Source organism: Bubalus kerabau, chromosome 2 (genome assembly GCF_029407905.1).
Source record: "Bubalus kerabau isolate K-KA32 ecotype Philippines breed swamp buffalo chromosome 2, PCC_UOA_SB_1v2, whole genome shotgun sequence".
Taxonomy (NCBI): Eukaryota; Metazoa; Chordata; class Mammalia; order Artiodactyla; family Bovidae; genus Bubalus; species Bubalus kerabau.
In genome coordinates this window covers 40,968,305-41,040,393 of record NC_073625.1, presented here as the reverse complement: position 1 = coordinate 41,040,393, position 72,089 = coordinate 40,968,305, and the positions used below count along the sequence as shown (strand labels likewise).

At 40.4% G+C, this 72,089-nt stretch overlaps 2 long non-coding RNA genes across 3 annotated transcripts; both read right to left on the bottom strand.

The window, feature by feature from the left end:
* Positions 1-17,300: 17,300 nt before the first annotated feature.
* Positions 17,301-28,136, bottom strand: LOC129643255 (uncharacterized). 2 transcript variants are annotated; one of them, XR_008710194.1, is made up of 4 exons: positions 25,417-28,136; positions 19,854-20,058; positions 18,086-18,208; positions 17,301-17,639 (listed from the first exon to the last, which is right to left on the bottom strand). It is a non-coding gene; the product is annotated as an uncharacterized LOC129643255 (long non-coding RNA). The 2 variants fall into 2 exon arrangements; XR_008710193.1 differs by lacking the exons at positions 17,301-17,639; positions 18,086-18,208 and adding an exon at positions 18,468-18,589 and having other exon boundaries at positions 25,417-28,113.
* Positions 28,137-46,772: 18,636 nt separating this feature from the next.
* On the bottom strand, positions 46,773-48,833 carry LOC129644684 (uncharacterized). The gene is made up of 3 exons (XR_008710930.1): positions 48,770-48,833; positions 48,115-48,219; positions 46,773-47,146 (listed from the first exon to the last, which is right to left on the bottom strand). It is a non-coding gene; the product is annotated as an uncharacterized LOC129644684 (long non-coding RNA).
* Between the last annotated feature and the right edge of the window lie 23,256 nt (positions 48,834-72,089).

Below are 72,089 nucleotides of genomic sequence, written 5' to 3'. Positions count from 1 at the left end.
GGCGGCAATCACCATCTGCAGTGATTTTGGAGCCCAGAAAAATAAAATCAACCACTGTTTCCCCATCTATTTGCCATGAAGTGATGGGACCAGATGCCATAATCTTAGTTTTCTGAATGTTGAGCCTTAAGCCAACTTTTTTACTCTCCACTTTCACTTTCATCAAGAGGGTCTTAAGTTCTTCTTCACTTTCTGCCATAAGGGTGGTGTCATCTGCATATCTGAGGTTATTGATATTTCTTCTGGCAATCTTGATTCCAGCTTGTGCTTCTTCCAGCCCAGCATTTCTCATGATGTACTCTGCATATAAGTTGAATAAGCAGGGATATACTTCTTTTCCTATTTGGAACCAGTCTGCTGTTCCATGTCCAGTTCTAACTGTTGCTTCCTGACCTGCATACAGATTTCTCAAGAGGCAGGTCAGGTGGTCTGGTATTCCCATCTCTTTCAGAATTTTCTAGTTTATTGTGATCCTCAGAGTCAAAGGCTTTGGCATAGTCAATAAAACAGAAATAGATGTTTTTCTGAAACTCCCTTGCTTTTTCAATGATCCAACTGATGTTGGCAATTTGATCTCTGTTTCTTCTGCCTCATCTAAAACCAGCTTAAACATCTGGAAGTTCATGGTTCATGTGTTGCTGAAGCCTGGCTTGGAGAAGTTTGTGATTACTTTACTATCCTGTGAGATGAGTGCAGTTGTGCGGTAGTTTGAGCATTCTTTGGCATTGCCTTTCTTTGGGATTGGAATGAAAACTGACCTTTTCCAGTCCTGTGGCCACTGCTGAGTTTTCCACATTTGCTGGCATATTGAGTGGAGCACTTTCACAGCATCATCTTTCAGGATTTGAAATAGCTCAACTGTAATTCCATCATCTCCACTAGCTTTGTTCGTAGCGATGCTTCCTAAGATCCACTTGACTTCACATTCCAGGATGTCTGGCTCTAGGTGAGCGATCACACCATTGTGATTATCTGGGTCATGAAGCTCTTTTTTGTACAGTTCTTCTGTGTATTCTTGCCACCTCTTCTTAATATCTTCTGCTTCTGTTAGGTCCCTACCATTTCTGTCCTTTCTTGAGCCCATCTTTGCATGAAATGTTCCCTTGGTATCTCTCCTTTTCTTGAAGAGATCTCTAGTCTTTGCCATTCTATTGTTTTCCTCTATTTCTTTGCACTGATCTCTAACGAAGGCTTTCTTATCTCTCCTTGCTATTCTTTGGAACTCTGCATTCAAATGGGTATATCTTTCCTTTTCTCCTTTGCTTTCGCTTCCCTTCTTTTCACAGCTATTTGTAAGGCCTCCTCAGACAGCCATTTTGCTTTTTTTGCATTTCATTTTCTTGGGGATGGTCTTGATTCCTGTCTCCTGTACAGTGTCACGAACCTCTGTGCATGGTTCATCAGGCACTCTGTCAATCAGATCTAGTCCCTTATATCTACTTCTCACTTCCATTGTATAGTCATAAGGGATTTGATTTAGGTCATACCTGAATGGTCTAGTGGTTTTCCCCACTTTCTTCAATTTAAGTCTGAATTTGGCAATAAGAAGTTCATGATCTGAGCCACAGTCAGCTCCCAGTCTTGCTTTTGCTGACCGTATAGACCTCCATCTTTTGCTGCAAAGAATATAATCAATCTGATTTCGGTGTCGACCATCTGGTGATTTCCATGTGTAGAGTCTTCTCTTATGTTGTTGGAAGAGGGTGTTTGTTATGACCAGTGCATTCTCTTGGCAGAACTTTATTAGAACTTTGGCCTGCTTCATTCTGTACTCCAAGGCCAAATTTGCCTGTTATTCCAGGTGTTTCTTGACTTCCTAGTTTTGCATTCCAGTCCCCTATAATGAAAAGGATATCTTTTGGGGATGTTAGTTCTAGAAGGTCTTATAGGTCTTCATAGAACTGTTCAACTTCAGCTTCTTCAGCATTACTGGTCAGGGCATAAACTTGGATTACCATGATATTGAATGGTTTGCCTTGGAACTGAACAGAGATCATTCTGTCATTTTTGAGATTGCATCCAAGTACTGCATTTTGACTCTTTTGTTGACTATAATGGCTACTCCATTCTTCTAGGGGATTCCTGCCCACAGTGTAGATATAATGGTCATCTGAGTTAAATTCACCCATTCCAGTCCAGTCCAGTTTGCTGATTCCTGGAATGTCAATGTTCACTCTTGTCATCTCCTATTTGACCACTTCCAATTTGCCTTGATTCATGGACCTAGCACTCCAGGTTCCTATGCAATATTGCTCTTTATAGCATTGAACACTAGACATCAAATAGTATAATCCCCTTCATTCTACAGGCGAGAAAATTATGAGAGATACTCCCAAATTTACTCAATAAACCTCTGTTGAGGTCTTACAACATAGTCAGCATTTTACCCCACTCTGTGCACACAGCAGCTCACAGCGTGCAGCCCTGCCCCTGGGTTCTGTGTTTGCACGTCGCCTCACTGCCCTCACAGGTGCCCTGGCCACAGGCACGACAGCTTCCACATAAGGAAGCAGGGTTTGGAGGGTGGACACAACCTGCCCAAAGCCACAGTCTGGGTCAGTCTGTTGGCGATTTTTCTTAAAGGCAGCTCTGAACGTTCACAGATTTCAAAGGGTACTGCAAAAATGCCTCCCTGAAAGCAAGACTGATAAATACTATTATCAAGTATCTTCCTTCAAAATATTAAAACTCTTAATAATTTAAGGGAATCTTCCAGATGCACAAGTAAACTCTAGATTTTAAATATTACACTGAAAAGGACATCAGCCTGAGTGCATGTACTATGCTCTCAGGTGACTGAATGATCATTCAAAGGGTATGCAAGTTTGTGTTATGTGTGTGTGTTCATTTTTATAAAGAGACAGTCCATTCTTCCCAAAATATCCAACCCTGATATAAATAATTCCTTAGTTTAGAAATAAAGCTGTAATGAAGTATATTACATCATCCTAAAAAATGCTCAACTTGTGCTGAAAAAATGAAACAACCAGAAATTTCACAAATAACATAGGCTCTGTTGGTAAGGGAGCAGCGTCAGAAAACATCAAGGAGAATTACTGCTTCTCTCTTGGACTGTTAGAGTGTGTTGATTTAATCCCTCTTGCCTGCCAGGACAAGAATTTTCTTTATCACAGTTTTAGAGCTTGGTACAGTCTAGCTTTAGGTGTCAGAGTGACTGAGTTTCCATCACTTTTATTAGGAAATGGTTTTCCCACCTGGAATATCACATGGTCAAAGCACAGACCACGTAGTCTGAGGTCTGCTTTCCTGGGTTTTCCAGGGGTGTGGAGACACCCTGGGTTATCTGTCGCTCGTTCCACCCTGGCCGCCTGTCCTTAATCTGTGTTGGATGTCTGCACCACTGGGACAGAGGGGTGTGTGTGTGTGTGTGTGTGTGTGTGTGTGAGTGTGTGTGTGTATGTATGTTGGGGGTACCCCATTGCTGATACACAGAAATAGCACCACTGTCTCAGCCTGCCTGGGCTGTGATAACAAAAGTACCATAAACTGGCTGACTTGGAAACAACAGAAGGTACTCCTCACAGCCTTGGAGGCTGGAAGTCCAAGATCAAAGTGATTTGGGGTCTGCAGAGGCCCCCCTCTGCTGGCTGTGTCCTTCTCTGGTGGAGGGGGAAAGGCCCCACCCTCATGACACAATCACGTCCCAGAGACCACACCTCCTAATCCCCTCACATTAGGGGAATGCTCTTCCACATCAGAATTTGAGAGGGGGTACTCAAACATCCGGTCTATAGAAACCACTGTAAAAACATCAGGCCCAGGGAAGAACAAGAGGCCCATCACAGAGAAAGCAAAGCAGCGAAACCATCGACAGCAGGATCTTTGGTCCCAAAGCCCACTTAAAAAAAAAAATCATATTCTTTTGCTCTTTCCGTGTAATCCTTTCTCCACTCCCTGCAATGTGTACCAGGCTTTGATGTCTGTCCCGAGCTCAGTGTTTCTCAGTCATCAGTCTTTGCTGTCTCCACTCCCTCCATGAGACAAAGCCCATCGCTGAATGCAGGATGCTGTGTTTGGAGGCAGCCCCCGGGCAGAAACTGAGTTCCAGCTGTGGAGACATGAGGCTGACCTTTCCTGAGCCCTGTGCCCCCGTGAAGAAGCCCTGGCCCTTTTGCCTTTCTGGACATGACTCACTGCAGAGAACTGCCTTCCCCAGGAGATGCAGATAGACATGGCCTATGACAAGGTCTGGTGGCTCAGATGGTAAAGAATCTGCCTGCAATGAAGGAGACCCAGGTTTGATCCTTGGAGAAGGAAAATCCCCTGGAGAAGGAAATGGCAACCCACTCCAGTATTCTGGCCTGGAGAATCCCATGGATGGAGGAGCCTGGTGGGCTACAGTCTATGGGGTCACTGATCAGGATCTAACTGATCCTCGAGACCCTGGCAGATCATGTGGTCTGAGAGTTCTCCCTGCTGCAAACACTTCTGCAATAAGGCGTTTCTACACTAAGCCTGGATTTGCTTGTGTGTGGCAGGACTCACCTGGGGTTGAGTCTTTGCTCACAAGCACTGTGATATCAGATTCCATCTGAGGAAGATACTGAATAGTTCCTCTTTGGAGAACTGCTACTCTTTCCCCAGATTTACTTTATTTTTGGAAATGTGAGCTTCCATCACCTGTTCTCTGCAGGGTGCTCCTCTAACTCCTGTTTAGATTCCCTCTTCCCTGTTAATAGAGAGGTAAGCTGTGCCCTTCTACGCTTGCAGGAATGTGTGCTTGCCTCTTGGCTTGTCCACCTTTTGCCCAGATATCAAGTATTGTGCCAGATGGTCTCCAATAGGCTGCTCCTTCACAGACAACTCATGATGAGAGACAGTCAACAAATGATACAACTTCTAGACAGCTCCCTAAGCAAAATACTGCTCGACTTAACTGCCATCTCTGAATGTTTTTATGATTGTTTCAGGGAATTTTCAAGTCATGAAACTACATTTAGACAAAATAATTTAAACAAGGCGTACACTTTTATGGGCTCCCCTAGGGGCTCAGTGGTAAAGAATCTGCCTACAACGTAGGAACCACAGGAGAGGTGAATCCGATCCCTGCGTCGAGAAGACCTCATGGAGAAGGGCAGGGCAACCCATTCAGGTATTCATGCCCGGAGAGTCCTATGGACAGAGGAGCCTGCAGCGCTACACTCCATGGGATCGCAAAGAGTAGGACTCGACTGAGCGACTAAGTAGCAGGGGTGTAGAATCTGGATTGTTTGTTCTTCACATGAAGGGTGTGCACCAAAGGGTCTGCAACCTCTAGGAATTAGCAATTCCTGGGACGGGCAATCTCCCCAAGATCAGTAAGGCCCCCAGAAAGCAAAAGATCAGAAAGTAGAGAACATACAAAAGGCGTAGTTGACACACCTCCTTTCCTCTGTCTCCAACACTTGCAACCACTAAGCTATCATGCTTTTCTAAAATGTTGTCTTTGAAAAATGTTACATAAATGGAACCACACAGTGTGTCATCTTTGGGACTGGCTTTTCTCACTCAGCGTTTCTCTGTAGATTCATCCAAGTCGTTATGTGCATCACCAGTGCATTTATCTTTATTGCTAACTAGCTGCTTCTCAGTTTGCTGAACCATTCACCTGTTACAGGACATCTGGGCTGATTCCAGGTTTTGCTCATGACAAAGAAAGTTGCTATGGATATTCATGCACAGGTCTTTGTGTGAACATAGCTCTCATCGGTCTGGATCATATATCCCAGGTGAATTCTCTTGAGATATATCTATAGGTTTGATAAAATTCTCATCAAAATCTCAGCAAAGGTTGGTCTTGAGGATCAGATGGAGCAATAACTGTTTGAATGATCAAATATGTTTTATAAAAGCCATGAGAAGAATGTTCTTTTGCACACACCTGTATTTCTGCTCTATCTTCTCCCTTCCTGATGTTTCAAGGTGCCTACTCTTGTCAGTTTATTTCCATCTGAAGGACTTCCTTTAGCCAAACTCTGTAAGGGTGTCTGCCAATGACAATATCTTTTAGTTTTCCCTTACATGAGTATAATTTCAGTCCCCTTTCCTTTCTGTGGGATAGTTTCGCCAGATATTGAACTTGCAGTAGACAATTTTTTCTTTCAGCACTTGAAAAACATTGTGCTACTTGCTTCTGGGTTCCATGGTTCCAAATAAGAAACCTTTGGCCATTTCTCGCATTGTCTTCAGGAATTTTTCTAAATATTTGCTTTCAAAAGTTTTATTATGATGTATCTTTCTGCATTTTTGTAGGGGTGTGAATGCTGTCTGAAGTTTATTCAGCTTCTCGACTCTACTGTAGGTTCATATCTTTTGCCAAATTTGGGAAGTTGCATCCATTATTTCTTCCAATAATTTATAGCCCTACTTGCTTTATCTCCTTCTGAGACTTCAAGAAGACTAATATTGAATGTTTTGTCCCCCAAATCCCCAAAGGTCTGCTTACTTTTTTCCTGGTCTAATTCTTTGTTGTTCAGATTGGGTGATTTTTACTGATTTCACATTTATGGATTTCATTCTCTGTCCTTTCTTCTCTACTACTGGATCCATCTTCTAGGTGTATTTTGCTTTTTTAATACTATTGTGTTTTTTTGTGTGTTTATATTTTTATTTGATTTAAAAAGATAAATTCTATGTTTTTGCTGATATTTTCTGTCTTTTTCTTTCCATTCATTTCAAGAGTTGAAAATTGAAGGCAAATAGTAAGAGCAGGAATTAATCCAGAGCTTGCAGAGTCTCTGAAAGGAGCAGCAGCAAAAGAAAAGTAGTAATAAAGACACAAGAAAGTGAGGGAGCTGCCAGAGAAAGAAGAATCCAGTAAAGCTGAGGAGACGGATGCAGAGAAAGCAGTGACCACAGACCAACAGCCTCAAGGGAAATACCAAGGTCTCCTTCTCACGTGTTTCCATAAGTTTCTTATATAACAAATACATTTCCTAGAAACCAACATGGTTGAGCATCAGCCCCTCCTGGGATATGGTGCTGGAGCTGTCCACTACAGACAGCTCAGAAGTGACAGACAGGCAGATCATCACGAAAATGCGGTCCTGTCCCAGCAGTGATGTGCTCAGCAACCCCTGGACCCTGAGTTTCCCCTCTTGATAATTGAATAATACCTTGTCCACAGGTTTGCAATGAAAATCAAAAGATGAGTGTAACAAGTTGTTTTTTTAAAATAAGCATCAAGTTATTTTTAATACTACTCAATGCATGTGAGACTTGGGAGTGGGTTTCTGCTTCTTTGACTTGAGTCACTTGATCTCCCAGCCTGCAGAGGGTTGGGCGCCCACTTCAAGCATCATCTCTATACATTCATGTGGGTACGGCCTCCCCTATCTGTCTCCTGATTCTTCCTGACAGAGTGAGCATTTATTTGCCCCAATTCACCTTTCCCAAATAGAAACTGGAGTTCTTTATTTGACCCACAACAGACTTAACTACAGTTGTTCAAGTCAAGCTGGTCCTTAGGTTTAGTAATTGCTTTTCTGATGCTAATTAGGGCTTTATTTTAGGCAGTAGCAATGCCAATCATTTCTCGAGTGCTTACTGAGTGCCAAGAGTTATCTACACTCATTGTTTCTTTTAATTCTCATAATAATCCTATGAAGTAAATATTTTTATTGTATGGAAATATGCTTGCCTTATCCTTAATTTTATCTATAAATCTGAGAAAACTAAAGATTAAGCAGACAAAGGTCTTACAGTCATTATATATGGTAAAGATGGGCTTTGAATTCCATCATTCTAATTCCAAACCTTAAACTCTCACTTAGCTCTTTTTCTAATGGAAACATGCATGCATGCTATGCTAAGTTGCCTCAGTCATGTCCAACTCTGCGTGACCCTATGGACAAGCAGCCTACCAGGCTCCTCCATCCACAGGATTCTCCAGGCAAGAATACTGGAGTGGGCTGCCATTTCCTTCTCCATAATGGAAACACACGAAGTATCCTTTAATTCAGAAGAATGAGTGGGAAGAAATACACCCAGAGAAAATGTAACTGAGGTCTTTAAAGATTTGAAATTATAAAAGGAAAACTTTCACAGTGTGACCAAAAAAAAAAAAAAAAAAACCTAAATGATGCAACTATTTTGTTCCTTACAATGGTCCCATCAATTTGCAACTGAAATTGAGGTTTGTTTCAAAGGAGAAGTTATCATTGTTTGTTATCTCAGGAGTTGCCCTGTCTCTCACAAAATGATAGGATGTATGGTACCCTTTGAGGAAACATCAACCAGTTCCATTAATCTTCCAACAGGTTTGGGCAAGAAAATCCCAATTCCAATATCCACCACATGAATTCAAATCCCCAATAGCTTCAGGGTTGTTTCCAGGCATTAATATCATAACATCACATTTCAGGTTCATAAGTTGTTAGAAGATTGATTTAAATGGCCCTAAATCTCCTGTCCCTTCTTATCCTACAGCTTACATTAAGCCATATTTTATTTTCAACTGTTCTTATGCAGCATATTGGTTATATAAAAGCAGGGTTATCTACACAAAGGGATTTAGTTTCTGGGTTTTTCCAGTAATGAGTCAATATTTAATGCTAATAATTTCACAACAAATTATTTATTTATATTGTGTGCTTCAACTATTCATTTGCTGATCTTTTATTTATGGGTTATTTACTATGTACATCCATTGGACTAAGTATTTTGTGAAATAAATATTTTAAAATGGAGGTCTTAGACACCACACATGACCTCTCTGGAGTCCATGAGAGTCCACAATTAGGAAGGGTGGTGGTGAGGAAGGGTGGATGGAACATGCCCTATACTGTGAAAATAAGGAAGGAAGGAGGAAGGAAGATAACGTGGAGTTTCCTTTCTGTTCTGCCCCTGTGGGGGTGGAAGTCTGTGAGTGGGGGTGGAAATCTGCGAGTGGACTGAAGTGGCAGTGATGTTAAGAGGGGGTGAAGGCAAAGTGAAGAATAAAGAAAAGAATTAATTGTGTTCAGATTGAGGACTTACAGGTGACGGCTCCTCCTCTCCCACTGTGAACAATACTAACAAGAAAAGAATGACAAGAAATGGGGCTTATAGGAAGTGATCTGGGTCTTCAAACCTAACCTTGAAAGCAGGTCTGTCATCTAAAATGAGGACCCTATGATTCTTATTTACAAAGGAAAGCAGTAAATCCTACACATGAGGGAAGAGGAAGAATAAGGAACTAAAGATGAAGAGACTGACGCTAACTTAAGGTAAACTGGAGGACCAGGGAGGAATATTTGTGGGGAATATCACCACAGGACAGGTATTGAAAAGCTGAAATTCAGGGGAACGGGAGTGTAAGCATAGCTTCGTCTTCTGTGATGAGGACTAAAGAAAAGTAAGGTTCTATGCCATTGGCCTTTATCTCAGGGTCCTCAAGGCAGACAGGGCAGGGATCCCCTGGGGTCTCTGCTATAGGGCACTAATCCCACCCATGAGGGCTCCATCCTCATGACCTAAGCCTCTCCTGGGAGACACAGACCTTCAGACCACAGTAGGCTCCCCTCAGTCTCCCCTCTTGATGTCCACCCTCTTCTGTCTGTGCAATTCTCCAGGCAGGAATACTGGATTGGGTCGCCATGCCCTCCTCCAGGGGATCTTCCCTACCCAGGGATTGAACCCAAGTCTCTTGTGTCTCTGACATTGCAGGCAGATTTTTTACCACTGAGCCATCAGGGAAACCTCTCAATTTTTTCTTACCTTCCTTCTATCGACAGAGACCCTCACGAACCCTTTCACATGTTAGCTTGCAGCCTGAATTAAAAGGAATTGTTCTTATTTCTGGAAATCCTTCCCTAAGCAATTCAAAAGGTTTAAGTATTTCTTGCCACTTCAACTGTATGAAAGTGAAAATCGATCAGTCGTGTCAGACTCTTTGCGACCCCATGGCCAAGACAATCCATGGAATTCTCCAGGCCAGAATACTAGAGTGGGTACCCTTTCCCTTCTCCAGCAGATCTTCCCAACCCAGAGATCAAACCGGGGTTTCCAGCATTACAGGCAGATTCTTTACTGACTGAGCTATCAGGGAAGCCCCAACTGTATAGGAACTCCTTAATCGAGAACCCACGGCCTTCCTTCAGACTTTCACATCCACCTTCCAATCCCATAAACTCCCTGGTCCAATTACAAACTGACCCTCATTTCCTCCCCAGAAGGGGAAGCCCTGTCTGCAGGTCTGAAGTCATTCCTTGGGGAAGCCGGCGCAGAGCAGGAACACAGTGATGCCTGGTCTTTCCAATAGATGGTGCCTTTGGCCTTTTTTAACCCCTTTTCTTCTTATAACAACTGCTTCCAGGCTCCTCCGTCCATGGGATTTTCCAGGCAAGAGTACTGGAGTGGGGTGCCATTGCCTTCTCCAATAACAACTCCAAACACAGTCTATTCTGATATACAATGTTCTTCTCATTGACTCAAGTTAGCTCATACATACAGGGAAATAAGGCGCATCTCTGGTGGCTCAGAGGTAAAGAACCCACCTGCAATGCAGGAGCAGCAGGAGACCCCGGCCTGATCCCTGGGTCAGGAAGATCCCCTGGAGGAGGCCATGGCAACCCATTCCAGTATTCTTGCCTGGAGAATCTCCATGGACAGAGGAGCCTGGTGGGTTACAGCCCATGGGGTCACAAAGAGTTGGATACAACTGAAACAACTCAGCAGGCACGCACAGATTTGTAGAGATCCTAATGGTTCATTGACAGTTTCCACTAGCATGTTAATCATTTGAAGAGTACATCAGGATTCAAGATAAAAACATCAGCAATATATGAGAAACTAAGGGGGAAAACACCATACGGCGTCTTACAGCCATGTCTTACTTCAGGACAAGAGGTTGGTGACTTGGCAGTTGTTTTCCAGTGTGTTAAACTATCTGGGAAAGCCACAAGGGTAGACAGGGAAACCACAGGAATTTCTTCCTGTGTGAAAACACTAACTGATGGAGGAGGTTGTCTCTGACTTGCATTTCTCCCTTTGATGGAAGGGTGTCTATTAGAAGCAAAGGTCTTCAAAGCTGTGTGACTCTGAGGGGCTGCAGATATGGAGGTGGGGGCTGTAGGTGGCAGAGCCTGTGGAGAGGGCAAGTGCTGTAATTACTGAGCTGCCCCGGCTTATGAAGAGTCTGCTGCTGACATTAACTTCCTCAGAAGCCCTGTGAGTCTCAGTTTGTGGTTCCGCAGAATAGGGCATTTCTCGGAATGCCTGTGTGATGTTACAGCAGGAAGACTTTGCATGATTTTATGTTACTGCAGATAGACACTTTTCCAACTCTCAAGTGTCTCTGTTTACAAAAATATGTTTAAATAGTTTTAGCAATCAAATTCTGAGTTGAGCGTTGACTCTTCTTGGATGCCTTGAGATTATGTTATGAGAGTCTGTTTTCTCACTTTTTTTGCTCCTAAAACATGGTCAGGCCTGGCGCCAGTTCACCTGATCTCCCAGATGAAGGAGAGAGCAGGTGAGGAGGAGACAGTTGGGGGGGGGCGGGGGGAGGGGCGCAGTCAAAGTGAGGCCGGAGTTCTCAGAGTCTGCAGACTACCTCATGGCCAGGTCCTGGGCACGTGACAATTTGACATGTGCAACACATAAAACATCCTCTTTCTTAGCTTTGCTCCAGATGTTACAGAGGAGGGCTGTTTTGTGGTGGTTGTTGATGATTAAATCACAAGTTATTTACTTTTTCTTTGACCAACATTCATCTTAAATTCATTACTACTTTGCTGAAGTTAAAAGGGATCTTTTGTTTTGTTTTAAATATAAATTTATTTATTTTAATTGGAGGTTAATTACTTTACAATATTGTATTGGTTTTGCCATACATCAACATGAATCTGCCAAAGGGATCTTGATCCAACTGAATGATTTCTCTTGAGTCCAACTGCCCAGTGATCCAGACATCCCACCTAATCTCAGTGAGACGAATTCTCTCCTCTGTTAGAGTCGAAGTGCCAGGGCCCAGGGGAGATGAACACAGGCTTAGGGCTATGGACCAAATGCCTTTGCCCAGCCCTGAATTCATACGCTGGAGTGTAATGCCCTGTGTGCCTGTACTTGGACATGAGGCCTCTAAGTAAATGATCAAGGTTACTTAATTTTAAATGAGTTTCCCTGATCTCATAGGGCTAGTGTCCTTATCAAAGGGACCAGAGCATGCGTGCTCTCTCTCTCTCTGCATGTGCTGAAACGCTGAGTCTGCAAGCTGAGAGGAGCATCCTCGCCCACAGCTGAAACCAGATCTTGACCCGGGACCTCCAGCCTTCAGAAATGTGAGAAAGCAAACATCAGCTGTTGCTTAAACCTCTCCCCATGTGTTAGTAGCTCAGTCGTGTCCGACTCTTTGTGACCCCGTGGACTGTAGCCCACCAGGCTCCTCTGTCCATGGACTTTTCCAGGCAAGGATACCGGAGTGAGTTGCCACACCCTCCTCCGGGGGGATCTTCCCAACCCAGGAACCAAACCCAGGTCTCCCGCATTGCAGACAGATTCTTTACCGTCTGAGCCACCGAGGAAGCCTCTTGGTCTGTTATTTTGTTCTGGAAGCCGGAGCAGACCAATGTCCCTGGAGACAGGTAGCAATATGACCAGTAGGTGGTGGCTAGCTGCCAGAACTAGATTTCTGTATTCTATTGCTACTAAGTTCCTTGTAAATATTCTAACCATGAGGCATTTGAATGACAAATGCCCTCTTTCAAATTCAGCACTAGAAATGCATTATCATTAAAAATATGAATACCACCCTAATTTATAATCTTGCCCCTTGCAAAATTTTCAACCTAAGAATGTCTTTTGAAATTAGCCTTTTTTAACATATGTAATTCAGGAGTCCATCTTTGACCACCTACAAATCAAAGTGCTGTGCTATTTCCAGATGAATCTGCTGCCATGGAAACGTGTGAGGTCACCAGGAGAGCTCCATTGCTATGCAGTGTATGGGGTGTGGGCTTGCACTTCCTGAATTATAGGTAATAATGTCAAGCTTTGGAGGGAAAGAGGTAATGCTGTATACATAAAATCCGAGTGGCAGGTATTCATTGTTAATTATCTCATTTTTATTTACCAAGTCCTGACTTTCTGAATGGAGAAAATATCTGGGCATATGGCTATTGAGCTAATGGCACTAAAACACTAATGTAATATTGATTTAATGCAGGTTTCCCAAAGGTTAAAGATCCTCTGGCTTCTGCATAAACAGCATGGAACAAAACAAAATGCAAAATGCCACTTGATAAGAATCTTAATGTCTAATTACCTAAATTCAGAGACTTTGGAAGAAGTCTATGCAAATTTATTAATTATTTGGGTATGGTAAAAATGTCTATAAACCAGCGCCACAAATGCAACAATTCCACATCTTGTATCTGTCAGCACACCCCCTGTACATCAGATTTCCATTTCTCAGTTGCAAATGTGGCAGGTTTTTCCTCCCTTTGTCCCAATGAATTCTGAACTTTGATAGTCTGCATCTTGACATTTGGCCCGCTGAGAAAATCTACAAAACCTCAAGACATCCGTAGTCATTGCATCAAGAGCTATTTGTATGGGCAGATGCCTAAAAATGTTGTACTAGTCTCCGTCTTAATTATCACACAGAATAACCGTGAGATACAAAAGGGAACATTATACCCAGCTCCTGAGACCCCTGGGTGGTACAGAGAAGGACTGAATCACCTTAAAAAGCTTTGAGTCACAGCCTGCCTCTGCTGCTCTGGGGCTTGGAGCAATGATCTTCACTCAAAAAGAGTTTATTTCCTGACATGAGCTGGATGAGAGTTTAGACACAAGACAAGCACATCACCACGATTTATCTCACCCAGGATCACTCAGGAATCAACAGAAAGCTGGAGAACACTTATGCCATGTATCTGCCCTTTCAAGTCACATTTTTGAAATATTCTCAAGATAGTAATTCCATTTCCTTAAAAAAGCAATCCCTTGCTTCTTTCTACCTTTTGCTTGTGATTGCATCTGACAGATGGAAGCTCAGATATCAGATTATTATGTTGCAGCTTAGTTACCTGTCAAAGCATATTCTTTCTTACTCTTCCTATTATCTTTAAATGGTACTATACTTGTATATCAGTATTAAAATGCTGCATATGAGGGAAAGTTATAAACACAAACATCCTTTGTGACACAAAAGTCACTCCCATAGGTTACAAAAATAATTCAATAAACATTTGGGTATATGGGAGCATGTGTCCTCCTTGTGTATCTGCAGATATATTTATGAACATAATGATAACACAGTCTCTTGTGAAAAGCTTGGGCAGGAAGACACAGCGAGACCATTTATTTTCCTTCCATGCTAAAGTGAAGTGAGTTAATATAAATTGACTAGACTTGCTGTGGTAATTATTTCATAATATATACAAATATTGGGTGCTTCCCAGGTGGCACTAGTGATAAAGAACCCACTTGCCAATGCAGGTAGACATAAGAGACGCGGGCGGGTTTGATCCTCCAGGGTCGAAGATCCCCTGGAGGAGGGCACACCCACTCCAGTACTCTTGCCTGGAGAACCCCAAGGACAGAGGAGTCTGGCAGGCTACAGTCCACCAAGCAACACAGAGTTGAACACTACTGAAGTGAATTAGCACGGACAAATATCAAACCATTATGTTGTCCATGTGACTAATATCATAAGAAATTATACCTCAATAAAAAAAGCAAGCAAACAAGAATGAAAAAAAAATATATTAGATTTTTCTACCTTGGAAACCATGTTAGATTTGTAAAGACACACCCAAATATTTATTTATAACTAAATAGCTGATCTATATTTCAATAATGCCTGAAGTCGTCCACTAAATTTGAAGATGAATGATGCTTAGGTACAACAATTCAATGACTATTCTGTCCTTTTGAAACAATGTCCACCATGTTAGTTTTTGTTAGAGTATTAGATCAATCTGACAATATATAATTATGTACGTGGGACAGGAGACAAAAATCATTTCATTCAGTAGAAACCTGGTGATATTTGGGGTCTGATAGATGGCACCCCACTCCAGTACTCTTGCCTGGAAAATCCCATGGACAGAGGAGCCTGGTAGGCTGCAGTCCATGGGGTCACTAAGAGTTGGACACGACTGAGCGACTTCACTTTCACTTTTCACTTTCATGCATTGGAGGAGGAAATGGCAACCCACTCCAGTGTTCTTGCCTGGAGAATCCCAGGGACGGCGGGGCCTGGTGGGCTGCCGTCTATGGGGTCACACAGAGTCGGACACGACTGAAGCGACTTAGCAGCAGCAGTAAAAGCAAAAGAAGTGACTTGATTAAAACCGTGGAGTGGACAGCTCCAAACTCTCCCCATTTCCAGGAAAAAAAAAAAAAAAAAAAGCAGAAACTGTAAGAATCAACTGTCATGATTCCAGCAAACAAAGTTTTGCAGCAACCATGCGAATGCTGAATCAAAAGAAGGCAACTTGGAAATAGGAAAGTTGTGTGCCATTTTTACTGGCCCTGCCCACCACTTCCCTGGCTCACAGAAGGCTCCACACGTGGCCTGCATTCCTGGTCTGGGGCCCTGGGCTCCGGTTTCAGAGGGAGCAGAGCAGAGTGCTTCCACAGATGACTGTGTTTGCCTGTTCTGATCTGTCTGGCAGCTTCCTGAGGACTGACACATGCCTTCCTCTTGTTTCACCTAATTCAGAGCCCACCTGGGGCAGAGGCTTGATGGTATCACTTAAAATTATTGTGTGGAAGAGGATAATTCACAGCCATCAGGAATAAAAGGTAACAGCTGAGACATCCATAGACCACAGATGCCTGGGGGAAAGTCAGGAGAGAGTTCCCTTCAGAAATGAGGGCAGTCACAGGCATCTAAGTATCCTGGGGTAATTTAGAAAGCCACAGAACTCCCAGGACACCAGGACAGGATGCCTGCTCAGAAAAGGTCTGAGAAGACCCCAAGCTGCTTTCCAGGTTCAGTACAAGAGGAAAGACAAGGTTGTAAATGGCCAGGCTAAGTGTCAAAGTGTTAGTGGCTCAGTCATGTCCGATTCTGTGCAACTCCATGGACTGTAGCCCACCAGGCTCTTCTGTCCATGAAATTCTCCAGGCAAGCATACTTAAATGTGTTGCCAAGATCCAGGGGATCTTCCCTACCCAGGGACTGAACCCAAGTCTCTTGTGTCTCCTGCATTGCAGGCAGACTCTTTACCATCTAAGCCACCAATCCCCAGGACAGCCAATCCATACAGAGTGGGTGGGGCAGTATTTCTGTTCATGTGCTTTGTTTTGCTTTGTTTTCTGCTCTTGGTATTGAAGGAACTTTTTGTCTTAACACTTAATACCAGTTGAACAAAAGGTCAGCTTTCAGCCATCAAGGAGAGTAAAACCTAAGGCAGGGAGAGAATTTGATTGACAAAGATACCACAGTATAATATTCTAATGTCCAATTTTCAACAACAACACAAAACCACAAAGCATAAAATAAAACAAGAAGATATGATAAGTGCAAAGAAAAAAAAATAAATTGACTGAAATGAAATAGCTCTTGAGGAAGCCCAGACATTAGAATACAGTAAGTCCCCTACATATGAATGAGTTCCTTTCCAAAAGCTTGTTTGTAAGTCCAATTTGTTTGAGTCCAACAGAGTTAGCTGAGGTACCCAACCAACCAATGGGCTATATAGTATTGTTCTGTAATAGGTTTATAATGCTTTTCATACAAGCAGTACAGAAAAAAAAATAAGCATTTTAAATCTTATAGTACAGTTCAATTCAGTCACTCAGTCACTTCTGACTCTTTGCAACCCCATGGACTGCAGCACGCCAGGCCTCCCTGTCCATCACCAGAGCTTACTCAAACGCATGTCCATTGAGTCGGTGATGCCATCCAACCATCTCATCCTCTGTCGTCCCTTCTCCTCCCGCCTTCAATCTTTCCCAGCATCAGGGTCTTTTCCAATGAGTCAGTTCTTCACATCAGGTGGCCAAAGTATTGAAATTTCAAAGTGTTGAAGTTTCAGCCTCAACATCAGTCCTTCCAATGTATAGTCAGGACTGATTTTCTTTAGGATGGACTGGTTGGATCTCCTTGCAGTCCCAGGGACTCTCAAGAGTTTTCTCCAACATCACAGTTCAAAAGCATCAATTATTTGGTGCTCAGCTTTCTTTATGATCCAACTCTCACATCCATACATGACTACAGGAAAAACCATAGCTTTGACTAGATGGACAATTGTTTTCAAAGTAATGTCTCTGGTTTTCAATATGCTGTCTAGGTTGATCATAGCTTTTCTTCCAAGGAGCAAGCGTCTTTAATTTCATGACTGGAGTCACCATCTGCAGTGATTTTGGAGCCCAGAAAAATAAAGTCTGTCACTGTTTCCATTGTTTCCTCATCTTATAGTACAGCACCTTGAAAAGTACTGTAGAGCACACAGTACAACAGCTGGTGTGCAGGGCTGGCACCCAGTGAACAGGCATGAACAGTTACTGACTGGAGAGGGAGGGGTGGTGGGAGATGATAGAGTGAAGGGTTGTCAGCAATAGGAGATGGAGGGCCTGACATTGATGGAATGCATGTCTGCATCTTCAAAAGGCTGCAACTTGAAGTTTCACATAGAGGGGACTTCCTGTGCTAGACGAAGACTTTAAAGCAACTCTTTCAAATACTTTCAAAAAGCTAAATAAAACTATAAGCAAAGAAGTATAGGAAACAAGAAAAAAAAGGTGGGTGAGGAAAACAGAATGTCAATAAAGAGGTAAAAGCTATAAAAAAGAAAACCAAGTAGAAATTCTAAAACTGCAAAGTAAATGGAAAATTCATAAGAAAGATTCAACAGCAGATTTCATTGGGTAGAAGAGAATCAGTGACCATAAAGATAAGGCAACTGAAATTATCACCTGTGAGCAGCAGAAGGAAGAAAGAATGAAGAAAGGTGAACAGAGCCTAAGGGGCCTTCGGGTGGCCATCAGGCGGACCAGCATATATGAGCCCCAGCAGGACACTGATCTTCAATTATACAAATAGATTATTTCTCATAATAAACCATGAGGCAAGAAGGCAGTGAATGATGTGATTAAAGTGCTAGAAAAAACAAACAAACCTGTCAACCAAGAATTTCAAATAAAAATCTACCTTTCCAAAATGGGAAAGAGAACTCCCCTGGTTTTCCAGTGGTGAGGAATCCATGCTTCCACTGCAGGGAGCAGGGCTTCAATCCCTGCTCAAGGAACCGAGACCTTGTGTGCCACACATGGCCTATATATATATATATATATATATATATATATATATATATATATATATAGAGAGAGAGAGAGAGAGAGAGAGAGAGAGAGAGAGAAAGGAAATTGTGACATTCACAAACAAGTAAAAACTCGAGGGAGTTTAGAGCAACCCTCCAGGAGGTGCTGACGGGGGTCTCCAAGTGGAAATGAAAGAACTCCAGACAGTGAACACAAGCAGTATGAGCAAACACCACCATTAAAGGTAACTACAAAGTTAAATGTAAAAGTTAATATTATAGAACTCTTGGTTTATATTTATTATTTTCCATATAATGTAAAAGGCAAACGTGTAAAACAGCATTTATATTGTTCCTATCTATGTTAATGGGTCCACAATGCAGACAGCTGCAATCTGTGAAAATAATAATATAAAAGGTGAGGGACAGAGATGTATAGAACAATGTCTATATAACTTTGACATTTGTCTTTATTCACACTAGAATGCCAAAATGTGACATCAACTGTAATCCCCAACCACTAGCAAAATAATAACAACAAAAGACAGAAAAGGAAAGAAAAAGAGAATCAAAATGGTATAATACACACACCAACTATGGACAAGGAAATGCAATAATGGAAGATTGACGAATAATAACAATAGTATAAAGAAAGAGAGAGATAAGACATACAGGAAAAATGTTGTTAAATCATAGAAATAAACCTTCCCTATCAATTATTACTTTAAATGTAAATAGACTCCCCAACTAAGGGAGTGCAAGTCGTTCAGTCGTGTCCAACTCTTTGCCACCCCATAGTCTAAACAGTCCATGAATTCTCCAGGCCAGAATACTGGAGTAAGTAGCCTTTCCCTTCTCCAGGAGATCTTCCCAACCCAGGAATCAAACCCAGATCTCCTGCATTGCAAGCAGATTCTTCACCAGCTGAGCCACAAAGGAAGCCCAAGAATACTGGAGTGGGTAGCCTGTCTCTTCTCCAGTGATCTTCCTAACCTAGGAATCGAACCAGGGTCTCCTGCATTGCAGGCGGATTCTTTACCAGCTGAACTATCAGGGAAGCCCCAACTAAGGGAGAGATGGGCAGAATGGAAAAAAAAAAAAAAAAATACCATTCATCTATATGCTGTCTACAAGAGACTGCCTTTAGATACAAGGACATAACACGGTTAACAATTAAAGGATAGTAAAAGATATTTCAAATAATAACCCAGAGGATGATCATATTATCAGAAAAAATAGGTTGCCTAAAAACACAAGCAGAGTTTCAAGAGATGAAGTACATTATATAAAAGTTTGTTACATCATGAAGATGCAATAATTATAAAATCACATGCCTAACAAGAGTCCCAACATATATGAAGCAGAAGTCTGACAGAACTGAAGAGAGAAAGAGACAGTTCTACAGTAATAGTCAGATACATCGGCGTTCCACTCTGAGTGTAGACGGAACCACCTCACAGAAGATCAGTGGGGAAACAGGTCTGGAACCATGCCCACTGCTCGCCAATTAGACTTAACAGATGATCAGACCTACTCAACTAACAACAGGAGAAGGCACATCCTTCTTAGCTCAGCATTTGCCAGAAGAAGCAATGGGTTAGGTCACAAAACATGTCTTCCTGAATTAAAAAAGAAGAAGATTGATGTCATACAAAGTACCTTTTCCAATCACTTTGGAGTGAAACTAGAAGTCAGTACATGCTAAGTCGCTGTTGTGTCTGACTCTTTGAGACCCCATGGACTGTAGACCGCAAGGCTCCTCTGTCCATGGGATTTCCCAGGCAAGAATATTGGAGACGGTTGCCATTTTCTCCTCCAGGGGATCTTTCTGACCCAGGGATTGAACCTGCATCTCTTACGTCTCCTGTAGTAGGCAGGTAGAAGGAAAACTGGAAAATCCATAAATATTTGGAAATTCACACACAAACAAGCAATGGGTCAAACAAGAAAAAAAAAAAAGTGAAATCAGAAAATACAAGGAAAATTAGAAAATACATTGAGGTGAAAAAAGCAAAAATACAAGCTTGTGATTCAGTGTAAACAATGCTCAGATATGTAAATAGTCAATAAGCACATGAAAGACAGTCAGCATTATTCCTCCCCAGGGAAATAATTTTGTAAATCAAAGGGAGGATAAGACACCTCTTGTTACTTATTAAGGTGGCAATAGCCAAAAACATTGAAAAGTGACTAGCTATTTATGAGGCTCTGGAGGAACTGGAATCTTGCACATTGCTGGTGGGGATGTAAAATGTGCTGTAGCAGTTGGGACAGTTCAGTTGTTCCTCAAAACTTAAGCAGACCAGAGGAGAACGGGCGATAGAGGACGAGATGTTTTGATGGCATCATCCACTCAGTGGAGGAGTCTGAGCAAACTCCCGGAGATAGTGAAGGACACAGGAGCCTGGCATGCTGCAATCCCTGGGGTCGCAAAGAGTTGGACATGACTGAATGTCTGAACAATGAATGAGATTGTTGAATGAATGAACATGAATCAGATTTCACTACTAGATATATTCTCAAAGGAATCGAAAGCAGGACTGATTTTTTTCAGATGAAGAAAATTAATTTGAAACGGGTATCTTTGTTAGAAGACAGTGAATTCATACATACACACACCACACACACACACACACACCCACACCCAACACAGAAAAGACTATTCCAGAAACCCTGATTATATAAAGGTAGGCAAGATTATATAAGGGATACATTTCTTTAGTAATGGCAGATAACTGACAAATCCATCTGATTTTAGATGAATGGAGATTAATTTTTCTTGTAACAGCATTGCCAACTATTTACTGGGTCATAAACACCCACCAGTCTGTTCTTGCCAAAGAAAATACACAATAAACAAGATATATGCCCTTAAAACAAACAAAGCATCAGTGACAACAAATTGCTTCCCTTATCTCATGGTTCATTTGAGATGATCATTCCCTAATTATCAACCAATTCTTAGGTTTATAATTCTTTTTACTCACATGCAAAAAAAAGAAGAAAAATGAACTGAAAGCAGGGACCTGAAGAGATGTTTGTACAGCTGCGTTCATGGCACCATTATTCACAACAGCCAAGAGGTGGAAGTAAGCCAAGTGTCCATAGACGGATGAATAGGCAAGCAAAGTGTGCTCTACACACAGAATGGGGTGTTATTCAGCCATAAAAAGATGAAGGTCTGAAAAATGCTACCACGTGGATGAATCTTTGAAACATTACACTAAGTGAAATAAACTGGGCACAAAAAGACAAATATTGTATGATTCCACATAGGTGAGTTACCTAGACTAGGCAAATTCATAGAGACAGAAAGCAGACTGAAGTAAAGCCTATGCTGGCCTGTGGAATAACGGACGACACGCACAACTGGAAAAGAAATGTCCTGACCAGCCCCACACACAGACGTCATTATCCACCCCATTTCTCATGTGCCCACTCGACTAAAATCAAAAAGGAAAAGGTCCTTCCCCACTCAGTCAGCCAAATCTCCAGATGCTCCAGAAAGTACACCTGCTTGTAGCTTACTTTCATCTCACTAAATTATAGACTCTAATCACATCAAATAATGTCCTGGGTTTAATCTACTGATGATAAAATGCACAGTTTGCCATTTAAATTTTTATATATAAATAAGATGCGTTACTGCAGCATTTTCTTACACATGCTTACACACGTACTTACGACTTTTTGTGGTTTTAAATGAACTTATTCGTGCCCTGACTCCTTAAGCATGTGGCTGAACTTCCCAAATACCTACTGAGGAATTTGCTTTGAGCTTAGTCCATAAATCCTAGGAAATTTGTCCAATACACGTACATATATTCAGCTGTACCAATTATGCAATAAAATGTAATTAAAACTGTGAACAGATAATTAGTGATCAAAAATGATGCTATTAGTAAAGGATTTCAGATTGATATTGGAACATATTAAATCCTTTCTGAATATGACTCAGTCATATGTGATGTAGAAGAGTTTTACACCCATTTAATCACTTTTCTAAGTAAGTTGACTGCTAAAAGCGAACTATACTCGTAGGAAGGGTGAGTCAACTGATTAAGTGCTGGGTGTGTGCAGTGGTCAGTGTGTGAGGGGGCTTGGGGATCTCTGAAGGCACATGTTCTGCTCCTGAAATTGCTCTCCTAGCATCATTGATCCCTGGGTTACTGCCCTCTCAGCTCTCCTTTCTCTGTGCAACTTCAGTATTTATTGAGAGCAGTTAAATGTCCAACCTTCTCATTTGACCTGCTGTGTGTTTCCATCCACTTCATAAATCTGGTTGGGAATACGGAGCAGGAAACGGATAAATGTTTGTGTTTAGCCACTTCCTAAAAGTATCCTCCTCCAGTAATGTTTCTGCTTAATCATGACACTCTGAACATCCTCCAGTCTCCCCTAAAATTCTTTTAGTCTAATCTCCCTGGTCCTGCTAACTCTGCTTTGAATCTCAATGATTTTCAGTTGCTTTCACTGAAAATAAAGTGTTGACAACAGACAAACAAAACCCTACCTTGAGATTCTCTGCTAGAGAGACCTGCAGAGCAAGTGGTTGGGAAAACCAGTGGGGACAACCGAAGACTATGGCAAATAAATGGCCACTAATCTTCAAAGACACACACACACAAAAGGTGAATCCCGTGTATTTAGGTTTCCTCCCAGTGCAAATGCAGGACAGCTGGTTCATCTTTGAATATATCATAAAGGAAATGTTCATGGTTCCAAATAAGGTGAAGGATGGATTTTTAAAACGCGTTCAAGTGTTTGTCAATTTTATAAAACAGTCCTCAGATCCCAGGGCTAAATGCCCCTGAGGGATAGCTGCTGCTGCTAGTGCTGCTAAGTCGCTTCAGTCATGTCCGACTCTGTGCAACCCCATGGACGGAAGCCCACCAGGCTCCCCTATCCCTGGGATTCTCCAGGCAAGAACACTGGAGTGGGTTGCCATTTCCTTCTCCAATGCATGAAAGTGAAAAGTGAAAGGGAAGTCTCTCAGTCGTGTCCGACTCTTAGCGACCCCATGGACTGGAGCCTACCAGGCTCCTCCGTTCATGGGATTTTTCAGGCAAGAGTACTGGAGTGGGGTGCCATTGCCTTCTCCGAGGGATAGCTAATACCATGCAATCCTCTCCATGGTGCACAATGCATATTAGTGTCCTGGATGCTTCAGGAGGCTGGTCAGTAGAGAGACCTTTGTTTAACCCAGCCTTGGACAAATTCACTAACCAGACTTCCCTTTTCTGAACTAATACTTATTGCTATGTTTTGTCCAATATCACAGAGAGATTGGAGGCATGCTTTTTATTGTATTGAGCAGAGAATAAGATAAAAATGCCAAAGTACAGATGTTTTGACAAACCTGAATGGAAAGTGGATAAAAAGTGAAACACAGCCATCAAAGCATTTTGAAAATCTACTATTTCCTTTTCACTTGCCTTTAGTATAATATGGGCTTCCCTAATGGCTCAGATGGTAAAAGAATCCCTGTCTGCAATGCAGGAGATGTGGGTTTGATCCCTGAATCAAGAAGATCCCTTGGAGAAGGGAATGGCAACCCACTCCAGTATTCTTGCCTGGAGAATTCCATTGACAGAGGAGCCTGGCAGCCTACAGTCCAGAGGGTCACAAAGAGTCAAACACGACTGAGTAACACTTACCTCCCCTTTCATATAATATAGACAGAACAGCAAGGATATCTAGGTCAGATCTAACATCATAAGAAATCTGAGAGTCCTAATGTCCGTTATGACTTATTTTCAGAAGTCAGTAGAACTAGTATATACTCTTGAAATAGTAGTTGATAAAATATTATAAAGAAATAAAGGTAAACAGAGTTCACAGCTGTGGTTTTGTTCACAGAGGAGGTGTGCTGTCTGGTGGGGCACAATCTCTAGATGACACAACCCTTGTTTCCCGAGACCATTCGGTCTCTGCCTTCACAAGCACTGAAGGGGCATTCACCTCCCTACTGGGCACAGTCCACACTGAGCGTTTCCACTGCCAGGCACCGCCTGATGGAGGGGTCAACTGTGGTTTACAGGGAGGACAATTCAATCTCCTGGCTCTTTCTAAAACCTGCTCAGGCTCGGTTCCCAAACCACCACGTGTTTCCCGTAAATTCCAAGCAGTTGAAATCAATCTTATTATCACAGTAGTAATTGCTCACAGGTGTGTGTGTGTGTGTGTGCGTGTGTGTCTTTTTCCTTCTGCCCGTCCAGGATCTGCAGAAATTTCCCCAAATAATCCCATGCCCCTTCACGTTCCTATTCTTCACACATCAGCTCAGCTTTCACTGGGTGTGTGAGAATAATGTGGCTTTCCTTTAATCGAACCGCGTGCCTCTTAGTTTACTTTCAAATGCGGGGGTCTTTGTGTACTTGTGTTACACTTATCACGGTCTTGGGAAGAACTGCCTATTCCTGACAGATCCACTGCACTGTATATCATCTCAGGAGAGAATTCTGCTGATGGACTTACTCACTTGGGGTCACCTTCAGCAGACCGGCCGCAGGATGGATGCTATGCCTGGGGCTGAGGGATGAACCCTGCCAAGCACCTCACCAAGAACAAAACTCAAATCCTTGTCCCCCAAATAGTGAGCCAATGCCAAAGAGGAGGGCCTGTGTGTTGTGTTTGCACTCCAGAGCACAAATCTGTTTCTGAGAATAGGGTAAATGTCCATGCTGCTCCCAGGTAAGAAATCAAGTCTAAAATGCAGTGGACACTCACCAGGTTTTCAGCTTGTTCCTGGGATGTCTGGGAAGGAAAGGTGGTTGTCATGCTTGGCTGAGTATCAACTGTACCTGGGAGCTTTAAAATACACTGATACCTTGGCCTCACTCTCAGAGAATCGGTTTAACTGCTGATTTAATTCAGTGGTATGTCCTTTAGGCCTCAGAATTCGTGTAACAGCTCCAGGAATTTCTCCAGAGAATGCCCACGGCAGATCCTCATGGGGATGGTGGCCACTCAGAGGTCAGCCCCCTTTTCCAGGAGGAAGCCCAGGGGTCCTCTGTGCCCCAGATACTTGGCTCAGCTGCTAATCTCAGGAAGAGGAAAGAGGAAAGCCCCGGAGAAAGTCTCGACACAAAGCCTGATGCTAATCGCCTGAACACTCCTATGCTAAGAATCTGCCCTTCAACGTTCATTTTCAGAATATGACACATCTTTTCCAGTTTGGAAGCAGCAAGAAGATGGGGAATTAAATATCTGTCAGACTTACCTTGAAAAGTGGTGTCTTGCTCATCTAGCTTCTGGTCTGAAATGTAAGGAGCTTGCCAGGCATCACCTCGATTCTCACAGTAAGGCAAATGACCAAAGGAACTGAACATCAACAACCTTTTTACGATACAGCAAAGAAATAGGGTCACAGAGTACACAACCGCCGGGCAAGTTGGAAATGCAGACCCGTGGGCTCAGGCAACCATAGGGAAGTCACAGCTGCAGCCTGTTGGAATGATTAGAGCGGCGCCAGACAACTGCTGGGGACTGGACTCCTTGGAGGGGTGGAGACCCTGGGCCAACTCTTGCACGAGTTCTGCCTCCAGGAACCCCATCGTGTTCTCAAGGTGAATATGTGAGAAAAGCCTCCATGTACCTAGCAGTGGAGGGGAGCTGTGCAAAAGCCAGGTGTTATCAACCAGGGCCCCAGTGCATGGGAAACACTGAGGGCACCTGAGTTCCAGCAGCACCGGGGCAGCGTGGGGGCCGGGGCTGTCCATCCAGGCCTCTCCAGTCACCGAGGGGACCCCAGCTGGGGATGAGGCTGGGATGCCCTAAAGGAGGTCACAGTCCAGGGACACAGGCCCCATAAAAGGCGAGTCCTACCTGTAGGAGGCTGGAGTTTCCACCTCTTAACCGACACTTTCCACCTGCTCCCCTTACCTTGTCAACTTTCCCCACCTGGAGCCCTCAGCGTACTAATCAGAGTTGATTAAATTCCTCCTCTGAAGATTCCAACATCGCTGTTCTTTCTTGGTCTGGTATTACTACTTGCTTTGTCTCATCAGACTGTATATTTCTCGCTCCTTTTTTTCTTTTTGTCTTTCAATGTGTTTTGTAATTCTTGGATGAAACTTACACATACTGTATTAAAGGGAAGGAACTGAATTGAACAGGCCTTCAGCACGAGGTGTTACCTGTGACTGGTGCCCGTGGGCAGCATTTACTGTTTGCTGGAGCTGCAGTTGTTGGAGGCTAGGGTTTCTTCTCGGAGAAGGCACTGGCACCCCACTCTTGTGCTCTTGCCTGACAACTCCCATGGACGGAGGAGCCTGGTGGGCTGCAGTCCATGGGGTCGCTAAGAGTCGGACACGACTGAGCAACTTCACTTTCACTTTTCACTCTCATGCATTGGAGAAGGAAATGGCAACCCACTGCAGTGTTCTTGCCTGGAGAATCCCAGGGATGGAGGAGTCTGGTGGGCGGCCGTCTGTGGGGTCGCACAGAGTCAGACACAACTGACATGACTTAGCAGCAGCAGGGTTTCTACCAGTGCCCTTTTTATAAATCTCCCTTGTGGTCCTTGGTTTTACTTAGAGATACCTTTGTAAGCACAGTCTAAGCCTTGCTATTCATTTCAGCTACAAACCCATGTTATTCGGGAGCTTTACTGATGGGATAATGTGTGGAGAAAAGGGAAACATTCTGTGGTTCCATATTTAGTCTGATTTCTCTGCATCCTGACTTATTCATGTTCTCTGTTGTTTTGTGGTATGCACCGCTAGGTCTCATGGGTTCCCTTGGTGCCCGTTTCTTATTTTTGCATGAGCTGAACTAAGTGTCGGTGTCCACTCTGCACAAGGTGCAGGAAAGGCAATCAGTGCATGAGTCATAACGTTGATTAGGGCTTTTTACAAAGAATTCCTTGTGGAACACCTAATTGTCATTGTTATGGAGAAGTAACTCCCTCAGTATTTGCTATTGAAGAAACTGGCGAGGCATAGAGCAAAACCCCTTGAATAAGGCAGTGAGATCTTCAAGTTTCTGCAAATCTTCCCCCATCACACTGCTGGGCCTACAAGTCATGTCTTAGGCTTGAAGGCTGTGGTGCAAACATTAAGAAGAGGTATTTAAGAGTACCTTCTCTCCTTTCTCTGCTGCCCAAAGCTCTTCTGTAATATCACATTGCAACTCCAGAAGAGTGACACAAGCTTCTTTCGTGGCCCATCCATGTCATAAAGATGACTTTAACCAAAGATCACCTTTAAAATGTTGGTCTTACAAAATTATAATTTGAAAAGATACATGTACCCCTATGTTCATAGTAATACTATTTACAATAACCGAGACATGGAAACAACCTGTATCCATCAACAGATGAATGGATGGAGAAGATTGGGTATATATATGCAGTGGAATATTGAAAAAAGATCCATTCATAAAAATATAATGAAAGTGCAATTTGCAGCAGCATGCTGCATATGCTGCACTTATCATACTAATGAGGTAAGTCAGAAAGAGAAGGACAAGTCTATGACATCACTTATATCTGGAATCTAAAATATGACACAAATGAACTTATGCAGGAAACAGAAACAGACTCACAGACATAGGGAAAGACTTAACAGTTGCCAAAGTGGAGGGGAAATTGGGTGGGATGGACTGGAGTTTGGAACTAGCAGAGGGAAATTACTACATATAGGATGGATAAACAACAAGGTCTGACTGTATAGCACAGGGAACTGGTAATATATTCAATATCCTGTGATAAATAAACCACAATGAAAAGAATGTGTGTTTCTGTGTGTGTGTGTATAACCAAATCAGTTTGCTGAACAGCAGAAATTAACACAACATTGTAAATCAAGTATTCAGTTCAGTTCAGTCGCCCAGTCATGTCCAACTCTTTGCGACCCCATGAACGGCAGCACGCCAGGCCTCCCTGTCCATTGTCAACTCCCGGAGCTTCCCCAAACTCACATCCTTTGAGTCTGTGATGCCATCTAACCATCTCATCCTCTGTCATCCCCTTCTCCTCCTGCCTCCAATCTTTCCCAGCATAAGGGTCTTTTCAAAAGAGGCAGCTCTTAGCATCAGGTGGCCAAAGTATTAGAGTTTCAGTCCTTCCAATGAACACCCAGGACTGATCTCCTTTAGGATGGACTGTTTGGATGTCCTTGCAGTCCAAGGGATTCTCAAGAGTCTTCTCCAACACCACCATTCAAAAGCATCATTTCTTTGGCACTCTGCTTTCTTTATAGTCCAACTCTCACATCCATACATGACCACTGTAAAAACCTTAGCCTTGACTAGACGGACCTTTGTTGACAAAGCAATGTCTCTGCTTTTTAATATGCTGTCTAGGTTGGCCATAACTTCCCTTCCAAGGAGTAAGCATCTTTTAATTTCAGATGGCTGCAATCACCATCTGCAGTGATTTTGGAGCCCCAAAAAATAAAGTCTGACACTGTTTCCACTGTTTTCCCATCTATTTGCCATGAAGTGATGGGACCAGATGCCATGATCTTAGTTTTCTGAATGTTGAGCTTTAAGCCAACTTTTGCACTCTCCTCTTTCACTTTCATCAAGAGGCTTTTTAGTTCTTCATTTTCTGCCATAAGGGTGGTGTCATCTGCATATCTTTGGTTATAGATATTTCTTCCGGCAATCTTGATTCCAGCTTGTGCTTCCTCCAGCCCAGCATTTCTCATGATGTACTCTGCATGTAAGTTAAATAAGCAGGGTGACAATAAACATCCTTGAAGTACTCCTTTTCCTATTTGGAACTAGTCTGTTGTTCCATGTCCAGTTCTAACTGTTGCTTCCTGACCTGCATATAGGTTTCTCAAGAGGTAGATCAGGTGGTCTGGTATTCCCATCTTTTTCAGAATTTTCCACAGTTTATTGTGATCCACACATTCAAAGGCTTTGGCATAGTCAATAAAGCAGAAATAGATTTTTCTGGAACTCTCTTGCTTTTTTGGATGATCCAGCAGATGTTGGCAATTTGATCTCTGGTTCCTCTGCCTTTTCTAAAACCAGCTTGAATATATGGGAGTTCACGGTTCACGTATTGCTGAAGCCTGGCTTGGAGAATTTTGAGCATACTTTGCTAGCATGTGAGATCAGAGCAATTGTACAGTAGTTTGAACAATCTTTGACATTGCCTTTCTTTGGGATTGGAATGAAAACTGACCCTTTCCAGTCCTGTGGCCACTGCTGAGTTTTCCAAATGTGCTGGCATATTGAGTGCAGCACTTTCACAGCATCATCTTTCAGGATTTGAAATAGCTCAACTGGAATTCCATCACCTCCACTAGCTTTGTTCGTAGTGATACTTCCTAAGGTCCACTTGACTTTGCATTCCAGGATGTCTGGCTCTAAGTGAGGGATCACACCATCGTTATTATCTGAGTCATGAAGATCTTTTTCGTACAGTTCTGTGTATTCTCGCCACCTCTTCTTAATATCTTCTGCTTCTGTTAGGTCCATACCATTTCTGTCCTTTATTGTGCCCATCTTTGCATGAAACATTCCCTTGGTATCTCTAATTTTCTTGAAGTGATCTTTAATCTTTCCCATTCTGTTGTTTTCCTCTATTTCTTTGCAGTGATCATTGTGGAAGGCTTTCTTATCTCTCCTTGCTATTCTTTGGAACTCTGTATTCACATGGGTATATCTTTCCTTTTCTCCTTTGCCTTTAGTGTCTCTTCTTTTCTCAGCTAATTGTAAGGCTTCCTCAGACAACCATTTCATAGTGAGTTTTATTGAAATACATTATAGTGTTTGGAAGTTGTGATTTACTCCCATTTTCACTAAAGATAGATGTTTTATTTCTTTCCTTTTTTCAATATTGTTTTTGTCATCTTGGAAAAAAGAGAATGAAGAACAAATACTAAAACAAAACTAATAAAAATATTTTTAAACGTTTTTCTTTTTAATCCTGTCCCTTCTTTGATATTATTGTATTCTTCTTTAACAAATTACATTATTTTGGTTAAAAGCAACCTACTGGTAAATTACTAAAGTATTTCTCTAACTAGACCATTTGTTTATATTATCTACTCCCTTCTATACTGTACACCTTGCCTGTTTAATTTTTATGAACATAGCATAGTATAAAGGTCAGGGGCTATAACATTTATTTTTCCATTCAACAAATATTCATCGAGAAGCTATTGAAATTACTTCAGAAGATAGTTGAGGATAAAAAGAAAAGACTTTATGGAACAATATAAAAATAGAGACAGACAATAAAAAGTAAACAGATATGTTACAATAGCAAAAAATGCAATGAAGAAATTTTTTAAAAAATGACAAAAGTGTTTTTCTAGGTAGGATTCTCAAAGATTTATCTAGGAAGCTGATATTTGAACAGAAAGAACAAAGTACTGAAGAATTGAGTGATATTACTATCTAGGGAGGAGCATTCTGGGCAGAGGGCAGGCAGAGTCCAACAGGCCTTAGGGAGAAGAACTGATACCTACGAGGGACAGAAAGGAAGCCCTCATGGCTGGAAGGATGGGCTGGGGTTAGAGTGACCTGGACATGGTCAGAGGGACTGTTGGGGCAGGGTCATGTAGGACCTGGGGGTCTCAGCAAGGACAGGCTACACATCCGTTAGCAGGAGTACAAGGGGTTCAACAACACTGAGACCTGGAGTTGACAAGAGGGCTCAGAAGAGCAGAGAGAACCCTCATCTGTCCATCCCACTCTCTCCTACCATTGGGTAAACTGAAGCCCAAAGAGGACAGTGTCTTTCCTAAGGTCACTGTGCCACTCTCCAGGGTTCATGCTCCATCTAAGGGTTTCATCTGCCCGGGCAGTGAGTCCCAAATACAAAGGATGAGAATTAGAAGCTCTGGCTGCTGTGTAACAAGGTCAGGGGTCCTGGTGAGCTGACCTTCTGATCTAGGATCATACAGTCTCTGCAGTGTGATGCTTGGTCTTTCCAGAGAAGTGCCTGGGCAGTGGAGAGGGGGAACCTGGGCCTGGGGGCATCAGACCTAAGGCCATATCCTCCCCCCGCCCTCTCACTAATGGGCTTCTCAGTGCAGACAAGCACGGGGAGTACTGTAGTTTCAGTTATCCTGGCAGCAGAATAGAAACCACCTTGCTTGGGAACAACAACAGGCTGGAGGGTTGTTGGGATGGTAACGTACAGCAATAATGAAGGAAACTTCACAAAAGAGGGAGGGTGGAGACGGGGAGACTAGGCAGAGCACAGTAGTCTTCTGCAATGATGAAGAGTTGCCAAAGCCCAGCATTTGGTTACTTCCTGGGCCCCCAAGTAGACCTTGGCTGATCCTAAGTCCCATCAATACCACTGATGGTTCCATGTACCTATCCCATGCCCTGGGCTTTCCAGGTGGTGCGGTGGTAAAGAATCCACCTGCCAAGACAGGAGACATGGGTTCGATGCCTGGGTCGGGAAGATCCCCTGGAAAAGGAAATGGCAACCTGCTCCAGTATTCTTGCCTGGAGAATCCCATGGACAGAGGCGCTTGGAGGCTACTTTCCATGGAGTCGCAAAGAGTCATACATGCCTGAGCACATACACATCCCATGTCCTTGGCTTCCGACAAGTTGCCATTAAGATCCCTATTAGATACCCAGTAGAAATACTGGAATTCCTAGTATGGAATTTAGGAGAGAGGTCTGGATGTGAAATGTCAACCTTGAGAGTCATCAGGTTAAAGACAATATTGAAAACCTACGAATTGCCATATGCTTAAAGGGATGAGGGAGTAGACAGAGAACAAGGAACCAAGAAAAGAGCCAGGGCACCTCAATATTTGGGAACTGGCAAAATGAAGGATCTAATAGAGGATTTCAGAAAGGAGTGGGCAGTAAGATAGAAAAAAACAGGAACAGATATTGCCCCAGGAACCAATTAAAAATGTTTCAAGAAAACAAAAAATAGTAACACAACAAATGATTCCCTGGGTCAAAAGGTGAAAGGCAGAATAAAATGCCAACAAAATCAATCATTGGACTTGACAACACGTAATCTACCAGTGATTTTGGAAAAGGTAATTATGAGTAGGGGGAAGGAGGGAGAAGAGTGCGCCCCCGTGATGTTTTTTTCTATTTCTCAGTTAAATAAAAAGAAGGTCGTTAGATGGGAAAGAAAAGAGGGGTGTTGTTAGTTAGGAGACAATGTGTGAATGATTATTTCAAAGAGAATTTGACTAGAAAAAACACAGAAACACAGTAAGACTGATGCACAGAAGGGGTCTGTGGAGCTCAGTCATCATGAATATAAAGTGACAGCAGTCAGCCTAGTCGAGTATTCTTTCCCACCAGTTTTCAGGTATCTGGATGCTGCCTGAATGTGAAAAGAAAAATTAGATTTAATTGAGGGATTATGGAATAAAGATTAGAGAAGTTGAAATGCTGCTAAAAGGGAAAGGTTCATACCAGTGATAGATCATGGTATTCCAGCCAGACATGAAGCCAAATGGCAAATAAAGAAAGCACGATGCTTCAGTGGATGGACGTCTCAGTGGTATGAAGTGACAAGTCAGGATATTTGAAGAAAGGATGCGAGAGCTACGAGGTGATGGTCAGAGAAGGTCATCCTTTCTGTTGGGCTCTGGAAGGTTGCAGAGCTGTGATACAGTCGCTGAAAAGTACCTGTGGGAAGGGGTGCCCACAAGCGTGATGGGAAACAAAATCAATAGGAGTGAGAATATCAAGGAACTAAAAGGCCTGGGGTGAGACAGGCTGTCTGCACCACCACTGACGTCGCCAAGAATGCTAAGAGTTGAAGTGATAGAGGACTCGGAGCCAGATTTTAATTCATTCCATGAACAAGGGGGAGGGAAAGTGGGTGGTAAGTGACTCTGGGAAACATGGGTACCCATAGTACATTCCACTTGTACTTCAAAGGGAAAATCTGTTTACAGGGAGGAGTGGGGGCCAGTCTTCTGGAAGTGGGAGTGAAGTTTAAGGAGGAAACCTATAATATTTCCAAGATCTGGGGCACAAGGGAAGGTGCTAGAAAGGATAAAATAGATGCCCCCCAGAGAGGATGAAGGCTCAGCGGTGTCCCCCTGGGAAATGAATTTTAGAGCAAAGAAAGAGAGGCACTGGGGTATGACAGATAATGGACTTGGACTCCCAGGAGGGGCCTCAACTATAGTACTTGTCTCATCACGGAAGCTGAGATTGCGTCCCACAGACTGGTGAACCGTGGAAGATGGGGCTAGTGGAATGGTAGATGTCGATATGAGCGTCCCTGTGTAAGGATGGAGCCAGCAAGCTGGGGCTGGGGAGAGGAAAGACTTGAAACAGGGCCGGAGTATTAGTTCCAAAGACGATGGAGCCATGGACCTGGACTGTGGTAACAGAGGCAGGGCAAAGGGCAGAAGAGAAGATAAGGGGGCAGGGAGGGGGGAAAGGGAGGCTGAGAAGTGGGTGGGATTTAAAGGGATGGGGTCACTCTTGGGATTTAAAGAGATGGGATTAATTCTGGGTCCTGAGTAGGCAAGACCAGACACAGAAAGCCTAGGTAGCTGCTACCTGGGGACAGCCTGGAAAGTATTGGCGTACAGATCTGAGTTGAAAAGCGAGTGACCTGATAGATACATTCATTTCCTCTACACCATCCATGAGAGCAGGAGCCCGAGCACTACAGCGGCTGGAGTCCAACAGGAAGGGCAGACAGAAGGACTTGTTCTAACATGAAGGCAAAGTGGTGTTTAGACCACACTTGCAAGTGTATATACCTCCTGAAAGGCCTTGCTTTGAATTCCAACTTTTAAATCCCCATTTTCTAATCCCCCAATTATTTTTTCATATGTAAAGGGAAGCGGACGAGTAAGGAAATGTGAAGTGAAAGGGAAGAGAAGTATAAGCAAATCGTTTTCATTTTTTAAGACATGTGGGTAGAGAGGAAAATACACTTTTCATGCTCAGTCAGATAGCTTTTTCTGTTCAAATGTCTGGAAATCAAGTGAATCAGGTAACTGTAAACCTCACTTCAGGAACCCAAACAGGGAAGCAAAAACCCAAGCTCAGTCAGAACAATTGGGACTATAATGAGCTAAAATATTTACATTCAAAAATAAGGTTCCAAACTCCAAGTTTTAAGTATTATCTTTCAAATGCATTTTGAGCACTTATGCAATGCTGAAAAGGGCAAAGTTACTGTAAATTTAATCCAAACTCTTTTTCTTTGCAAATGCCTCGAGAAATGTAATGCTCTCCTATAAAGCCTACAAAGGCTAAGAAAATGTGAGTTTATGCTCAAAAATGAAACAGCAATGTAATCAAGTACAATTTATTTTAACAAGAATATCTCTTCATGCAAGATGTTATCAGTGGACTATTAGTTAACAACCCGGTTAAGAGTGAGGTCAGAGGTAACCAAAATTATTCTTTGTTATTGGCATAACCTTTAGATTTGTGGGTACCTTTTCTGGCTCTTAACTTTTAACATAACTAAAACCAGAAACAACTTTACTGCCACCTCATCTTTCCCAAAATAGCCATAATTCATGTAATTTGGTCCTGTCAATAAAACAAATTTTATTCATATAAAACCTCACGTATAGCAACAGGGAAACACGGAAGACATTGAAATTGAAGTGTTTTTCTGAACGACAGAGCTCTTTTTAATAACACCTTTGGCGTCACGCAGCTGCTGAGTGAACAGTAGATACTGGGCAATGGATTCTTTCAATTAAGCACATCGCCTTGACAGAGCATTCAGGATAAGTGAAGTACAGCGATTCTGTGAAATAACAGAAATTATGTATGATTACAGCGGGCTCTGAAGGCGTCAGGCAAACGCTCCAGAAAGCATTCTACGTCTGAAACGCCCAGTCCCCACTCTTGTGTGAGTCTCAAAACTGTGATACGGTTTTGATGCAAGGTTGATTCCAACTCAACGTTAAATAATTAGGGTCTGATCAATCAAGAGTAGAGAAATGGATGAAAAGAAAGTAGCACTACCACTTAGGGCAAACTAAAATTTAGAGCAGATTATATCTGGGCCGAGCAAAGGTGTTATGTCCTCCACCAGACTGTAAAATTCTCTATGGAGGATAATAAGCCCTGCTCTCCTTTTCTACATGGTATTGGTGTGAATGTAAAAAGCAGTGGTGCATGTGAATGTACTTGGTAAACTAGACAGTATTCCAGAAATGTAAGTTTTATTTTTCCTTTCTTCTTCTTATTATGTTAATGTTTTGCACACAGCTTGGGTTCTTGTGTTTGGCTTTACTTATAGTAGAGAGGGGAAATCAAATTACAATAGGCCTCCAGGACTGTGTGAATAATACTTCATAAGAAAAAGGAAACTTCCTGGTGGAAATGTAAGTCAGTAGAGCTGGTATGGAAAACAGTATGAAAGCTCTTCAAAAAGCCAAAACTAGAGCTACCATGTCATCCAGGAATCCCACTCCTGGGCATATATCCAGACTGTAATTCAAAACTATACATGCATCCCTGTGTTCAAAGCAGCACTCTTCACAATAGCCAAGACATGGAAGCAACCTAAGTGTCCATTGATAGATATAAAGAAGTTGTCTTACACATATACAACAGACTACTACTCAGCCATCAAAAGAACAAAATAATGCCATTTGCAGCAACATGGATGGACTTAGAGATTACCATACTAAATGAAGTGTATCAGAAAGAGAAAGACAAACACCATATGATATCACATACATGTGGAATCTAAAATATGACCCTAAGGGACTTATTTTACAAAACAGAAACAGGCTCACAGATATAGAGAACAGACGTGGTTGCCAAGGGAGAAGCGGTGGAGGAGGGAGGGACTAGGAGGTTAGGATTAGCAGGTGCAAACTGTTATATATAGAATGGATAACAAAAAGGTCCTACTGTAGAGCACAGGGAATTATAATTAATATCCTGTGATAAAACATAATGGAAAATAATACAAAAAAATAGCATATTTATATGTATAACTGAATCATTTTGCTGTACAGTAAAAATTAACACAACATTGCAAATCAACTATACTTCAACAAAAATAAAATACAGCTGGAAAAAAAAATAAAACTCCATACAAGGCCACACTCACAAGATTTTTAAAACCAGGGCTTTTTGTAATTGACCCTCAAATCATACCCAAGGATCTTTGTTAACTATACATGGTGGCAGAAAGAGGGTATTGTGGAAAGAGTGGGTATTTGATTAAAAAGAGGGACCTTGATTTCCAGCAGAATTTCTGTGGTTCCTCTTGGGCTAGGCCCCTAGGGGACTAGGGGACCAGACTAGCCAAGCCTGGTTTCCTAAAATAAAGACAGTAATGTGACAAAAACTGAGGTTGTGTGGGATCATCTCAGATAGAACAGAAATGAAACTGGACTGTGACTTGAAAAGTGCTAAATATAATTAATGTCCTAAACTCTCAGAAAGTTAATCCTACTTAAAGTTTTATAAAATAACCACAGTATTCTGGAGTCCTGCTAAATATACTTTAATAAAGTTATTAAAGGTCTTTTAATAATTATAATAGATTCTTAGCTGTCAAAATCTAGTGAACTAAAACAAAACCTGTGAATTGCTTTTCTTTCGTCTTATGTGTTTTATGTGAGAATTAAAGAAAATGTTCTAGGATTAAAATCGAGATCAAAACAAATTTACATGCTAATGTTGATCATCACATGCAAATCAGCCGCATGGCCAAGGACGCCTAGGTTTCTAAGTCTTGCTGTAATTCAGTATCATTTATCATCACTTTTGAGATCAATCTCTCACTGAGCTTTCATCTCACAAGTTGATGAACTAGTATATGAAGTAATCTGAATTAAAGGGCTTCCCTGGTGGCTCAGACAGTAAAGAATCTGCCTGCAAGGCAGGAGACTTGGGTTCGATCCCTGGGTGTGGAAGATTCTCTGGAGGAGAGCATGGCAACCCACTCTAGTATTCTTGTCTGGAGAATCCCTATGGATAGCAGAGCCTGGCGGTCTGCAGTCCATGGGGTCACAAAGAATAGGACATGACTGAGCGACCAAAAATGTATGCACTGGTGACTCAGACTCAGTGGTAAAGAATCTGGCAGCCAATGCAGGAGATACAGATTTGATCCCTGGATCCAGAAAATCGCCTGGAGGAGGAAATGACAACCGACTCCAGTACTCTTACCCAGACAATTCCACGGACAGAGGAGTCTGGTAGGCTACAGTCCATGGGGTCGCCAAGAATTTGACACGATGGAACACTGAGCACAGCCTATAATCTGAATTAATGTAGAAAAACATGAGAGGTGTCCGTTTCTGAGGTGTGAGTGATTTCCCAACGTAGCCACATCTGTTTCATGCCTTTTCCTCTGTAACCATGTTAACTGGTAAAGCCTTCAGGGGCTTGGCACATTTTTGACACTGAGTTTCAAACATATGACGGTTTTTCTCCAGATGTTTGCAAACAGTCCCTGATGTATCTACAGCTGAATGTGTTGGCAGGACTGGCTGATTTCCCAGTTTGTGGGGACTTCTTTCCACCCTTCTGTCCTTTACTCCCATCTTTCCCATGACGAGTTGTTTCCAGCAGTTCCACTGTGGAGCAGGTCAGGATGGAGAGAATCAAATCACTTTGTCACCTCCGATCTTCTTTGAAAACACCTGAAAATTTTGGCTAATGTGGCCTTTTGTATTGCTTATTAAGTTGAATGATGACTGATTTCTCAGGCACAAATTGGAAAGGTAAGTTAAGTGGAGGTGGAAATACATGAACAAGAATTCAAGTAGAATTTCCCTATTATGCATGGGAGAACAGTGTTACACCCAATACCTTGCATGGTTGGCTACTTGTGAGCTGAGAATTAAAGCACACCCCCAGTCTATCATGTCAGTCACAGACTTGAGGTTGTGCACACTCATGGGGATGAATGGCAGACTTTTCCACAATATCTGGACATACACATTTCTAGGTTAATCTAATTTTTCTGAAAACATATTTTTATATTCATAATATGAGGGTTTTTTAATTTTTAGAATTTTTTTAGAATATAATGCTCTTCTGACACCCTTGCTTACATGTCTTCCAATTCTTTAAAACTATATTTATAATTTAAATGCCTAAGCCTGGAATTGCTCATCAAAATTTAATGTGTACTTTAAATGTAGTACTTATTGGCAACTGCCCTATGAAATATTTGTGCCAATTTTCCTTCTTGCCTGAAGGGTGTGTGGTTTTTGCCACAATTCACAAGGGCTGTCATTCGATGGATAAGAAATTACTGGGAACTCATTGTTTAGAGGTACATGTTTTCCCAAAGGCTAGCACCTTTCTATGTCATTACTGGGTGTTTGGGTCTTCTTTGTGAAATTCCAGTCCATATAAATTTCTCATTTTTCTGTTTGGGTGTTCCATTTTTTGTTGTTTCTTTTAATTAATTAATTTTTAATGGATTTCCGTGAAATTTTTTGTCATTAACAGAAATTAACCATAATATATATCCCACAATTCAAATTGTTTATGAGGCTTTTTATCCCCCAGCAGATATCTTGGCAATATTATTAATCTGGAAAAAAAATGGGGTATTTTTAAATGATTAAGTACTTAGAATAATGTGACGGCATGTACTAAAAGTAATTTGCTGCTGCTGCTGCTAAGTCGCTTCAGTCGTGTCCGACTCTGTGCGACCCCATAGACCGCAGCCCACCAGGCTCCCCCGTCCCTGGGATTCTCCAGGCAAGAACACTGGAGTGGGTTGCCATTTCCTTCTCCAATGCATGAAAGTGAAGAATGAAAGTGAAGTCGCTCAGTCGTGTCCGACTCTGTGAGACCCCATGGACTGCAGCCTACCAGGCTCCTGCATCCATGGGATTTTCCAGGCAAGAGTACTGGAGTGGGGTGCCATTGCCTTCTCCGATATGTAATTTAGATATTGCTATTATTAATATTGATTAAAAAATTTATCTCAATAATATATATTTATATTTTCTTCTATATTTTATTTGCTTTCCCTTTTATATTTAGCTTTGACCAATTAGGATCATAATGTTTGGGTTTTAATTGTGAGTAAATAATCACAATAGCATTTCTTGACAAATTCTTATGCCCTCATTGAAGCAAACCTTAGAGTAATCTAAATCCTCATATATGTTTGGGTTTGTTTATGATAATGATACCATTGATGTATATGAAATAATAATGTTAATTCTTTGAAGTCTCATAACACATTTTTAATTGTGAAAGGACTCATTTCCACCACAACCTATACTTTATATTTTAAATTCATTTTGTTTTCTTTTTTTTTGAACCTATTCAATTTTTTCAAATGGGCTATGATGTTAATTTGTAAGATTAAACAAAATTCTCTTCAGAGAATTTAAATCATATTCTTTGGGTAAATTAAATTTTATTACATTCAATTTAAAGGCTAACTTGGGAAAACTTCCAACTTTATAATATTATCTCTAGCAATATTCCCAGGTGGTGGAATATTGTAAAGAACATGTAAAGAATGCTCCTCCAATGCAGGAGACACAAAAGACACGGGTTAGATCCCTGGGTTGGGAAGATCCCCTGGAGGAGGGCATGGCAACCCACTGCAGTATTCTTGCCTAGAGAACCCCATGGACAGAGGACCTTGGTAGACTATGGTTTGTCTATAGGGTGGCAGAGTCAGACACAACTGAAGTGCCTTAGCATGCACAAACATATATCAGTTCAGTTCAGTCACTCAGTCATGTCTGACTCTTTGCGACCCCATGGACTGCAGCACGCCAGGCCTCCCTGTCCATCACCAACTCCTGGATTTTACTCAAACTCATGTCCATTGAGTCAGTGATGCCATCCAACCATCTCATCCTCTGTTGTCCTTTCTCCTCCCACCTTCAATCTTTCCCAGCATCAGGGTCTTTTCAAATGAGTCAGCTCTTTGCATCAAGTGGCCAAAGTATTGGAGTTTAAGCTTCAACATCAATCCTTCCAATGAACCTTCAGGACCAATTTCCTATAGGATGGACTGGTTGGATCTCCTTGCAATCCAAGGGACTCTCAAGAGTCTTCTCCAACATCATAGTTTAAAAGCATAAATTTTTCTGTGCTCAGATTTCTTTATAGTCCAACATGACATCCATACATGACTACTGGAAAAACCATAGCCTTGACTAGACAGACCTTTGTTGGCAAAGTAACATCTCTACTTTTTAACATGCTGTCTAGGTTGGTCATAACTTTCCTTCCAAGGAATAAGTGTCTTTTAATTTCATGGCTGCAGTCACCATCTGCAGTGATTTTGGAGCCTCAAAAATAAAGTCTGCCACTGTTTCCACTGTTTCTCCATCTATTTGCCATGAAGTGATGGGGCCAGATGCCATGATCCTTGTTTTCTGAATGTTGAGCTTTAAGCCAACTTTTTTACTCTTCTCTTTCACTTTCATCAAGAGGCTTTTTAGTTCTTCTTCACTTTCTGCCATAAGGGTGGTGTCATCTGCATATCTGAGGCTATTGATTATATATGTATGTATACACACACACACACACACACACAAATAAATGAGCCATTTTGCCACTTTTCTCAATGTTTATCTGTTGTTGTTGTTTAGTCACTAAGTCATGTCTGACTCTTTGTGACCCCATGGATTATAGCCTGACCCGCTCCTCTGTCCATGGCATTTTCTAGGCAAGTATACTGGAGCAGGTTGCCATTTCTCTAACAGGGGATCTTTACAACCCAGGGATTAAACCTGCATCTCCCATGTCTCCTGCATTGGCAGGAGGGTTCTTTACCACTGAGCCACTGGGGAAGCCCTCAATGTTTATATCCGCCATATGTTAATTCATAACTGTGACAATGGGGACCACTTCCTACTTACAATAAACACCTTAAAGTATTATTCTGATTTTTAAATGTATTTTTTCATTATGTTTACTAGACTTTGATGCATTCTTTCTTACTTAATTTTAATTTTGCTACTTTTATAATTTGAATGTTTATTTAGTCAAGTTTCTTAGAAAGATAATTTCTGCTGTTTTAATTCATATTTTCAGGCTCACAAAGTTTCCTACTGGCAATTTGAAAAGTTTCTAGTCTAATTTTCACAATGATGAGCTTTATAGATTTGTATATTTTACCCAGCATCTTAGGACTTCAGAAAATATGCATGCTTTCACTCCATGGAGGAGGAGAGTGCTTGTCACTAATATATCTTTTCAAGACTCCTTTCCCTTCATATCTGATTTGTTTTAAAATTATAATTATTTTCAGTTATTCAAAATGCTGTATGTATCTTACATTCTGATATTCAAACTTGGATGATATCATTTAATTCCCAGAAATATTAAGAATTCAAATAGCCACATTTTTTCCTTTTTCCTGACCAAAAATGGAGTAAGTGCAGAAACTAATTACAAAACTTTTTTGAAATGTACATCAATTTAAAAATTACAAAACTTACTGCTTATGTAGTAGTCAAATATAGGTTAAAGTAGAAATCATATAAGAAAATGGAAAAAAATTAAGGTCAATTAAAAAATACTAAAACTTATGAATGTAGTTGAAACTATGCTTAGAGGAAAACATATAGCTATAAGTACCTGTATCATAAAGGGAGAAGGATTTAAAATCAATAACTAAATATTCCACCTCAATAAGTTAGCAGAAGAATGAAAATTAAAGCAAAGAAAAGGGAGAAGAATCTAAAATAAATAACTAAACACTCGACCTCAAGAAGTCAGACAAATAAAGAAAATTAAAACAAAGAAAGAATAATAAAGGAAATAATAAATACTGGAGTAAAAATAATAAAATAGGAAATATAAAAAGAATAGGAAAAATTAAAAAATCCAAAAAATAAAATTTTGAAATGATTAACAAAACCAATATATATTTACATATATTAAGAAACTAAACAAAAAAGATTTATATTACAAAAATCACAAATCAAAGTGTGATATTACCAGTCTCTCAAAAAGAAAATAAACAACGGTACATCAACAAATATGATATTCCTAATCAAATGTACAGATTCCTAGAAAGACACAGACTACTTTTTACAGACTGAATGTTTGTGTCCTCCTGACATTCACAGGTTAAAACCCTAACCTCCTGTGTGAGGTCATTAAAAGCAGGGTGCTTTGGGAAGTAATTAGGTCATCATGAATGAGATTATTGTCCTTATAAAGAGAACACAAAGGCTTCTTCCTCTCTGCTCTGTGTGTGAATATACACCCACAAGCCAGGAAACAGGCCCACAGCAGACAGTGGATCTGCCAGTGACTTGATTTTGGACCTCCCATATTCCAGAAGTATGAGGAATAAGTGTTTCTTATTTAAGTCACACTGCTGCTGCTGCTGCTAAGTAGCTTCAGTCATGTCCAACCCTGTGTGACACCATGGACTGCAGCCTACAAGGCTCTTCCATCCATGGGATTTTCCAGGCAAGAGTACTGAAGTGGGTTGCCTTCTCCGATTTAAGTCACACAGTCTATGGTAATTTTTTATAGAAGTCTGAGCACACTAAGCTTCTGAAACTGACTTAATAAAAAGGTAAAGTAGAAAATATGAATGGACCTTCAATACGGAATAAGAGTTCACTATTCATCAAAAAATTTCCTAAAAAGAAAAGCTCAGGACTGGATAACTTTGCTAGTAAATTCCACAAATTGATTCAAGTTCAAGAAGGATTCTCACAAGTTCTCCAAAAATATTTTCATAAAATAGAAGATGGAAAATTACCAACCTACTCTATGAGCATACTACTACCCTGATTAAAAAAAAAAAAGAAAGAAAAGAAAGAAAGAAAAGAAACAGACAAAGGTATCACAAGAAAACTACAGACCAATATCTCTTATGGATATAGGTTCAAAAGGATTAAACAAAATACCAGCAAACTGAATCTAACAGCATATATAAGGGAATATACACCACAACCAGGGAGATTTTTGCAAGAATACAATGTTGGTTAACAAGGGAATCAATCAATGTAATGCACCATATTAAGAGAACAATAGACCCAGACTGAATTATCATCTCACTCATTTCAGTTCAGTCCCTCAGTCGTGTCCCACTCTTTGTGACCATGGACTTCCCTGATAGCTCAGTTGGTAAAGATACCACCTGCAATTCAGGAGACCCCAGTTCGAACCCTGGGTCAGGAAGATCCACTGGCGAAGGGATAGGCTACCCACTCCAGTATTATTGGGCTTCCCTTGTGTCTCAGCTGGTAAAGAATCCTCCTGCAATGAGGAAGACCTGGGTAGGGAAGATACCCTGGAGAAGGAAAAGGCTACCCACTCCAGTATTCTGGCCTGGAGAAGTCCATGGACTGTATAGTCCATGGGGTCTCAAAGAGTCCGACACAACTGAACGACTTTCACTAGACTCAGAAAGGGGAAAAGGGGATGATAGAGGATGAGATAGTTGGATGGCATCACAGATTTGATGGACAGGGAGGCCTGGCATGCTGCGATTTGTGGGGTCACAAACAGTTGGACAAGACTGAGCGACTGAACTGAACTGAACTGAGACTCAGGAAAAAAGCATTGGAGGGACTTCCCCAGCAGTCCAGTGGTTAAAACTCCATGCCTCCACTGCAAAGGACACAGTTTGGATCCCCTGGGCAGGGAACGAAGATCCTGCGTGCTGCCCTGAGAGGCCAAAAAGTAAATATAAATAAATAAACTAAATTAAAAAAAAAAAAGCATTTGACAAAGTCCAACACCCTCTCATGATAAAATAACTTGACAGAGTAGGATTAGAAGGTAATCGCCACAATGTGATAAAGAGTGTTTACAAAATATGTACAGATAACTTGACTTTAAGTAGAGAAGATTCAATGTTTGCCCCTAAGATCAGAAAAAAAAAAAAAAAATGCAAAGAATTCCATTCTTGCCTCTTCTGTTACACATTTTATAAGGTTTCTAGTCAGGACAATTAGGCATAAAAAAGAAATAAAACATCCAGCTTGGGAAGGAAGGAGCAATACTGTCTCTCATGGAAAGACATGATCTTGGGTACAGAAAATCCGAAAGTTTAAAAAATTCTATTAGAAATACTAAACTGGATAGAAGATAAATTTTAAAAGTTACATTTATATTCCTTAGCAATGGTTAATCTGAAAATGAAATTAAGAAAAATTGAATTCAAAATGTCATAAAATAAGACTAAAAATGCTTAGCAATACATTTAACAAGAAAGGGAGAGACTTGTATATTAAAATCTACAAAATGTGGTTGACATAAAATAAAGAAGACTTAAATAAATGGAAAGATATCCCATGTTCATGGTATGGAGAACTTACCATTGTTAAATGGCAAGACACTTCACATTTAATTGAAAGTTTAATGCAGTCTCTATAAAAACCCCAGCATCTGTTTTTTGGCAGAACATGACTAGCTGATCCTAAAGTTCATGTGGAAACACAAGGACCCAGAAGAGCCAAACAGCCCATAAATAAATAACAAAGTTGGAGGAAAACTAATTCCTTATTATGAAAATTACTACAGGACTATATATTAGTAAAAACGGTGTGGTACTAGCATAAAAGCTATGTCAATGGAATATAATTGAGAGTTCATAAGTAAAATATTTATGGTCATTTACTTTTGACAGGAATACCAGGACATTTCTATAGAAAATAACAGTTTTTGTTTTTTTTTTTCAGTAAATGATATTAGGACAACTGTATACACAAATGCAAAAAGTGAAGTTGGACCTCTACCTCACTCTTCATATAAAAATTACCTCAAAATAGATTAAACGTCTAAGTGCAAGAGAGGAAAAATTTTAAATAAGCTCAGAAAAGGGAATATAGGACATAATTTTCTTAAATTTGAGTTAGGCAATCATTTCCAATTTATGAAAACATAGGGATGGCAACAAAGAAAATAGAGTTTATTGTTATCATTATAATTTTTTTTTCTGTTTTAAAAGATGACCACAGATCTGGAGCATATATTTGTATGGCCTATATTTGATAAGGCATTTCTCTCCAGAATGTATCAGCTTAGCTCACAGCTCAACAATGAATAGACAAAAAACCCAGTTGAAAAATTAGCAAACTAGGTGTCTATTTCCCCAAAGAAGATATATATATATATATATATATATATATAGCCAGAAATCACATGCAAAGATGCTCAAAATTTTAAGTTGTTGGCCAAAATCAAATAGAAGCCCAATGATACAATTTATCACTCACTGGGATGACTATAATAATAAAAACAAATAAAAGTTGTTGAAATACACTGACATTACAAGTGGTAAGCTGAAATGCAGCAGCCACCATATAACACATTTTAGCAATTCAGAAAATTACAAATACAGTCACCAACCCCAATTCCACACCCAGGTATGTACATAAAAGCAATGAAAAAAAAATTTTAATACAAGTAATGTATTGATGTGAGAGTTGGATCATAAAGAAAGCTGAGCCCTGAAGAATTGATGCTTTTGAACTGTGATGTTGGAGAAGACTCTTGAGAGTCCCTTGGACTGCAAGGAGATCCAACCAGTCAATCCTAAAGGAAATTAGTCCTGAATATTCATTGGAAGGACTGATGTTGAAGCTGAAACTCCAATACTTTGGTCACCTGATGTGAAGAACTGACTCACTGGAAAAGACCATGACGCTGGGAAAGATTGAAGGCAGGAGGAGAAGGGGATGACAGAGGATGAGATGATTGGATATCATCACCAACTCAATGGACATAAGTTCGAGCAAACTCTGGGAGAGAGTGAAAGACAGGGAAGCCTGGCATGCTGCTTTGTGATCCATGGGATCACAAAGAGTCAGACATAAGTTGGTGACTGAAAACAACAAGAATTATCATCTTAAAATTATTCATGGTTGTCAATAAGAGGAAACAATTCAAATGTCCATCAAGTGATGAATGGATAAACGTATGTAGCATACCCATACAACAGTATAGTATTCAGGCATGAGAAAAGGAATGAAGTGCTATTACCAGTTACTATGTGGATGAACGCTAAAAACATTATGCTAAATGAATGAAGCCAGATAAAATGGCTATATTTAGATATCCATATCTAAAATATAGTCTTGTATTTTATGTTTTAAAATGTAAACAGACTTGGTAATGGGCTTCCCAGGTGGCTCAGTGGTAAAGAAACCACCTGCCAATGCAGCAAACTCAGAAGACATGGGTTTGACTCCTGGGGTCAGAAAGATCCCCTGGAGGAGGAAATGGCAACTCACTCCAGTATTCTAGCCTGGGAAAATCCCATGGACAGAGGAGTCTGGCATGCTACAGTCTAAAAGGTCACAAAGAGTAGGACACAACTTAGCGACTAAACAGCAACGATAAATGTTTATTGTGAGATTCACATATCTATATTAACATACCAAACTTAATTAATTGCTGGGTTGATGGGCATTTCAGTTGTGTTTCTTTTTTTCCTTTCCTTTATAAAAAAATGTTGCAATAAGTGTGTTTGGATTTTCTGGGAACGTATGACCAAAACACCATGGGACTGACTCCTTAACTTGTAGGATTTGATGTGAACTCCAGCAATTAGTGTCCGAGCTGAATTAAACTGTAGGACATCCAGTTGATGTCTCTAGGGTTGGAGAACTGTTAGTCGGTGTGAGGAAAATCCCATACATTTATATAGGGAGTGGACTGTAAAACAAACAAACAAAGCAGATGAGGGTAAAGTGTTGTATAGAAATAGATCGCAGTAGTAAAGGTACAAGCAGGTCACGCTCCCAAGTGAGGGATCCTGGCTTCATCCATGAGATGTGTTGTGACTTAGATTCAACTTTGCCCGCGTGCTTAGTCTCGACTCTTTGCAACCCCGAAGGCTGTAGCCCACCAGGCTCTTCTGCCCATGGAATTTTCCAGGAAAGATTACTGGAGGGGCTTGCCAGTCCCTCATCCAGAGGACCTTCCTGACCCAGGGATCGAATCAGAGTCTACTGCATTGGCAGGCGGATTCTTTAATGGCAAGTCACTTGGGAAGCCCAGGTTGATTTAGCTTGGGAGGTAAATTGCTTCTGTTGTAGCTATCTCTGAGAGCTCCTTGGAGATCTTTGGTTTGTCCATACAATTCATGGTCCTACCTAAAGGCAAAGGAATGCATACATGAACTCAAGGTTTCCAGGGTCTTAAATCTTATTACTTTAAAATTTTAATCTACACGTATGGTTAATGATAATTTAGAAAATAAAATTCTTTCTCTCTTCAGCAGAATTCAAACCTCTGTGTAGATGGATCTGCTCCTTTATTCTCAATGGGGGGATGTGTGTGCATTTGCTCCACATGAAAAATCCTTACTTCTGAATGGATTTTCTAAACACATTTTTTCAAGTTTTCTGAATATAGGTTCACAGCCAAAATAATTTTTATATTTCTTAAAGAATTTGTAAAATGCTAACAATTTCCCAAAACTTAACACTTGCAAATCTTTAGCTTATTGGGTCACTTTTAGATGTAATAAATTTATCTTGAGGTTGATTAAAATGTTATCTTCCTTATCAAATTCAACATATGTGCTCACTGAGGCTTCGGGGGTTGGTCACAAAGAATATTTTTGCCTTTTTTCTTTTCTCCCCATGAACCCATCCTCAAGTAAAATAAACCTAGAAATACATTTGTTCTGTTTACGGGGGACAAATGGAACAAGAGCCAACTCCTTACCCCAGGGGAGCAATGTCAGCATGGTGTAGCTATTCATTTGGACTAGCTAATTTCATTGGTTTCAAAACACCTGTGTGTTTCAGGACTGGCCTTTGTGATAATCCCTGGTTAGGTGACAAAGAAGGTACTTGGGTGGGGAGTTTGGTGTATTGTTGCTCAAATATAAGAAATAAAGGGAAGGTAGGAGAAAATGGGTAAGATGCTCTCAGATGATACTTAAAAGTAACATCCTCTTTAGATTCATAATACAAATTGTTCAAAACCTAACCAGCCCAAAGAATCATTCTTTCATACAACACCATCCATTTAACAAGGGTTTGTTGTATGTCTGCTATGGTCCTGGTCATGCATAAGCAAAATGAACAAACATTTATGATGTTAAGTACCTTACCTTCAAATAAAATTTATTGAATATTAAATGACTAATATGGGGGGTGGGGAGACAAGAATGTGGGACAGAGCTGAGAATCTCCTGATTTTCCACATAAGCCTTATGCTGAAAAGAAGAAAAAATACAGACTTTCTGTAAATGAATAGCCAGGGCAATAAAAAACTGAAAAAATGTATTTAGGACAGAGAAGATCTAAACTCTCAACATTTGCAAACCCTATCAGCAGATAACTTAGTATCAGGTGTTGGAAATGCATCATTAAAAAAGAAAATTTTACAATTACTGAGTACTTCTTATGCTGCAGACCATTTGTTAAGTATGTTCCAAACAGTAATTTGTTGAATGCTCACAAAACCCAGAAGTCTAGGCACCACCACCGCCCTCTTTTTATAGTGGAGAACAGGGAGGCATGAAGAAGAGAACTGATTTGTCCAAGACAGCTGCTGAGGTGTAAAAATTCTCTTAACCAGGAAATCCACTCCCAAGCAAACTTCTAACCAGCTTTTTGATTTTGATTTTTCTATGCATTTTCTCCTAACACTCATAACTAAAAAGCTGTCCTTAGCTGATCCACTGACAAAAAGAGACCATTAAGTAAATTCATCAGCTGCTTCTTTAGTGTTTTAGTTATCATAAAATCATTCCAATTACTTACCTATGCGATATCTCCATCCTCAAAGGATTGTGAGTTTGTGATTTAACACTACCAGCTTCTCCTTCCTCAAAGTCGCCTTCCTGTGTTGATCAGTCAAATCTTGATCTTCCTAACATTAAAAGATTAAGTAGGTATAAGTGTTTAATTGGGAAACATCAAAAGGTAAGTTTCTGAAGACTTTATTGTTCTCTCAACACCAGACTGACTTGAGTTAGGTGAACTCGTTTTCTTAAGGAAAAGCAAAAAAAGTACCTATTGGAATAAACAAAGTGTTTTCTTTTTGTTTGTCTTGTTAGTTTTTTTTTTTTTAAATACTTTTAAAACAGAGGCAGGATTAACCTAGTCTGTACCTTAGAAATAAAACTGTTGTCACCAACGACTTCTGATTTTACCTCCTTTCTGAGAGATGGCCTTGCATTCAGAATCTTTTTTTTCAAGTATAAAAATACACATATTTATTAAACTCAGACTTGGTGAATATGTATTGTTTCACAATTAAAATATCAAATTATATGTTAAGCATTTTTTTTTTATTTAAATTTATTTATTTTAATTGGAGGCTAATTGCTTTACAATATTGTATTGGTTTTGCCTTACACCAACATAAATCTTTTAATTGAATATGTGATCGGCTAGTCAGAACTAGTTATTCTATCACTCGTTTCTCTGACCCAGACACAAAGCACTTGTACACACATACACCACACATGCACAGAACTTTATTTGCTAACTTTCAGTTATCTGGAAGTAATGTCAGTTGCTTTCATCATGTATACTGTTGACTTCTAATGGAAGCTGGTTTAGGCATGCTACATTTTTTCAGTTACTTAAGCTTTTTATTTTAGTCATTTGTTTTATTTTTGTTATTCATTGTTTTATTTTTTCAGCTATTTTACAGTTAAGTAAAATGGAAATATTCACTGACTCAACCTGATCTGAATCTCTTTATCTTTACATTTATGATATTTTTAAATAGAAACTAATTTTAAGGCTTTAAAAAAATTTTTTTTGAAATCATTATAAACTCAGACGAAGCTTCAAAAATATTACACTGAGGTCTGAGTTCTCTTCACCCAGCCTCTGTTAATGGTAACACAGGAAGCAGAATTCAGCGTTTCATACGATCCATCATTTTACTGTTCTAGAAATGTCCTCCTCCTTTTCTGAGTTTGCTGTAAGTTATAAATACTGTACCTGAGGACTTATGTGTGACTATAACATTGTAATAAGAAACATTTTTAAAGCTATCTAATTAAAATATATCCTCCAGTTCTTCCAAATATAACCCTAATAAAGCTTTCTGGGTTGTAGACATCAAGGCTTTCACATGCACAGGACACTTTAAAAAGTAGAGCTTTTTAATTTTTTTCCTGAAAAGTAGTTTCCACATCAATGTACTTACTTTTTACTGAAGTGGAGAAGCTGTTTGTATGTGGCTGTAGATTGAGAAAGGTCTTTTGTGAGGTTGATTCTATTCAGTACAGAATAGTTGAGGGTGATGCCATGAGACAGAAAAAGAAGGTAGATCAAAATAAGATGGAGAGTAATTATGCACTGCTGCCGCCAACTCGCCTCAGTCGCGCCCGACTCTGTGCGACCCCACAGACGGCAGCTCACCAGGCTCCCCCGTCCCTGGGATTCTCCAGGCAAGAACACTGGAGTGGGTTGCCATTTCCTTCTCCAATGCGTGAAAGTGAAGTCACTTAGTCGTGTCCGACTCTAGCGACCCCATGGACTGTAACCCACCAGGCTTCTCCGTCCATGGGATCTTCCAAGCAAAAGTACTGGAGTGGGGTGCCATTGCCTTCTCTGAATTATGCACAGTTGCAACCAAAGAGATAACTAGTAGTTACCATAGAAAATGTAATTCAGCAATGTGGTTAACTGGGGGAGATTTGCCTTTAATAAAAAAAAAAGGAAAAGAAAAGAAACAAGAACTGTAATTAGTGATGGCTAGTGAGATGGGCAAGTCAGTTCTCATCATTGGTCCACGGATGTTCTCCTGGTTCAGAAGAGTTAAATCTGGACACTGACCCTGGGCAGGTGTGGCTTGACCTCACTTTCTCTGTTTATTAGTGATGAGAATTTGGGACAGTCGTTTAACTTCTCTACATTTTCTTGTTTTTCTCATCTGGAAAATGGGAACTGATATTTATTATCACTGGGTTTCATGGGTGTAAACTTATCTCCAAACTCATCATGTTATATGGACTAAATATGAACAAGTTTTCATCAATCATCCTCCATAAAACAACTCTTAAAAGAGAACCTCTGGGGTGGGTCTTTTGTGAGTACCAAGTGGCACAGTGAAAAACAGTCTTCAGTATAATTCATGGTGCAGAATAAGCCTCTCATAACCAAGGCGGTTGTCATCAGGAGCCTGAACATCTTGTAAAGCAAGTACTACTTCTAATCTGGATTCTGGTCTCAAAATCCTCTTGAAAATTACTCTAAGAGGATTTTGGTTGCTGTGAGTTATTTAAATGAGTGCTATGAAACAATGTGTCTGTTTAAATTCCATCATGTCTAACAGGAAAACGAATTACATATTCAGAGCCGGTGAGAGGAACAGGAGGTGGCTGAAAACACTGGGCTTCCGTAGCACCACTTACCCTGGGCTTCACATGCTCCCAGGTACCACGCAGCTCCCTTTTCTCAGATATCCATTTCTTCTCTCACAAGCAAGTGTTGTTTCACTATGATTGGGCTTTACAATGTAGCTGTGAACTGATATTAAGGGAATGCTTGGTTCCCTGGATATTTAATATCTATCTGAATTGTTAAAATTACCCTCACATCTCAGACACAATTTCTGTTGATTTTATTTTTTTGCATTCCCACCTTTGGTACTAGTAAATTCCTTTCTCTAGTCCCAAATGTGCATGAATTTTATATCTACTTGGGGATAGCTGTCAAAGTTTTCTAATGATCACACTTAAATACATGTTTTAAACTTCAATTTGAAAAAGAAATCAGGCCCCAAATTAGAGTGAACAGTATAATGAATCCCATATGCCTATTCCTGTGAATCAATTTCTTTCAAAATTTGGTTACATTTGATTCAAGTATCTAATTTTTTCTTTTACTGATTTGTCGATAATGTAATTTTAAAGCAAATCGGAGATATCACTTTCTTCTACCCCTATACATGACAACTTGCATCTCTAAACACGAAGCATTTTCTTGAAAAAACATAATGCAATCATTAAACTAATAAAGTTAAAAATAATTCTTTGTTGTCCATTCCATAATCACATTTTGTTGAGATTTATAATATTAAGCTATTTTAACATAGGTTTATTTGAATTTGTATGCAAACAAATACACCATAATAATAGAGCATTTTTTTCTAAATGAAAGATGAACTTCAAGATGAACAAGGTACCAGTAGAAAGTTGAGGATACACATATGGACTGGAAACTTTCTGTAAATTATGTGTATTTACAGTAGAAACTCCTCAGACTGTAATAGGAAACTCAGCCAGGAGGGGGAGTAAGCACCCAGGAGGTTTACTCACCATTTCTATTTGGGTTCTATCGTGCTTCCCTGGTGGCTCAGAGGTTAAAGCATCTGCCTCCAATGCGGGAGACCGGGGTTTGATCCTTGGGTTGGGAAGATCCCCTGGAGAAGGAAATGGTAACCCACTCCAGTATTCTTGCCTGGAGAATCCCCCAAGGAGAAGCCTGGTAGGCTACAGTCCATGGGGTCTCAAAGAGTCGGACACAACTGAGCACATCACGGATCTTCACCTTCTTCTATTGTGCTCAGTCCTGTCCAACTCTTTGTGGCCCTCTGCCAGGCTCCTCTGTCCATGTGGCATTCACTAAATTTGGGAGGGAGATAAAATATCCATTGGAGATAAGGCTTTTCAGGACTTTTAATGCCATAGTTCCTGTTGGTTAAAACTTAAAAAAAAAAAAAAAAAAATCAAAGAATGAAAACAGAAAATAAGCAGAAATAAATACTGACCATCAAGAAAATTGTTCATATTTGGGCTTAGTAAATTCATTAGGCATTATGCAAAGACTGTGGAAGTGAAGACAGAATGAAATTGAAGTCAGAAAGTCCAAATGACCACGACCATGTTGTGATTTAGCAACTGTGTTTAAAATTATAAAGTAACATGCATGGCCCTCTTGCCATTCACAATGGTGTTCTATGAATTTAACAAAATAAAAGAAAGTCATGTGAAAGTGTAAATAATTCATGGAAACAATTGATTTAATGCGAGATGTTTTCCTTTATTCAATTTCAAATATTTCCTTTATTCAATTATGAAGCTCTGAATACCTGTGAGGCACCAGGTGAGGCATTCTAAAGAAACTAACGGATAAATAAGATCACTTCCCAATAGTAAGCACACTAAGTATTTGAAATAAGGGGAGGAATGCTGGTTTACTTTTTGATATTTATATGCTAGGCTTTGGGGCTTTCCTCATGGCTAAATGATAAAGAATCCATTTGCAATGCAGGAGATTACCTGAAATGCAAGGAATGAGGGCTCAATGCCTGTGTCATGGATATGGAAATGAAACCCACCCAGTATTCTTGCCTGGGAATCCCATGGACAGAGGAGTCTGGCAGGCTATATATAGTCCATGGGATCGAAAGAGACACGATTTAGGAACTAAATCACCACCACCACCATTATGCTAGGCCATGGGCTGCTGAACTTCTGCTACATTTTCTCTTTCATAAAATTGGGGAAGTTTTATTTTCATGGAAATTAATATGGTTAGAACATATACATTTTGTAAAAACAGTAAGTCACCCTGAAACAATACCTTATAAAGTTTAACAATTTGGTCTATGCAAGCATTAACATATAAAGAGCTTTTTAAAATAAATATTCAAATAAAATGAAAAATAAGTATTATCTAAAGAGTTTTAATGATCGTACTCATGTGACTGTCCTGTGTAATTTGGGAAATATAATCTTTATTAGGATCCTGCAAGCATAATGTTATTTATTAATTAAAATTATGCTCCTATAGAGATATATAGTAAAACATTAAATTTCTGATAGTTTCTTTATTTCAAAATGAACATTTATTCTCAGAGTTTAAAATCTGCTTTGATCATCTATTAAGGATTAATTTATTGCTTGATCTGTCATTTCCAGAACTAACCAAAGTAATTTAAGGGTTAATAGAAAAAAATTTAGAGAATATAATTTTAAATGCAAATATTGTTTTTTGCCTTATCAAATTACTAGCTTCTATGCTTCTTGTAAAAAAGGAAAAAAGTCATGTTTATCAAAATCCTAATGGTTGTTAAATCCCATTGGTGCCAAATAAAAAAGAAACACTTCTGCTAAGATACTTGTCTAAGTTTCTTAGATTTTTTCTTTTTTACAAAAGTTGATCTAATTTTTTTATTGTTCTTCTGATCTCAAACAATGAAACTCAACATGTTTTCTAGGTTGACTGACATTCAAAATCCTAAGTCTTTTTGTTAACAAGACATTTTGAGAATAAGCAACAATGCAAATAGTTTTGAAACAATCATGTTGTAACGAATAGAGGAAAGAGTATTATAACAAGACAGTTCTCATAAATGGCATATAATTTAAATAACCACGGTGGATCAAGTGCTATTATTATTCATGGAAAGTTCTATAAATCCTTAAAGAACAGTTTAAATGCTGTTAACATCTGTGTTTTGGGTTATGATTCACCTAGTAATAATTCATTACAACCTATGTGAAACCTAGATGTTCAATGACTGGACAGGACTTGGATTCTACCTTGTTATGTTCAAAGACATGGGAACAATCAGTAGTTGAATTTACACAGAGAACAAAGTACACTGTAATATACTCTTTCTCCCAAGAGAGTTATTGCTATGCAGTATGCAAACAGAAAGTGAAAGTGAAGTCACTCAGTCGTGTCCGACTCTTTGCAAACCCATGGACTGTAGCCTACCAGGCTCCTCCGTCCATGGGATTCTCCAGACAAAAGTACTGGAGTGGGTTGCCATTTCTTTCTCCAGGGGATTTTCCCCACCCAGGGATCAAACCCAGGTCTCCCGCATTCCAGGCAGATGCTTTAACTCTGAGCCACCAGGGAAGCCAATGTTTGAGTCTTCCCTGGTGGCTCAGTGGTAAAGAATCCTCCTGTCAATGCAGGAAATATAAGAGACTCAGGTTCAATCCCTGGTCGGAAAGATCCCCTGGAGAAGGAAATGGCCACCCATTCCAGTATTCTTGCCTGGGAGACCTCATGGACAGAGGAACCTGGTGGGTTACAGTCCATGGAGTAGAAAGGAGTCAGACACAACTCAGCAACTAAACAACAGTAACAATAAATGTTTATTGTAAGCTTTGTGAGAGCCTGGGTTTGCTTTTGTTCAGTGCCCTTCCTGGATAGAACGGTATCTGGTATCTACTGAGTATTAATAGCTGTTGTAGATATTTCTTGAAAAGAATGGATTTGGTCATCCATGAATAGGTGGCCAGTAATTGAGATGGAGAGAATTCAAGTCTGTCAAGATACTTTTGGTGTGGAATTGCCAGGATTGTTGGTGGATATTTGGAGGAGAAAGCCAAGTAAAAATGAATTAAAGAAGATTCCTAACACATGACTTTTCTGACCAGGTTGATAGTCACATAGTTTGGGGTAGAAGTTAATATGCTTGGTTAAAGGAAAAAAGTATTAATAGCATATCAAGCAAAAGGTAATTAGGAAGTAACATATGTACATCTGGAGCCAAAGACAAGGTTCTGATTGACATTACAAATTTGAAAAGGTGATGCCTAGAAGTAGAAAGCTGAGTCCAAAAGGACTGATGGAATCTCCTAAGAGTGAGGGTCAATAAAAGGACAAAAGGGGCACCTCTCACTACTGGGAGCCTGATGGATTTGAACAAAGAAAAGGAAACTGGAGGAGCTGCCAGGAGAAATGCCAGACCTACCTTCAACATTCAGGGGCACCTTGACTGTTCACCACATATAACTCAACATCTAGTAGACAAAACAGATTAACATGTCAGAAGAGGGAGTTGCCACAAAGACCCTCAGCCAAGTAAAAATAAATGTAAATGCATCATCAACAAAGAAGAACAGCTGTAGAGAACTCTTGATGTTTCATGTGAAAAGTGAAGTGAAATTCGCTCAGTCATGTCCAACTCTTTGTGACCCCATGGACTATGCAGTCTATGGAATTCTCCAGGCCACAATACTGGAGTGGGTAACCGTTCCTTTCTCCAGGGAATCTTCCCAATCCAGGGACTGAAACCAGGTCTCCCACATTGCAGGCAGAGTCTTTACCAGCTAAGCCACCAGGGAAGCCCAAGATACTGGAGTGGGTAGCTTATTCCTTCTCCAGCAGATTTTCCCAACCCAGGAATTGAACCAGGGTCTCCTGCATTGCAGGTGGATTCTTTACCAGCTGAGCTCATACTTGATATTAATTGTAGGGACCTGATATGGGTCTCCCCCAAGAGGTCTTTGTTACAAAATAACTCCAACAGAAGAAGGAGTTTTCTGTGTCCGGCCATATGCTATTGCCTACTTAGTTCTTTTCTATAATAGCATTAACCCCAAGCCCTGAGATATGGCCTCTATTAAATGCTTTCACATTAAGAGTCAGAATCACCCCACTGAAGTCACAAAATCTTAGTCTCTACATCTATATGGGGAAATAAATGGCAACCCTCTCCAGTATTCTGGCCTGGAGAATTCAAAAAACAAGGAGCCTGGTGGGCTATAGTCCATGGGGTCGCAAAGAGTTGGACATGACTGAGGGACTATCACTCATTCCACATCTGAAAAATCAGCCTCCTTCATTTGATCCTGCAGAATTCTGTGAGGTTTACAATAGCTAGCATATTACACAGCACTCCATAAGATCCCAATAAACACTATTCAAATATCTTAAAGTTTTTAAGTTTGCATGTCCCACAGTTCAAAGAACACCTGTCTTTGAGCTTAATACATGATTTGGCTTAAAGAGGACTTTATGTTTTATACTGTTTTTTAAATTTAAGGTACTTTTTTTCAATTGGTTGCACCTTCTTTGAAATAAAATATGATCTGGATGTCTCTCCTACAATTTGATAAACTTGGAAACTAAGTTTCTAGAAATTGTCTTGGAAAATAAAAAGTGTCCTATGTAGGATTTTCAATGGCGTGGGGTGTTGGAACTCTACATTTGATACTGTTCATCTGAGTATAAAGATAAACATGAATAAAAGTACTAAGAATATCCCAGCGCTATGTATGTGATAACCATCTAGAGACTGAATCAGATTGTGGATGTTCTTTATTTGGGTAAGCTAAGCTAAGAAAGGACCATTACATTCTCTCCATCAATATTACTTAACTCAGTTCTTCATAAATAGCATTCACTATGTCAGTGAACTGAAAGCGGGGATATAATCATATATTTATTTTCACTAATCCTTAACTACAATTTAGCATCTCTTTTACTTATGTAGACAGCAAACCACAATAAGTATTAACAGTAAATTTGTGTATTACCCATAAATATCACAATGATTTTCATATCATTGCATAGATAATTCTGTATGTTTACATTCAAAATTGCTCTGAAATTATGGTATTATTCTCAGGCTATTTATTTAAATTGAGATTTCATAACCTGAGTGATTATGGGTAAGTTGGGTCATGATTTCTGCTTTGAAAATTAAAGAACAAAAATACAAACTGTAGTTACATATTTTATACACAGGCAAAGTTCAGCTACTTTGCTCTCAGGTTAAAGTTTGCAAACCAGGAAATACTTCTTGGATGGGATGCTGAAGCCAAGACCACACCAACAAGCACTTCCAGGTCAAGTTTGTCCTTTGCTCTCAGAGAAAAACAACTCCTCCCATTGTATTTGTCTCAGCTTGAAACCGCAGGTCCATTACTGTGGCTGTCTATCCCTCACCCCTACGGAATTATCCAAGGTCTACTGGGCAAAGCCTACATGGAACTGTGCTCTGAACTTTATGTCAGACTGTAATGGAGTACCAGAATAAACAACAGATATGCAATTTAAAATGTTTACTACAGTTGATAACTTAGGGAATAATTCATTAATTAGCATTCCCCTCACCCAAGGGATAAAAAGCAAATGAAACGACAGCATTCACATTTTCAAAATGGACCAAAACATATTCAGGAGAATTTGTTAAGGAAGAAAAATACACACAGACACACACACACACACACACACACACACACACACACACACTATACCACTAGTAGCAATGAAGAAAAAGTGTTGAGAGTGAATGATCTTTTCACACTGAACATAATATTTAAGTGTCATTATCTTGGCTTCAGAGCACAGACCAGCCTAACCACTGTTTCTCCACCATCTACAACCCAAACCAGTTTTTACGAACATAAAATTGAACATTTTCCCCTCCCAGTTGAATGCCATCAACTTGCACAAAGATACCTACTAGCCAAGACTATTTTAATACTGGTATTTTTGTATGTAAACAATTTAATTTCTTACCTTCCAAATCCACATTATAAAATCAAACAAGAGTAGGAAACTTTTTTTTTTTTTTTATGTTCCCTGCACTCCACTAACTCCAACAATGCCCAGATCAAGAAGCACTGTTCTGAAAAGACATAGACACAGTGCCAGCAATGGTGAGGTTGGTGGGACCCCAACAGGGAACACAAGGGAGGTTGTGATAAAGGATAGCAAATACAGACACATCTTCTCCAGGGGATTTTCTTCATAGCTCTAAGTCAAGGACATCGACAAGGCATCTCAAAGCGACTGGTTACAAATGTGTAATTAGGTGAAACTGTAGCTTGTCATGTTGTGGAGAAAGAAGGGAGAAGACTGAAACTGACTACTTTTACAGGTTTACAGGAGATACTAGGGTATTGTCATCTCCAAATAAAAGTTATTATCTATGTAGATATCTATATAATTATGTACAATTAAATATATACAGTCATTCTGTTTCTGTGTGCTAAGTCACTTCAGTCAGGTCCCACTGTTTGCAACCCAATGGACTATAGCCCACCAGGCTCCTCTGTCCATGGATTCTCCAGGCAAGAACACTGCAATGGGTTGCCATGCCCTCCTCCAAGAGATCTTCTTAACCCAGGGATGGAACCTGGGTCTCTTATGTCTTCTGCATTAGCAGGCAGATTCTTTACCACTAAAGACACCTGGAAAGCCCCAATATATATAATTATTTATAATTAGAAATTACATAACACAAACATTTCACAATGCTGAAAAGAATTACTCAGATATTGTTTAGATCTTTCCGTGCTTGGCTCTCCTGAAAAATAAAAAAAACTATTTAGTCATTGTGACTAAAAACTGATAGGCAGCATACTGTCTCAAAATCCATCAAGTGCTGTAGAATTTAAGTATAGAGCTTTATATGTGGGGCCACCCAAGACAGATGGGGTATGGTAGAGTTCTGACAGACTGTGGTCCACTGGAGAAGGGAATGGCAAACTACTTCAGTATTCTTGCCTTGAGAACCCCATGAACAGTATGAAAAGGCAAAAAGATAGGACACTGAAAGAGGAACTCCTCAGGTCAGTAGGTGCCCAATGCTACTGGAGATCAGTGGGGAAATAACTCCAGAAAGAATGAAGGGATGGAGCCAAAGCAAAAACAACACCCAGTTATGGATGTGACTGGTGATAGAAGCAAGGTCTGATGCTGTAAAGAGCAATATTGCATAGGAACCTGGAATGTTAGGTCCATGAATCAAGGCAAATTGAAAGTGGTCAAACAGGAGATGTCAAGAATGAACATTGACATCCAGGAATCAGCGAACTAAGATAGACTGGAATGGGTGAATTTAACTCAGATGACCATTATATCTACTACTGCAGGCAGGAATCCCTTAGAAGAAACGGAGTAGCCATCATAGTTAACAAAAGAGTCCAAAATGCAGTACTTGGATGCAGGCTCAAGAACGATAGAACGATCTCTGTTCATTTCCAAGGCAAACCATTCAATATTACAGTAATCCAAGTCTATGCCCCAACCAGGAATGCTGAAGAAGCTGAAGTTGAATGGTTCTAAGAAGACCTACAAGACCTTTTAGAACTAACACCCAAAAAAGATGTCATTTTAATTATAGGGAACTGGAATTAAAAAGTAGAAAGTCAAGAAACACCTGAGGTAACAGGCAAATTTGGCCTTGGAGTACAGAATGAAGCAGGGCAAAGGCTAATAGATTTTTGCTAAGAGAATGCACTGATCATGGCAAACTTCCTCTTCCAACAACACAAGAGAACACTCTACACATCACCAAATGGCTAACTCCAAAATCAGATTGCTTATATTCTTTGCAGCCAAAGATGGAGAAGCTCTATAGAGTCAGCAAAAACAAGACCGGGAGCTGACTGTGGCTCAGATCATGAATTCCCTATTGCCAAATTCAGACTTAAATTGAAGAAAGTGGGGAAAACCACTAGACCATTTAGGTATGACCTAAATCAAATCCTTTATTATTATACAGTGGAAGTGAGAAATAGATTTAAAGGAATAGATTTGATAGACAGAGTACCTAATGAACTATGGATAGAGGTTCGTGACATTGTACAGGAAACAGGGAGCAAAACCATCCCCCAAAAAAGAAATGCAAAAAAGCAAAACGGCTGTCTGAAGAGGCCTTACAAATAGCTGTGAAAAGGACAGAAGTGAAAAACAAAGGAGACAAGTAAAGATACATCCATTTGAATGCAGAGTTCCAAAAGCAAAATGGCTGTCTGAAGAGGCCTTACAAATAGCTGTGAAAAGAAGAGAAGTGAAAAGCAAAGGAGAAAAGAAAGGTACACCCATTTGAATACAGAGTTCCAAAGAATAGCAAGAGGAGATAAGAAAGCCTTCCTCAGCAATCAGTGCAAAGAAATAGAGAAAAATAATAGAATGGGAAAGACTAGAGATCTTTTCAAGAAAATTAGAGATGCCACGGACTATTTCATGCAAAGATGGGCACAATAAAGGACAGAAATGGTATGGACCTAACAGAAGCAGAAGATATTAAGAATAGGTGGCAAGAACACACAGAAGAACTATACAAAAAAGATCTTCAAGACCCAGATAATCAAGATGCTGTGATCACTCACCTAGAGCCAGACATCCTGGAACGTGAAGCCAAGTGGGCCTTAGGAAGCATAACTACGAACAAAGCTAGTGGAGGTGATGGAATTCTAGTTGAGCTATTTCAAATCCTAAAAGATGATCCTGTGAAAGTGCTGCACTCATTATGCCAGCAAATTTGGAATAGTCAGCAGTGTCCATGGGACTGGAAAAGGTCAGTTTTCATTCCAATCCCAAAGAAAGGCAATGCCAAAGAATGCTCAAACTACCACACAATTGCACTCATCTCACATGCTAGCAAAGTAATGCACAAACTTCTCCAAACCAGGCTTCAGCAATACGTGAACCGTGAACTTCCAGATGTTCAAGCTGGATTTAGAAAAGGCAGAGGAACCAGAGATTAAATTGCAAACATCCACTGGATCATGGAAAAAGCAAGAGAGTTCCAGAAAAACATCTATTTCTGCTTTATTGACTATGCCAAAGCCTTTGAATGTATGGATCACAATAAAGCATGGAAAATTTTGAAAGAGATGGGAATACCAAACCACCTGACCTGCCTCTTGAGAAACCTATATGCAGATCAGGAAGCAACAGTTAGAACTGGACATGGAACAACAGACTGGTTCCAAATAGGAAAAGGAATACGTCAGGCTGTTTATTGTCACCCTGCTTATTTAACTTATATGCAGAGTACATCATGAGAAATGCTGGGCTGGAAGAAGTACAAGCTGGAATCAAGATTGCCAGGAGAAATATCAATAACCTCAGATGACATCACCCTTATGGCAGAAACCTCAGATAACACCACCCTTATGGCAGAAAGTGAAGACGAACTAAAGAGCCTCTTGATGAAAGTGAAAGAGGAGAGTGAAACAGTTGGCTTAAAGCTCAACATTCAGAAAACTAAGATCATGGCATCCGGTCCCATCACTTCATGGAAAATAGATGGGGAAACAGTGGAAATAGTGGCTGACTTTATTTTTCTGGGCTCCAAAATCACTGCAGATGGTGACTGCAGCCATGAAATTAACAGACGCTTACTCCTTGGAACGAAAGTTATGACCAACCTAGACAGCATATTAAAAAGCAGAGACATTACTTTGCCAACAAAGGTCCGTCTAGTCAAGGCTATGGTTTTTCCAGTTCAGTTCAGTTCAGTTCAGTTGCTCAGTCATATCCGACTCTTTGCGACCCCATGAATTGCAGTACACCAGGCCTCCCTGTCTATCACCAAATCCTGGAGTTCACTCAAACTCACGTCCATCGAGTCAGTGATGCCATCCAGCCATCTCATCCTCTGTTGTCCCCTTCTCCTCCTGCCCCCATTCCCTCCCAGCATCAGAGTCTTTTCCAATGAGTCAACTCTTCGCATGAGATGGCGAAAGTACTGCAGTTTCAGCTTTAGCATCAGTCCTTCCAAAGAACACCCAGGACTGATCTCCTTTAGAATGGACTGGTTGGATCTTCTTGCAGTCCAAGGGACTCTCAGAGTCTTCTCCAACACCACAGTTCAAAAGCATCAATTCTCTGGTGATCAGCTTTCTTCACAGTCCAACTCTCACATCCATACATGACCACTGGAAAAACCATAGCCTTGACTAGACGGACCTTTGTTGACAAAGTAATGTCTTTGCTTTTGAATATGCTGTCTAGGTTGGTCATAACTTTCCTTTCAAGGTATAAGCGTCTTTTAATTTCATGGCTGCAGTCACCATCTGCAGTGATTTTGGAGCCCAGAAAAATAAAGTCTGACACTGTTTCCACTGTTTTCCCATCTATTTCCCATGAAGTGATGGGACCGGATGCCATGATCTTAGTTTTCTGAATGTTGAGCTTTAAGCCAACTGTTTAACTCTCCTCTTTCAATTTCATCAAGAGGCTTTTTAGTTCCTCTTCACTTTCTGCCATAAGGGTGGTGTCATTTGCATATCTGAGGTTATTGATATTTCTCCTGGCAATCTTGATTCCAGCTTGTGCTTATTCCAGTCCAGCATTTCTCATGATGTACTCTGCACATAAGTTAAATAAGCAGGGTGACAATAATCAGCCTTGACATATTCCTTTTCCTATTTGGAACCAGTCTGTTGTTCCATGTCCAGTTCTAACTGTTGCTTCCTGACCTGCATATAGGTTTCTCAAGGGGCAGTCAAGTAGTTTGGTATTCCCATCTCTTTCAGAATTTTCCACAGTTTATTGTGATCCACATAGTCAAAGGCTTTGGCATAGTCAATAAAGCAGAAATAGATGTTTTCCTGGAACTCTCTTACTTTTTTGATGATCCAGCAGATGTTGGACTATAAAGAAAGCTGAGGGCTGAAGAATTGATGCATTTGAACTGTGGTGTTGGAGAAGACTCTTGAGAGTCTTGGACTGCAAGGAGATCCAACCAGTCCATCCTAAAGGAGATCAGTCCTGGGTGTTCATTGGAAGGACTGATGTTGAAGGTGAAACTCCAGTACTTTGGCCATCTGATGCGAAGAACTGATTCATTTGAAAAGGCCTTGATGCTGGAAAAGATTGAGGGCAGGAGGAGAAGGGGATGACAGAGACTGAGATGGTTGGATGGCATCACTGACTCAATGGTGAAGAGTTTGGGTAGACTCTGGGATTTGGTGATGGACAGGGCGGCCTGGTGTGCTGCAGTCCATGGGGTCACAAAGAGTCAGACACAACTGAGAGACTGAACTGAAGTGAACTGAGAGCTTTATATACAACATTTCTGGCTTGCTATAAAATAAAAAATCAAAGGAAATAGAACTTTCTTTATTAACAAGAGTGAAGATAGATGTTAATGTGAACTAAAGAATTATAAGCTAGAAAGGAAATCGGCCCTCAAGTTTTTAATCCATGCACTTAGATTTTAAATTTTTGTAAAATCCCATCTGTGTTTATAGTCTTATTACTAGGAGGAGTTAATCTTAAATAGTAATTATGGAACACTTCTCTAATTGAAAGCTGCCTACATTTCTTTTGTGACTTAAAAACAAACAAAATGATATGTCCTTTGTCTTCCATTTTCCTTCAAAAAATTTTTTTTTCAATAAAAATACTCCATCCAGTTGTTATCTTCCAATGGCTTTAGTCTTCCTTCAGGCCCTGCATTTGCTTTGTGAGGAAAGTAATCTAATATTTTCAACATTTTAACTAATCAGTACTGTTGATTTGGTTTTAGTAAGTGTTCCATTATGCTGAAAGTGTTGAAAATTATGCTAATATCATTTTAGGTTGTATTTTGGACTTAAGCTAAGAATTCTAGGAAAGGGTTTCTTTTTTTCTATCTTCAGTATCAATTCTCTATCATATGTATGTAAATTTCAAAAACATACTCCTTTCAATTCTTCATGGTTTGATCCAAGTACCAGTATGATGTAATTATCATAAATTTTAAGAGATTCTTTATATTCAAGGTAGTCATTAAACACTATAAACAGTTTGTTTTGTTACCTTCTTTTGGAGGGTGGTGTTTCTGAAAAACATGTTTTATTATTATTTAACAACTAAGATAGAAATCAAACAAGTGCTGTAAGAATTCTTCTAATCTTTAAGTACAAAATGGCTTTGACTCATATTTTTTCAGGTTTGTTGAATTCATTTTCTTATGTTAGAGGGTCCTTTTCCTGAGGAATGTTAGCTTCACAAGGCAGGATGTTATCTAATTCACTCAGGATGGGTCTAAAGCACTCAGAACAGTGCCTGGAACATCGCAAACACTGTTTATTGGTTGCCTGTCTGATGTTCTGAATGAACAGAATTGAAACACAAAGCGAAACCAAAGGACAGGAAGGACAGAACACATCCACTTTGTAACTGACTAATCTTATGTAGGCCCTCCAATATTTAGTAACGTCTCCAGTAAACTCTGAGTCACTCTTGAGTCTTGCTAGCAAAGACCAACCTAGGAAAGTTGAGAGTATGTATCTTTTAATGAAATGAGACATGTTCATTAAAAATTGAATTTCAGTCATGTCTAGACTGGGAATCGATTCTATATTTCAAGCCAGGTAAAGAATGGCTTATTTAAAAGTGACCAAAGTATGTTTAGTCAGATGACTCTCTTCTGAGATCTGGTTTCCTCAAAATTTGCAAGAAACAATGAATAACTTAGTATGTCTTTACACTGATGGTTGAGACTTGCCATGGCCTTGACTGTACACTCTTTGAAGAGAGAAGGTTTACCACATTTAAAAGGGTAACAGTTACATCATCACAACACGTTGCCCTCCATATTAGCAAGCACACAAAGCTTTCTCCTATATTAAGGAACAAAACAAAATCAGCACAACTTGAATTATTGAATATACATTCTGTAAACATTTTTAAAAGTTCTGTCTCTCTCTCTTTTTTAATTTCTAGCAAACCTACTTCATCTTCTGTGCATTTCACTTTGCCCCTTGGTGCTGAAGTCCTCAGCTGTGCTCATTCATTTCTCAGCAACAGTCACCTCACTGTTGATGAAAATATTCCTTAACTCCATTTTAATTTTCACTTAAAACCTGCTTTTCCTACCAATAGACTGTGGCCACAATTTGTTTTGGTCATTTTACCAACCTGAATTTTATTTTTGAACTTAAAAATCTCCTTGGTTCCTGTGCATTTTTGCCTTTTCTTTTCCTTTCTTCCTATCTTTAAATTCACTTGCATTAATATTTAAATGCTTTGAATGGATGTTTATTGATTAAAATGGCTACTCTTGCAAAAAAAAAAAAGAAGAAAAAAGCTTTATCCCAAACCATGACTGACTGTAAGCAATTTATCAAAAGCTGCCAATTGACCTGATTTTCCTCCCTTTTTACAGAAGGAGTAGGGTGGTGGGCATCTGTTCAGCTTCCCTGAAAAGCCTCTGGGTGGATGCCACTTCAATACCTTTCTTCTTTATAAATCAAGCACCATGAATGATATTAGGCAATATCATAATATTTGTCACTGATGTGTATAAATCTCTTTTTAAGTATTGGTAGGTTGTCTATTTTTAAAAGTGTTTAAAATGTTTTAGTCAGAGAAAGGGAAAAAGGAATTTTGGAAGCATTGATACAAAAAACTTTTGAATATATCTAGCATATTATGTCAGATAAGGCAATGGCACCCCACTCCAGTACTCTTGCCTGGAAAATCCCATGGACAGAGGAGCCTGGTAGGCTGCAGTCCATGGGGTCACAAGAGTCGGACACGACTGAGTGACTTCACTTTCACTTTTTACTTTCATGCATTGGAGAAGGAAATGGCAACCAATCCCAGGGACAGGGGAGCCTGGTGGGCTGCCGTCTATGGGGGTGCACAGAGTCGGACACGACTGAAGCAACTTAGCAGCAGCAGCAGCAGCAGCGTACTATGTGGTCATGTATGGATGTGAGAGTTGGACTGTGAAGAAGGCTGAGCGCCGAAGAACTGATGCTTTTGAACTGTGGTGTTGGAGAAGACTCTTGAGAGTCCCTTGGACTGCAAGGAGATCCAACCAGTCCATTCTGAAGGAGATCAGCCCTGGGATTTCTTTGGAAGGAATGATGCTAAAGTTGAAACTCCAGTACTTTGGCCACCTCATGCGAAGAGTTGACTCATTGGAAAAGATTCTGATGCTGGGAGGGATTGGGGGCAGGAGGAGAAGGGGATGACAGAGGATGAGATGGCTGGATGGCATCACTGAATCGATGGACGTGAGCCTGAGTGAACTCCGGGAGTTAGTGATGGACAGGGAGGCCTGGCGTGCTGCAATTCATGGGGTTGCAAAGAGTTGGACATGACTGAGTGACTGAACTGAACTGAACTGAGCAGACTATGTAAAATACTTTCTATATATCATACACCATAGTTGATATCTGCCAGAGATATATAGTATATAATACATAAATCCACTATATATATATATGTATTATATGTTCTATTATATATCTAAAAGCATAATGTATATATGGAAGAAACATGGATTCCAACAAAAGTCAATATGTATCACTGCTTAAATCATTTCCAAGGTTCATGCAGATTAAAATAAAATTCTTACTATATATCTAAAATGCCTTTATATTACTCAACCATAGAAAAGAATTAAGTAATACCATTTGCAGCAACATGAATGGACCTAGAGATTATCACCTTAAATGAAGTAAGTCAAGTAGTGACTGACTTACTCCTTGGTGGCTCACACAGTAAAGAATCTGCCTGCAGTTCAGGAGACCTAGGTTCAAGCCCTGGGCCAGGAAGGTGCCCTGGAGAAGGGAACGGCAACTCACTCCAGTATTCTTGCCTGGAGAATTCCACAGACAAAGGAGTTTGGCGGGCTACAGTTCATGGGCTTGCAAAGAGTTGGACGTGACTGAGCTACTAACATTTTCACTTTTCACTTTTGCATCACTTAATATGGATGATACAAAATGATACAAACAAATTTACTTATGAAACAGAAAACAAACTTTTGGTTACCACAGGGCTTCCCTTTGGGGTTGAAAGATAAGTTAGAAGTTTGGGATTAAGAAATATAGACTATTGGAATGAGATAGAGAACCCAGAGACAAACCCATGCACTTAAGGCTACCTTATTTTTGACAAAGGACGCAAGAATATACAATGGGGCAAAGAAAGCCTCTTCAATAAGTGGCACTGGGAAAACTGGACACATATGTGCAAAAGAATGAAATTAGATCACTACCTAATGCCATACACAAAGATAAACTCAAAATGGATTAAAGACCTAGATATAAGATCATTAAACTCTTAGAGGAGAACATAGGCAGAACACTCGATGACATAAATCAAAGCAAGATCTTCTATGACCCACCTCCTAGAGTAATGGAAATAAAAACAAAAATAAACAAGTGGGATTAAACTTCAGATCAGATCAGATCAGTCACTCAGTCCTGTCCGACTCTTTGCGACCCCATGAATCGCAGCACGCCAGGCCTCCCTGTCCATCACCAACTCCCGGAGTTCACTGAGACGTCCATCGAGTCAGTGATTCCATCCAGCCATCTCATCCTCTGTCGTCCCCTTCTCCTCCTGCCCCCAATCCCTCTCAGCATCAGAGTCTTTTACAATGATCCAACGCTTCGCATGAGGTGGCCAAAGTACTGGAGTTTCAGCTTTAGCATCATTCCTTCCAAAGAAATCCCAGGGCTGATCTCCTTCAGAATGGACTGGTTGGATCTCCTTGCAGTCCAAGGGACTCTCAAGAGTCTTCTCCAACACAACAGTTCAAAAGCATCAGTTCTTCAGCGCTCAGCCTTATTCACAGTCCAACTCTCACATCCATACATGACCACAGGAAAAACCACAGCCTGGACTAGACGAACCTTTGTTGGCAAAGTAATGTCTCTGCTTTTGAATATGCTATCTAGGTTGGTCATAACTTTCCTTCCAAGGAGTAAGCATCTTTTAATTTCATGGCTGCAGTCACCATCTGCAGTGATTTTGGAGCCCAGAAAAATAAAGTCTGACACTGTTTCCACTGTTTCCCCATCGATTTCCCACGAAGTGGTGGGACCAGATGCCATGATCTTCGTTTTCTGAATGTTGAGCTTTAAGCCAACTTTTTCACTCTCCACTTTCACTTTCATCCAGAGGCTCTTTAGTTCCTCTTCACTTTCTGCCATAAGAGTGGTATCATCTGCATATCTGAGGTTATTGATATTTCTCCTGGCAATCTTGATTCCAGCTTATGTTTCTTCCAGTCCAGCATTTCTCATGATGTACTCTGCATACAAGTTAAATAAACAGGGTGACAATATACAGCCTTGACGAACCCCTTTTCCTATTTGGAACCAGTCTGTTGTTCCATGTCCAGTTCTAACTGTTGCTTCCCGACCTGCATACAAATTTCTCAAGAGGCAGATCAGGTTGTCTGGTACTCCCATCTCTTTCAGAATTTTTCACAGTTTATTGTGATCCACACAGTCAAAGGCTTTGGCATAGTCAATAAAGCAGAAATAGATGTTTTTCTGGAACTCTCTTGCTTTTTCCATGATCCAGCGGATGTTGGCAATTTGATCTCTGGTTCCTCTGCCTTTTCTAAAACCAGCTTGAACATCAGGAAGTTCACGGTTCACATGTTGCTGAAGCCTGGCTTGGAGAATTTTGAGCATTACTTTACTAGCATGTGAGATGAGTGCAATTGTGTGGTAGTTTGAGCATTCTTTGGCATTGCCTTTCTTTGGGATTGGAATGAAAACTGACCTTTTCCAGTCCTGTGGCCACTGCTGAGTTTTCCAAATTAGCTGGCATATTGAGTGCAGCATTTTCACAGCATCATCTTTCAGGATTTTGAATAGCTCAACTGGAATTCCATCACCTCCATTAGCTTTGTTTGTACTGATGCTTTCTAAGGCCCACTTGACTTCACATTCCAGGATGTCTGGCTCTAGGTGAGTGATCACACCATCGTGATTATCTGGGTCGTGAAGATCTTTTTTGTACAGTTCTTCTGTGTATTCTTGCCATCTCTTCTCAATATCTTCTGCTTCTGTTAGGTCCATACCATTTCTGTCCTTTATCGAGCTCATCTTTGCATGAAATGTTCCTTTGGTATCTCTGATTTTCTTGAAGAGATCCCTAGTCTTTCCCATTCTGTTGTTTTCCTCTATTTCTTTGCATTGATCGCTGAAGAAGGCTTTCTTATCTCTTCTTGCTATTCTTTGGAATTCTGCATTCAGATGTGTATCTTTCCTTTTCTCCTTTGCTTTTCACTTCTCTTCTTTTCACAGCCATTTGTAAGGCCTCCCCAGACAGCCATTTTGCTTTTTTGCATTTCTTTTCTATGGGAATGGTCTTGATCCCCTGTCTCCTATACAACATCATGAACCTCATTCCATAGTTCATCAGACACTCTATCAGATCTAGGCCCTTAAATCTATTTCTCACTTCCACTGTATAATCATAAGGGATGTGATTTAGGTCATACCTGAATGGTCTAGTGGTTTTCCCTACTTTCTTCAATTTCAGTCTGAATTTGGCAATAAGGAGTTCATGGTCTGAGCCACAGTCAGCTCCTGGTCTTGTTTTTGCTGACTGTATAGAGCTTCTCCATCTTCGGCTGCAAAGAATATAATCAATCTGATTTCAGTGTTGACCATCTGGTGATGTCCATGTGTAGAGTCTTCTCTTAAACTTAAAAGCTTTTGCACAGCAAAGGAAACTACAAGCAAGGTGAAAAGACAACCCTCAGAATGGGAGAAAATAATAGCAAAGGAAACAACTGATAAAGAATTAATTTCCAAAATATACAAGCAGCTCATACAAATCAATACCAGAAAAGCAAACAACCCAAACAAAAAGTGGGAGAGGGACCTGAAGAGAAATGTCTCCAAAGAAGACGTACAGATAGCTAACAAGCACATGAAAAGATGATCAACATCACTCATCACCAGAGAAATGCAAATCAAAACTACAATGAGATACCACCTCATACCAGTCAGGATGGCCATCATCAAAAAGTCTACAAACAATAAATGCTAGAGAGGGTGTGGAGAAAAGGGAACCCTCTTGCACTGTTGGTAGGAATGTAAACTGATACAGCCACTATGGGAAATGGCAAGGAGAAACCTTAAAAAGCAATGAATAAAACCACCATATGATCCAGCAATCCCACTCCTAGGCATATACCCTGAGGAAATCAAAACTGAAAAAGACACATGTACCCCAATGTTCATTGCTGCACTATTTACAATAGCCAGAACATGGAAGCAACCTAGATGTCCATCAACAGATGAATAGATAAAGAAGTTGTGGTATATATATATATATATATATATATATACACACACATGCACACATACAATGGAATACTACTCAGCCATAAAAAGGAACATATTTGAATCTGTTCTAATGAAGTGGACAAAATTAGAGCCTATTATACAGAGTGAAGTAAGTCAGAAAGAGAAATATAAATATCATATACTGAAACATATATATGGAATCTTAAGAGATGGCACTGATGAATTTATTTTCAGGGCAGCCATGGAGAGACAGACATAGAGAGCAGACCTATGGACATGGTGGGAGGAGAGGAGGGAGAGGGGACATGTATGGAGAGAGTAACATAGAAATTTACAATTCAGTTCAGTCGCTCAGTCGTGTCTGACTCTTTGCAACCCCATGAACCACAGCACGCCAAGCCTCCCTATCCATCACCAACTCCTGGAGTTTACCCAAACTCACGTCCATGGAGTCAGTGATGCCATCCAACCATCTCAACCTCTGTTGTCTCCTTCTCCTCCTCCTGTCCTCAATCTTTTCCAGCATTAGGGTCTTTTCAAAACAGTCAGTTCTTCACATCAGGTGGTCAAAGTATTGGAGTTTCAGCTACAACATCAGTCCTTCCAATGAATACCCAGGACTGATCTCTTTAGGATGAACTGGTTGGATCTCCTTGCAGTCCAAGGGACTCTCAAGAGTCTTCTCCAACACCATAGTTCAAAAGCATCAATTCTTCAGTGCTCAGTTTTCTTTATAGTCCAACTCTCACATCCATACATGACCACTGGAAAAAACATAGCCTTAACTAGAAGGACCTATGTTGACAAAGTAATGTCTCTGCTTTTTAATATGCTGTCTAGGTTGGTCATAACTTTTCTTCCAAGAAGTAAGCATCTTTTAATTTCATGGCTGCAATCACCATATACAGTGATTTTGCTAACTGCTAAGTCACTTCAGTCATGTCCGACTCTGTGCGACCCCATAGATGGCAGTCCATCAGGCTCCCCCGTTCCTGGGATTCTCAAGGCAAGAACATTGGAGTGGGTTGCCATTTCCTTCTCCAATGCATGAAAGTGAAAAGTAAAAGGGAAGTCGCTCAGTTGTGTCCGACCCTCAGCGACCCCATGGAAGGCAGCCTTCCAGGCTCCTCCATCCATGGGATTTTCCAGGCAAGAGTACTGGAGTGGGGTACAGTGATTTTGGAGCCCCCTAAAATAAAGTCAGCCACTGTTTCCACTGTTTCCCCATCTATTTGCGATGAACTGATGGGACCAGATGCCATGATCTTAGTTTTCTGAATGTTGAGCTAATTTAAGCCAACTTTTCACTCTCCTCTCACTTTCATCAAGAGGCTCTTCTTCACTTTCTTCACTTTCAGACATAAGGGTGGTATCATCTGCATATTCTGAGGTTATTGATATCTCTCCTGGCAATCTTGATTCCAGCTTGTGCTTCTTCCAGCCCAGTGTTTCTCATGATGTACTCTGCATATAAGTTAAATAAGCAGGGTGACAATATACAGCCTTGACATACTTCTTTTCCTAATTGGAACCAGTCTGTTGTTCCATGTCCAGTTCTGTTACCATATGTAAAATAG